Genomic DNA, 63,921 nt, shown 5'->3' with positions numbered 1-63,921 from the left:
AGGGGTTGATTCCCAGTGGGTCAGAATGGAGGAGAGTTTGTGCAGGGGGTCGGGACTGAAAGCAATAGCAACAGCGCCGCTCCAGATAGCTCCGGGGAAATACTCAGGGAGTCCAATAATAATAGCTTTATTGAAAATCTGGAGGCAGTTTCGCCAACTTCGGGTTGGGGGCAGGGTCAAGGGAAATGCCGATTCGGGGGAACCACAGATTTGAGCCAGGGAGGTGGGATGGAAATTTCCAGAAGTAAGAGAAGGGGATTAAGCTCCTAAAGATTTGTTTCTTAGGGGTCGGTTTGCAGGATTGAAGGAGCTAGAAGCGAAGTATGGGCTGGAGCAGGGAGAAATGTTTAGATACATGCAGGTTCGGGATTTTGGCAGAAAAGAGATAGTTTCCCCGGAGGAACCGGCCTCCACATTGCTGGAGGAGGTGCTGACGACAAGAGGACTGGAGAAGGGGGTAGTACGCGGCTATTTTGGAAGAGGATAAGGCACCACTGGAAGGGATCAAAGCAAAGTGGAAGAGTTGGGAGAGGTTATAGAAGAGGGGGTCTGGTGTGAGGTGCTCCGGAGAGTAAATGCCACCATCTCATGTGCGAGGTTGGGGCTGATACAGCTGAAGATGGTATACAGAGCACACCTCACGAGGATGAGCCGATTCTTTGAAGGAGTAGATGTGTGCGTGTTGTTGGGGGGGTGGCGCTAATCACCTTTATATGTTTTGGTCCTGTCCAAAGCTAGAGGATTACTGGACGGAGATTTTTAAGGTAATCTCCAAGGTGGTGCATGTGAAACTGGACCCGGGTCCCCGGGAGGCCATATTCGGGATGTCGGATCAGCCAGGGTTGGAAACCGGTGCGGAGGCAGATATCGTAGCCCTCGCTTCGGTGATCACCCAAAGGCGGATCCTGTTGGGATGGAGAGCAGCCTCTCCACCGTGTGCCCTGGCGTGGTGGGGGGACCTGTTGGAATTCTTGACTCTTGAGAAGGTTGAACGGAGGGGTTCTACAAGTCGTGGGTATTATTTATTATGCACTTTCAAGAACTGGATAACATTGAACATTAGTTGGGGTGGGGATGGGTGGGAGTGTTGTGGGGAGGGGGGCTGTGTATATTAAGGATGACTATGGTTAATTCCTGATCCCTTTTTGTCAGTTGTTTATGTAAACATGCAGGCATATGTTGGGGGGTTGGTGGGAGGATGGGATCGTTGTTATTGTTATGGGTATGACATATTTGTTGCTGATTATGGTTTATTGGTGGGTGTAAATTGGGGGAAAATGTGAAAAAGGAGAATAAAAATATATTTTTAAAAAACATCGAACATTAGTTGGAGGGGGTGGGTGGGAGGGTTGTGGGAGGGGGGGGGGGGCATTGGTGTTAATGGTGGCTATGGGTGATTCCAGATTCCTTTTTGGCATTTGTTTATGTGAACATGTGGGCAAATGTTTTGGGTTTGGTGGGAGGATGGGATTGTTGTTATTGACATTGGGTTTGACATATTTGTTACTGATTATTTATTGTTGGGTGTAAATTTAGGAGAAAATGTGAAAAAGGAGAATAAAGAAATATTTTTTAAAAAATTATTAGTTGGATTTATCAATACGATTAAGGTTTATGAAAGTATGGTAAAATTAACGGAAGTGAGGTTAAGACATGGATGGGCAGCTCAGTCGTGTCGAAACTGACCTGAAGTATGTGGAGTCATGACAAGGGGTTGGTTTGCTCAGTTTGTGGATTCATGATGGGGAGAGACGCCAACAATGCAGATTCAATTCCTGTACTAGCTGCTGTTATTCATGAAGGCTTTGCCTTCTCAACCTTGCCCGAGGTGTGGCAACTCAGGTTAAATCACCACCAGTCAGCTCTCAAAGGGAAGAGCAGCTTATGGTCCTCTGGGAAGGACCATCTGGCATCGGCCCAGGCACCAAGTTGTGTCTCCACATTGAAGATACCCTCAGTGTTGTGTGGCATTACCACGCTGCTAAATGAGAGTTTGAACAGATCTAGCAACTCAAGACTGGGCATCCACGAGACTCTGTAGGCCATCAGCAGCAACAGAATTGCACTCAACCATAATTTGTAACCTCATGGCCTGGTATATCCCCCACTCTACCATTAGTACTAAGCCAGGGGATCTCCTGGTTCAATGAACAGCGTAGGAGGGCATTCCAGGAGCAACACCTGGTACTCCTAAAAATGAGGTGTTAACCAGGTGAAGCTACAACTCAGGGCCGCTAAGCTATTCCACAAACAATTGATCAGATCTAAACTCCGCAGTTATGCCATCCAGTCCTAAATGATGGACAGTTAAAGAAACTTGGAGAAGGCTCCATAAATAATCCCCATTCTTGATGATCTCAGCACATCAGTGCAAAAGACAAGAGTGAAGCATTCACAACAATCTTCAGCCAGAAATGCCAGTCCCCAGCATCACAGATGTCAGTCTTCAGCCAATTAGATTCACCCAATGTGATATCAAGAAACCACTGAAAGCACTGGAAGCAATGGGCCCTGACAATATTCTGGCAATAACACTTTAGACTTGTGCTCTCGAACTTACCATGCACCTCTAATCAAACTGTTCTGAACATAGCTACAAAACCGGCACCCACCGGATATGTAAAATATTGTTCATCTGGACTTGAAACGTTAACTCACTTCTCTCTCCACAAATGTTACGACTGTCCAGCATTTTGTTTTTGTTGGGAGCTTATTTACTGGGTTACATACAGTAGGTGCTTGAACATACAAGATTCTCATTTGGAAGTTATCAACTGAGCCAATCACGAGGACAGGTTTTGCAATGTACATGATATTAGCAGGCTCATTGACTTACACTGTCTTAGGACAATCTAAATGGTCAGGTGTGAAAATTCAGCAGCATGCATAAATATTTGCATGGCTATCTGCTGGTTACAAAAAACTTATTGGAAAGTTCTGAGGTTTTGTTCATTATTTACAATTATATATTTTTTTTAAATCACCCAGCTTCCATTTAAATTCAGTTTCCACCTAATGGAATGTTGAAGATATAATATATATATTAAATAAACCCATCTGATAGACTAAGACTATTATCTGTCTGATCACTGGAACTAACTTGTGAGCATTTCTGCCCTATTAATACCCAACTCATTTCTGTGAACATAAACAAGTTCTCATTTCATACAACATATCTGAATACAATAAAATTACAACTTTATTGCACAATGTCAATGTTTACTTTACAAGTTGAGGTAGTATAATACAAAAATCTGTTTTAGAAAAATTTATCTAACTTTCCAAGAATTGTAGTACTGTAAAGCAATAGTGGTTCAAAAGAATTAGCACATGCCCACATGACAACACCAAAAAATGGTATCTTAGTAAATATTTACCACACAATATGGACATAATTTTACATACATTTCAATTTTAAATTTATGATTTGAATTCAGACTGACACAGTCTAGTTATTCTCCAATGGAGAACTTGCAATTAATTTACATGTTGTACAAAATAGTTCATTTTGTAAGCCATGGTCTCGCCTCAATGTGAAAAAAATGGATGTTGTAATGCTTGATCTAGCCGTATTCTTTTTGAAGGTTCATATGTCATCATTTTTTCAATTAGGTCAAAGAGTTCCCGATGTTCAGAGATCTGAGAAGTCATATAATCCTGAAAATATACATAAATTACAGAAATGTAAAATTTCAATATACACTTTACCACCCCAGTTTCCTCTCCAAGTGATGGAAGATTCATTAAGTTCTATGATGACGGACTTATTTCAGCAATAATGTGCTTGCTCTTCTCAGTTTGTCTCTTCTCAGTTTGTTTCTTCCAGGGCACTTCGCTGCAGACCTCATTAGTCTTGGTCCCAATATGGACAAAAGAGTGAATTCCAGTCTGGCACCAATGGACTCGCAATGACCATTGCCAACAAGAGAAAACGTAATCTTTATCACAGCCTCATACTTACCCCATAATATTCAACAGCATTACTGAGATGAAATCACATCCTGTGAGCTTACCGTTGACTAGACATTTAACTGGTCTAGCCATATTAATACTGTGGCTGCAAAACCAAGTTCAAAGCTGGGAATTCTGCAAGTCTGACTCCCCTAAGTCAGGAGTGTGTTGGAATACACTCCACTTGTCTAGACGAATGCAACTCCAACAACAATCTAGAAGCTCAACATCATCCAGGTCAAAGCAGCCCATTTGATTGGTGCCTCCAACACTACCTTAAATACTCATTACTTTCGCCATCAATGCATAGTAGCAACAGTGTACATATACAAGATAACTTGTTTCCTTGACAAAACCTTCAAAATCCATGACATTTACCACCAGGAAGTCATATGTGAACACCATACTCATCACTGACCCACCATCCTGCCATGGAACTATATCACTCTTCTTCCACAGCCACTGGGTCAAAATCATGGAATTTCCTTTCTAACAGCACTGTCGATGTACCTACACCACGCTGATTGCAGCAGTTCAAGGCATCTCACCACTACTATTTCAAGTGCAATTAGGAATGGATAATACATGTTGGCCTCGTCCATGAATTAATTTAAAAACAGGAAATGTAATTAAAATTCCCACCTTCAAAGGTTTGCAGCGTTTCCTGACGTATCTACCTGCAGAGCTGTTTTCATCCCAATCTAATCGCTCATGGCGAAAATATTTGCATTTTCTGAAAACAAGGTATCAGTATGTCACTCATAATTTAGCAGAGATGTTTTACGACTTCAACAACACATCTAAATTCAGCACCAAAATGTAATTATGCACATTAAAAAAAAAATTCAGAGTACCCAATTAGTTTTTTCCTATTAAGGGACAATTTAGCGTGGTCAATCCACGTACCTTGCACATACACAGAAACAGATACAGAGAAAATAGAAGCAGGAGGAGGCCTTTTGGCTCTTCGAGCCTGCCCAGCCATTCATCACGATCATGGCTGATCATCCATCTTGGGGTTGTGGGGGCAAAACCCACACAACACGCGGAGAATGTGCAAACTCCACATGGACAGTGACCCAGAACCGGGATCGAACCTGGGACCTTGGTGCCGTGAGGCAGCAGTGCTAACCACTGCGCCACAATGTTGCACCCCCTGCACATTTAGTTAACAGTAATGATGCACAGCGAGATCTTGATTGTTGGAAAACTGACACACACAGATATTATGTTTAAATTGCTAGTAAATTGCTTTGCACAATGAAGCAAAGCCAAAAACTTTAATCAGGAAACAAAAACAAAAGTCAGATTTAGTACAAGTGGGGCAGCACAGTGGCGCAGTGGTTAGCAGTGCTGCCTCACTGCACCGAGGTCCCGGCTCTGGGCCATTATCCGTGTGAGTTTGCACATTCGCCCCGCGTCTGCATGGGTTTCACCCCCACAATCCAAAGATGTGCAGGTTAGGTGGATTGGCCATGTTAAATTGCCCCTTAATTGGAAAAAATTAATTGGGCACTCTAAATTTATAAAGAAAAAAAAAGATTTAGTACAAGTGACTAGAAGAGACAACAAATGACCAAGTAGATAAACATATACATACCGCGTTCTATTAATCATACTGGTTGGAATGGGTCCAAGTACTCTTTCCATCATAGCAAGATGTTCCCGGCTATCATGTGTCTAAACAAAAAATACGAAAAGTAAGATAGTATCCCACTGCCAATTATTAAAATGTTTGAAGTTGTACTTCTTTACACCATTGAGGAACAATGGAATAAATGTGAAGTACTCTTAATCAAGGATAATATACACAAAGTATAATAGAAGCTCTAGATGTAATTTGGAGACCAACATACTTAAAACAAATACCCAGGATAGTTTCACTACTGGGCCAGTGATATTCCATCACAATTAGATTGGAAATGGGCCAGATAAATTTGGAGTCTAAATTTAAATGTGCTTCAGATACTGTCCATTAAAACTTATTTTGCCAAATATAGCTCAGATTAAATATGGCTATTCATTCTTGCAGAGACAATGAAATGATTTTAAATTTCAGAACAGTGATCACAAGGCAAAACTTTACCTACACAGCAAACCCATTTTAAACACAGATCAAAACACCAGATAGCCAAACAACTTATGCTCAACAACCTGAGAAAGACATGTAGAAAAATGTTAGTTCTTACCTGAAAAAGTGTCAAACCAAGGTAATATTCAATTAGTATACATCCTATACTCCATACGTCACATGGATGTGACCATCCCAACTCTGAAAAATTTGAGAGCAATATTACACGGTGGTCATAACATTTAGCAAAAAAAACTCCCAAATTCCTCTGTACTAACCTAATATGACTTCAGGAGCCCTGTAATGTCTTGTAGATACTACAGTACTGTGGTGCTCTTCATCAAATGTTGCACTGCCAAGATCCACAACTTTGATGTCTGCATTTAGCACAGTTCTATCATCATGTTTCTAGGAAATAGAAATTAATTTGTAGAATTACAACAGCTTATTCAGTTGTGAACAGATTTTAAAAAAATAAGTTTGACTAGAGAGGAGCCACCTTACCGTTTTACTGTTATAAACTATGCTGAAGTCAGAATTAACAAACAGAATGTTTTCAGGTTTGAGGTCTGTGTGAGTAAGCTTGTTCTGATGCAAAACTAATGAGGAAGAAAATTACAAAATTATTTGAATGTTTATGAATTAAAAGTGGAAAGCTGTAATTTGCACAAAGCAACAGCCTTAAAAGAATGGACTCCAAATGAAACTATAAAACTATAGAGCTATTGAAACATCATCTTCAATTACACAAAAATCAGGTCAATAATAATAATAATCTTTATTAGTGTCACCTGTAGGCTTACATTAACACTGCAATTAAGTTACTGTGAATATTCCCCAGTCGCCATACCACAGCAGACATTTTCAAAGTCAGGGTTGCGACCTGCGGGTGCGTGTCGGGAGGGTTACGGAACCGTCCATCAAGGTGTTCCCAAACGCGGGAATTCACGCTCAACAGCTGGCTTTTAACAATGCCAGCTGCAAGCAACTTTGAAAATGACAGCCACAACCAGCTAAAATATGCAGGTGCACTGCACATGCGTGCCCGCTCATCAGTGCGCATGTGGCACGGGAGTGTTGGGATCTGAACCCGGGGTCAAAATGCAATAGTGGCATGGCGGTGGCTGACTGCGTGGTGATCACCGATGATGAACAAGGCTATGACCTCGATCTGCTTTGCATCCCTAAACATATTCAAATGATCTGGAGAGTATATATTCCTCATGGTTTAATCATGAACAGAACTGATTGTTTGGCAAGGGATATAATGAAAGCCATGGGAAATTATCACATCCTGCTCTTTGTGTACTAAAGGGCGCTACTGTAGAAGTTTTTTGCTGACCTTTTAGACACATTAAAGCAATGAATCGAAACAGTGACCAGTCAATACCAATGACTGGTGGACTTCATCCGCTTGAAAAGTTACTGTAATGGTCAGTCAAAGGAGAGCTACTTAGAATTTACAAACTGAGGTTCGGAATCCATGCTTTCCCCCTCGAGAAATTGTCCTCTGGATAATTCGTTTGCTGATGAAATTTGGATGCTATGTCTTCCCTCTTCTCCCATGAACCTGATTGGAGTGGTAACGTGAGGACCAAGCAGGCTCACCTCTCACATTAAAGGTAAGAGAAAATGGTGGGTCACGAAGGTTAGCCGGCGTGGGTCCCGAAGGTTGGTAAAAATGGATCCCCAGGAAAAAGGTTTGAAAAACACACTACACAACGGCACCTGTTCGGGGGCATGGAGGAAGAATTCAGAATGTCCAAATCACCAAACAAGCACATCTTTCAGGACATATTGGAGGAAACCCACGCAGTCATGGGGAAAACGTGCAGGCTCCACACAGACAGCAACCCAAGCCGGAAATCGAACCTGGGGTCCACTCTGAAGTTACTTATTGGGTGATATACCAAGTGAGAAATAGGCTGCATATAATGAGTTCAGAGGTAAAATGAAACGGGATTATGGAGGCAAAGAGAATACAAGATGCAACTAGCAGCCAACATAAAAGGGAATCCACAAGTATTCTATAAGCATATAGGGCAGCATGGTTGCACAGTGGTTAGCACTGCTGCCTCAGTGCCATTTCCAGCCTTGGGTAACTGCCTGTGTGGAGTTTGCGCTCTCTTTCAGTGTCTGCGTGGGTTTCCTCAGGGTGCTGCAGTTTCCACCCATAGTTCAAAAATGTGCAGGTTAGATCTATTGATAAAATTTCACTTAAGTGTACAGGGATGTAGAGGTTAGGTTGGGTTACAGGGATAAGATGGGAGAGTGGGCCTAGGTGTAGGGTAGTCTTTCAGGGTGCCAGTGCAGATTCGATGGGCCGACAAGGTTCTATGAGGTGTGGGTGGGGCCAATTTGAGACCTGTGGAGATATACAGCATGACCAAGGTTTTAAATCAATACTTTCCACCTGTCATTACTATGATGCTGCCATTCACAACAAAAGAGGTAGTGAGACACTGATGAATGAAAATTTGCTAAGAGCACAAATTAGGCTGCCTGTACTTAAAGATGTTAAATCACAAGGGCTGGATGGGACACATTGAGGATGCAGAGGAAAGTTGAGCAAAACTGCAGAGGCACCAGTTCACCGGCAATGTCTTGGTGTTGAGGAGCATTCTTTTCCTGTGAATGGCTGGGGTTTAAATTAAATATAAGCGCTGGGCTGAGGAGCCATAAAACGCCCACAAACCCAACTTTATGACTTCACAGGTTCTTCCCTCAATTAGAATATTGGTTGTTGGCTGGAATTAGATGGTGGCAATTTGTTGGCTTGAGCAATTGCCCTCTCTTTCACCTTTGACTTTAGAGCTTGTCATTGATTGAAAGGTTGAGACACCATTTTTGATGATGGACTGCCACTTTGGTAGCGACTGGCATGTGCTTCCCCAACATTGATATTAATAGAGTGAACATTCATGGAGGCTGAGATTGTTCTGGAAATGTTTATTTTGACACCCATGTGAGCAGCTCCTGGACATAGAAAAAAGGATTGGCGGGATTGCTTTTGCAGAGAGCGGAAAGAGACCCTGAATGTATATTTGTGATCTAGCTATTTTTAAATGTGTTCATTAAATTACACCAGGTTAGCACTCCACAATTTTTACCACAAAAGAAAAATTAAGTGATGCTCAATTGTGTTGCTGAATAGGTTTTAGTCCTGAATTTCCAAAGGGCAATTGGAGTTGGATTACCAATCTGTCCTACTCTCTTACCCAAATTCTTTTTTGATTCTATCTTGCCTGACCTTGTCGATTCTGGCTAGGCGAGACTGGTGCAGTGGCCTTCAGTCAAGCCTGCAGAGTCAGATGTAAGGAGACCATGCCTCATTTTTGCAGCACTAGGTGCTGCAAACCAACTAAATTAAAGGTCTAGCTAAGTTTAACGTGTTTAACAGACCAGAGAGGCAGTTAAATGTCAACAGAGAGAGAGTACAGTTTGGGGAGGGTGGGGGGAGGGGTCTCTGCAATAGTTATCCAGAAGCTAGAACTGGTTTTAATAACTATTGATTTAACAGTCAGAACCCATTTCAGAATGGAATTTAAATTGTGTTTGTGGATGTTTCCCAGTACATGGCAATTTCCCACCGGAAGTCTGCAGTTCCCAGGTAATTGCCATGCAATCTTTACCTGGGAACTTCTACGAGCGTTGGGTTCTCCAGTGCATCACTGAGGTAGCCCCTGGTTACAGTCTCCTGGAGCTTGGAAGTTTCAGCCCCATAGGTTTGTGAGTATGCAAATAAGGGAAACTTGAACCAATACTTCACTTCACAAATCTGAGTCACAGAATTGTTAAAGTGCAGAAGGAGGCCATACGGTCCACCCCTGCATTGGCTATCTAAATGAACAATTTCCTTAGGCACCACATTAATTCTGAGCATAAATTGTCCACTCGTTTCAACTGATCTGATTAAATAAGCAATACAATACCATGCTCCATTTTAATTACTAATCGTGAGTTCAAAACTTTCCTTGCCGATTTGAGAATTTGGCCTTCCTAATTATACTTGGTACCTACATACATCAATTAGGTGTTCATATTTGGCAAAAAAATTAGCATACTGTTCAAAACATTCTTAATTGCATCACAAAAATTGACATGTGCACACCATTATTCAGTGAAAAGTTGATATACGCATCTTCAAACCAAATATTTCACATGAAGGGAAACACAAATTATGTATCTTAAAATTAATTATTTTGAAAATTTTGTATATATTTTACTCACAGTGCAGGGCATGACAAATCTGATATGCCATGTGTCTGATATGGTGCATTGGAAATGGCATGAAATTATTTTCCTTTAAGAAATCGTAGGTACTGAGCCCAAGGAGTTCAAACCCAATACAAATATGTCCATGATGATCGAACCAATCCAGTATTTGTACACATCCACTGCAAATTAGAATAATTCAAATTACTGGAAATTTAATAAATCAATCATTATTATGCAATAGCATTTTGGGATAGGATTCACAAAATAATGCTCTAACAAAAAGTAGAACAACGTTACTTCAATTTCAAGTGGCACTCTCTAGAGTTACCATCCTACAAACTGGATTTGGCATGAATTACTGACTCAGGTGCACTTCAGAGAAGATTAAAAACACAATGACCAGGCACCAATAGAGCAGTACAAGAAAATAAAATTACATTTTTACAAGTAAAATGCATGGAAATCATGCCATGACAAAATATCCTTCTTTCCCTCAAAATGCTGAACAGCAAACAAAATAGAGAAAATAGCAGGGACATCTAAATCTTTATACAATATTTAGGTGTGTTGCTTAACCATGAAGACGAGGAAGATTGGATGCTACATTCTGATCTATAGAGAAAGTTAATCTTAGCGAGAGGAATGCAGGTATATCACAACTTGGTTTGATGAATATGTTCACTGTTGCTCCCAATCACTTTCCAATGTGCAAATGACCATAGGCAGAATCGGGTTTGCATTCTGTTTAGCACAGGGCTAAATCGCTGGCTTTGAAAGCAGACCAAGGCAGGCCAGCAGCACGGTTCAATTCCCGTCCCAGTCTCCATGAACAGGCGCTGGAATGTGGCGACTGGGGGCTTTTCACAGTAACTTCATTGAAGCCTACTTGTGACAATAGGCGATTTTATTTCATTTCATTTCCAGCATATCTGCATAATTTCACACCACTCGTTTTTTGTAGTTCATATGAAAAATGAACACATAAACAAGGTTAAAAGTCTATTGATTGCACTCATGGAATGGAATCCTTTTTTGAATCACTAATTAAATTAAAGGAGGGAGAAAACTGGAAACACTAAAGGCTGCCTCAAAACACGATAGCCAAATCCAAACCATTTTATACTCACTAATGGTGGACAGTTCCACAGAATTTCTAACTTAATTCACCAATTTATTAGGACAGCTGAATGCTAGCAAGTTATCAAGTACAACAGAAAAATAACTAGGACAGCTGAATGCTAGCACTAAGTTATCAGGTACAATAGAAAAATAACTATTTGATAAACATGTTTAAACCTGTAAGCATCAACCAAAACTTCAGGACACAGCTCAACCAGAAAAAATGTTACACTCAAGTTGCAACACTGCAGAGACATGCAGTTATGGACGCTTAACTTTCCTGCCACTGGTTAACTTTTCAAGAAATGTCAGAAGAGTCAGGTTATTATAAGGCAGTCTACAAGAACAAACTGGCCACTCCATCCGCTACACCACAATAGTGACTTGCACTCGCCACAGCTCCTTTGACAGCACATTTCAAACCTGCAACCTCTACCACCGAGTAGGGCAAAGGCAGCAGATGCGTGGGAACACCCACGCCTCCAGGTGCTTCTCCAAAGCCACACTCTATCCTGACTTGGAATGCTTATCAACATTCTTCCATGGTGATTGGATCAGAACCCGGAGATTCCCTACCCAGCAGCAACGTGAGCATGTCGACACCTGATGGACTGCAGTGGTTCAAGAACATGGTTCACCAACATCGACTTGTGGACAATTAGGGTGTACAAATGCTAGCCTTGGCAGCAACTCATATCCCATGAAAGAACAAAAAGTAGAGAATTTACATGCAGATACTCAGAGAACAATATTAACCTTAATTTTTTTTTTAAACTTACAATTTATTAGCACCCCTGTTGGTCAGTTCTTCAAGTACACGTACTTCTGAGCGAGCTGCTTCCCGGTACCTAGCAATGTTCTTTATGATCTTCATTGCAATATATTCACTCCTGAAAAAAATGTCACGTATCTTAAATGTTAACACGTTCCGAAATATCGCTGTTCAGTTAACAATTCTATTTGACATGTTAAAGCTCAGTCTGCCCCCATACATGTCATCAATCAACACCATCACTTGTGTGACCCATGGGATACATATGGTCCCAAAAAAACATCAAATTTTAGGTATAGATTGCTTTCATACATTTTCTGGAATCATATTGCCAACAAATTAGACTGTGAACATATCTTTCAATTCTTTTTCAATGAACAGATCCCATTTCTCAATCTTTTGAAGCTACATTTTTGAAAACAGCTTGCCAACAATCCCCCTGCTTTTAGAGGCCCTTTCCATGATAACAGTACTGCACACGATATGCTGGACACAATATTAAATTGGCGGGGTGGTATGGGGGGGCAGAGCAGGAGAGAAATTGTTTGTTGCTGTGATCATTTGAAATAACCGTATAGTGATATAAAGTTTAAAACTAAATGTCAATCTTTAGAAGACAGAGGGAGAAGATGAGAATTAGATCAAGAAAAAAAAATACTTGCAGCACCTCTTCATGACCCCATTATCATCCCATGGCCCTCACACCAAATAAAATTTTAATGGCAGTGTGTTATAATATAGGCAAAATGGTTGCCAATTTGCACACAGCAATGCCTCAATGATCAAAATTTTTTTTAAAATGTAAATTTAGAGTATCCAGTTCTTTTCCTCCCAATTAATAGGCAATTTAACATGGCTAATCAACCTACCCTGCACATCTTTTTGAGTATGTGGGTGAGACCTACGCAGACACGGGGAGAACATGCAAACTCCACAAAGACAGTGACCCAGGGCCAGGATCGAACCCAGGCCCTCATCGCTGTAATGCAGCACTGTGTCACCCTCAAAATCCTTTTTAAACTGCCATGAGTGAAGGTATTTAACATGTTAGCCAAAACATAATGGCAAACCCAACTGCTTTTTTAATATTGCCATGGGATTTTATGTCAATCGAAACACTGGACGGAGCCTCAATTTAACTTCTCACAAACTGGTCACACCCCCATACTGAATTAACCACCATGGTGAGTTTGCATTTAAGGCACCTGACTGCAGGTCTTTGAGGGAGGCTTAAAAAAATTGCTGAAGGCGGCTTCCGGTTGCGGTGATGCGGAGCTAAGCCGCACGTTCGGCAGCTCCCGCTATTAAAGGACCTTCGGGCCTATTTTAGGGCCCCAAACGGCGCTGTTTCGGCAATTCCCGGTGGGGGAAGGTGTCTGGAATAGCATTCCCTGAAATTTATGGTGCTTACCCGGAGTGGGGCAAAGGAAAAGGCGGCAGCAGCTCCCCAGGAAAAGCGGGGGAAGGAGGACAAAATGGCGGCCGGCGGAGCACCCGAGGACTGGTGGAAGTGGGCGCAGGAGCAGCAAGCTGCTCTTCTGTGCTGTTTTGCGGAGCTGAAGGCTGAGTTGCTGGACTCCCTGAATGCGACTACCAACAAGCTGCTTGAGAACCCAGCCCAGGGGGTGGCCGTTCAGGAGTTGCAGCGGCAGGCCGCTGAGCGGGAGGAGGAGGCCGAGGTCCTCGTGGGGAAGGTGGAGTTGAACGAGGCACTTCACAAAAAGTGGGAAGACCGCTTGGAGGAGCTGGACTTTCGCACGAGGCGAAAGAATTTGACGATCCTGGGCTGGCGGAAGGGCTGGATCTTCCGTCTTATGTGACCACGATGCTGAGCTCGTTGATGGGAGCGGGGTCCTTCCACTTGCCCCTGGAGCTTGAGGGAGCCCACAGAGTGCTGGCCAGGAGGCCCAAGACGAATGAACCCCGGCGGGCGGTGCTGGTGCGGTTCCATCGATTCAGTGACCGGGAGTGTGTGCTGCGCTGGGCCAAGAAAGAGAGGAGCAGCAAGTGGGAGAATTCGGTAGTGCGAATCTACCAGGACTGGAGTGCGGAGGTGGCTAAGCGGCGGGCCAGGTTTAACCGGACGAAGGCGGTGCTGCATGCCAAGCAGGTCAAATGTGGAATGCTGCAGCCTGCACGTCTGTGGGTGACATACAAGGACCGGCACCACCACTTTGAGTCCCCGTAGGAGGCGTGGGCCTCTGTACAGGCGGAGATGCTGGACTCGAACTAGGGTCTGCGGGGTCCGGTGCACTACAGTTGTTGCTGTTTTTGCTGTTGCTGTTTTTGTAATTTTGACATGTGTTTTCTATGCTGGTTTTTGCTCTGTTTTCGGGTGGGCCTGTTGGGTATGGTCTTGGGTTATGTGGGGAATGTTGGGGGTTTGGTTTTTATTTTCTCTTCTGTACGGGGCTGGGGGATGGGATGGAGCTGGAATTTAGGGAGCTGCGTCAGAAGGGTGGGGTGGGGCAGTGCGAAAGCGCAGGCTTTCCTCTGGTTTCCCGCGCTGCGGGGCAAGGGGGGATGGAGCTGGTGGTGGGGGCGTGGCCTCTACTGCTCTTTTCCCCGCACTGAAGCGGTGCCGAGGTGTGGCAGGAGGGGGGGATGACCCCATGTCTGATTTTGGCGTGAGTTGCCGGGCTCAGCAGAAGTCAACTGACTCACAGAAGTACCATGGAGGGTGCGTCGCAGCTAGGAGGGGTCCTAGCCTGGGGGGGGGGGAATACCGGGTTGCTGCTGGAAGGGCTGGGAGAGAGCTGGTGTGGGCCGGGGAGGGGGGGGGGGGGGGGTAGAGGGGAGGCGGTTTCGTCATTGGGGACGGGTCGGGCAGGGTGTGCTGGCCTGGGGCGAGCAGTCGATGAGCTATGGCTAGTCGGACGGGGAGGGTGGGGCGGGTGCCCTCTGATCCGGCTGATCACCTGGACCGTGAGGGGGCTGAATGGGCCGTTTAAGAGGGCTAGGGTATTCTCTCATTTGAAGGGGCTGAAGGCTATGCTCCAGGAGACCCATTTGAAGGCGGCGGACCAGGTTCGTCTGAGGAAGGGGTGGGTGGGGCAGGTTTTCCACTCAGGATTAGACGCAAAGAACCGGGGGGTGGCGATTCTGGTGGGGAAGAGGGTGGCGTTCGAGGCGTCCGAGGTGCTGGCGGACAAGGAGGGCCAATATATTATGGTGAAGGATAAGCTGCAGGGAGAGAAGGTGGTGCTGGTTAATGTGTATGCCCCGAATTGGGATTATGCTGCCTTTATGAGGCGCATGTTGGGCCGCATTCCGGACCTGGAAGCAGGGGACTTTGACACAGTGCTAGATCCCCCACTGGACCGATCCAGTTCAAGGACGGGTAGGAGGCCGGCGGCGGCCAAGGTGCTGAGGGGGTTTATGGACCAGATGGGAGGGGTGGATCCCTGGAGGTTTGCGAGGCCGAGGGCGCGGGAGTATTCCTTTTTCTCCCATGTACATAGGGTTTACTCCCGAATAGATTTTTCCGTCCTGAGCAGGGGATTGATCCCGAAGGTGCAGGATGCCGAGTACTCGGCCACAGCAATTTCAGACCATGCTCCGCACTGGATCGATCTGGAGATGGGAGAGGCGTGGGACCAGCGCCCGCTGTGGCGCCTGGATGTGGGGATGCTGGCTGATGAGGTGGTGTGTAAGAGGGTCCGGGGAAGTATTGAGGGGTATCATGAGACCAACGACACGGGGGAGGTCCGGGTGGGGATGGTCTGGGAGGCTCTGAAAGCAGTGATTCGGGGGGAGCTGATTTCCATCCGGGCCCATAGGGAAAGGAGGGAGAGACTGGTGGGGGAGCTCCTGGACGTGGATAGGAGGTACGCGGAGGCCCCGGAGGAGGGGCTGCTGGGGGAACGGCGTAGATTGCAGGCCAAGTTCGACTTGTTGACCACCAGAAAGGCGGAGACACAGTGGAGGAGGAGGGCGCAAGGCGCGGTATATGAGTATGGGGAGAAGGCGAGATGCGGCTAGGGAAATTGGTGGAGTGACGGATAAGGGTGGGAATGTGGTGCAGAAGAGGGCAGAGGTGACTGGGGTCTTTAGGGACTTTTACGCGAGGAACTGTACCGATCGGAGCCACCGGTGGGTTTGGGGAGGGGGGGGGGGGGGGGGAAAGAGTGATGGAGAGCTTCATGAACAGGCTACGTTTCCCAAAGGTGCAAGAGGAGCTGGTGGAGGGGCTGGGGGCGCCGATAGAGTTGGAGGAGCTAGTCAGGGGGATCGGTCAAATGCAGTCAGGTAAGGCGCCGGGGCCGGATGGGTTCCCGGTGGAATTCTATAAAAAGTATGCGGATCTGGTGGGCCCCCTGTTGGTGCGAGCCTTCAATGAGGCATGGGAGGGGGGGGGCTTTGCCCCCGACGATGTCAAGGGCGCTGATCTCTCTGATCCTGAAGCGGGATAAGGACCCCTTGCAGTGTGGATCATACAGGCCAATCTCGCTCCTCAATGTTGACGCTAAGTTGCTGGCGAAGATCCTGGCCACCAGGATAGAGGACTGTGTGCCAGGGGTGATACACGAAGATCAGACAGGATTTGTCAAGGGAAGACAGCTTAGCACGAATGTGCGGAGATTGTTAAATGTTATTATGATGCCGGCGGTGGAGGGGGAGACGGAGATAGTGGTGGCGCTGGATGCAGAGAAGGCGTTTGATAGAGTTGAGTGGGGGTACCTGTGGGAGGTGCTGGAGCAGTTTGGATTTGGGGTGGAGTTCATCAAATGGGTGAGGTTGCTCTGCGAGGCCCCGATGGCGAGTGTAGTTACCAATGGAAGGAGATCAGAGTACTTCAGGCTCTACCCTGGGACCAGGCAGGGGTGCCCCCTGTCCCCATTGCTTTTTGCACTGGCGATAGAACCTTTGGCTTTGGCGCTGAGGGAGTCGGGGAGGTGGAGGGGCCTGGTGCGGGGTGGGGAAGAACATAGGGTATCGCTGTATGCGGACGACCTGCTGTTGTTATGTGGCGGACCCAGAGGGGGGAATGCGGGGGGTGATGGAGCTGTTGGCTGAGTTTGGGAGCTTCTCGGGCTATAAGTTAAATCTGGGCAAGAGTGAGGTATTTGTAGTACACCCGGGTGATCAGGAGGAGGGAATTGGGAGGCTCCCATTTAAGAGGGCAGTGACGAGTTTCAGATACCTGGGGGTGCAGGTGGCCAGGAGTTGGGGGGCTCTTCATAAGCTTAACTTCACCAGACTAGTGGAACAGATGGAGGAGGAATTTAAAAGGTGGGACATGGTGCCGCTATCGCTGGCGGGCAGAGTGCAATCCGTCAAAATGACGGTTCTCCCAGTGGCGTGCAGAGGGGGGGGCCGACGGTGCATTGGCCCCGGGCATCCATTGGATGGGGGCATCCAATCAGAGAAGGGAAAAAAAAAAAAAAATTTTTTTTTTTATAAATTTTTTTTTTAAATTTAGATTACCCAATTATTTTTTTCAATTAAGGGGCAATCCACCTACTCTACATAAGCTTAATTTTACCAGGCTTGTGGAGCAGATGGAGGAGGAATTTAAAAGGTGGGACATGGTGCCACTATCGCTGGCGGGTAGAGTGCAGTCGTCAAAATGACGGTTCTCCTGAGGTTCTTGTTCCTCTTTCAGTGTTTGCCCATCTTTATCCCTAGGGCCTTTTTTAGGAGGGTGACTAGCAGTATCATGAGCTTTGTTTGGGCGCATGGGACCCTGAGGGTGAAGAGGGTCTTCTTGGAGCGGGGTAGAGATGGTGGAGGGCTGGCGTTACCCAATCTCTCAGGGTATTATTGGGCGGCCAATGTGTCGATGGTGCGTAAGTGGGTGATGGAGGGGGAGGGGGCAGCATGGAAACGGTTGGAGATGGAGTCTTGTAGTGACACAAGCCTGGGGGCCCTGGTAACGGCGCCGTGGCCGCTCCCTCCAACGAGGTATACCACGAGTCCGGTGGCGGCGGCTACCCTCAAGATTTGGGGGCAGTGGAGGCGACATGGGGGGAAGTGGGGGGCTCGATGGAGGCTCCGCTATGGGGGAACCATTGGTTCGTCCCGGGGAACATTGATGGGGGATTTCAGGGTTGTCACAGAGCGGGCATCAGACAGCTGAGGGACCTGTTCATTGATGGGAGGTTTGCGAGCCTGGGGGAGTTGGAGGAGAAATTTGAGCTCCCCTCGGGGAACATGTTCAGGTATCTACAGGTAAAGGTGTTTGCTAGGCGGCAGGTGGAGGGATTCCCTTTGCTTCCCGCGAGGGGGGTGAGTGACAGGGTGTTTTTGGGGGTTTGGGTCGGGGATGGGAAGATATCTGATATCTACAAGGTAATGCAGGAGGTGAAGGAGGCGTCAGTAGAGGAGCTAAAGGCTAAGTGGGAGGGGAAACAGATCGAAGATGGGACATGGGCTGATGCCCTGGAGAGGGTTAACTCTTCCTCCTCATGTGCGCGGCTTAGCCTCATCCAATTCAAGGTGCTGCACCGGGCCCACATGTCCGGGTCTAGGATGAGTAGGTTCTTTGGAGGCGAAGACAGGTGTGTCAGGTGTTCGGGGAGTCCAGCGAACCATGCCCATATGTTCTGGGCATGCCCGGCACTGGAGGAGTTCTGGAAGGGGGTGGCGAGGATGGTGTCGAGGGTAGTAGGATCCAGGGTCAAGCCAGGCTGGGGACTCGCGATTTTTGGGGTTGGGGTGGAGCCGGGAGTGCTGGAGGTGAAAGAGGCCGGTGTGCTGGCCTTTGCGTCCCTAGTAGCCCGGCGGAGGATCTTGCTACAGTGGAAGGATGCGAGACCCCCAAGCGTGGAGACCTGGATCAATGACATGGCGGGATTTATCAAACCGAAGAAGGTCAAATGTGCCCCGAGCGGATCGGTACAAGGGTTCTTTAGGCGGTGGCAACCTTTCCTCGACTTTCTGGCTCAGCGATAGGGTACTGGGTCAGCAGCAGCAGCAACCTGGAGGGGGGGGGGACGGACGTTGACTATGTTTGCTTATTTAATTTTAATTTAATTTATTTTTGAGTTCTTTGGTTGTTTACTGGGTTTGGGGGGGGGGGGGGGTTAGTGATACAGGTGTTGATACGGTCTATGGGCAGTTACAGTTATTACGGTGTTTTATTGTTGCTTTTCATTGTTTGTTGTTATATTTTCTGTAAAAAATTTCAATAAAAATTATTTTAAATTTTTTTTTAAAAATTGCCGAAGAAGCTTACTGTGCACCAATGAAACTAGTAAATAGCTCTGCATAGCTTTTTAAAGTAATTTTCAGTTAATTAAAACCTGGTTACTCAATTGGTGGACTAGACATTTACTCAAGAAAATATACCCATGTTTTGCTGTACACCATTTTACCACTCCTAAATATATCAAGGAATACCTGTTTAATATTAGAGCTTTAAAATTCTGCCTAATTCTCAGTTTATTAAGTAGGTCATAGTACAGGTGGTACATGTGTTTGGTTTCTTATTGTATGTGGTCAAAAAAAAGGCTCCTTTTGTTTGACTATAAATTCTCCAGCTTATGTTGATACTCTTCATGTTTTATTTCAATGGTGGCTTCTATTGTCCACTGCTAAAGCAATGTAGAATCTTAACTTCCCATGTAGGTGATCAACCTGTATTTAATAAACAGCAACAAGCCAAAGCATTGGTAAAAGTACTTACTTTTTTAGATCAAAGCACTCTACAACCTTTCCAAAAGCTCCTTCTCCTAGGCTACAAACTATTTCATCTGAATGGAAAGAAAAGCTTTTTAAGAATTTGCACACAAGCACTTATTTCCTTAAAAATATACAAGTCTCAGCAAAAGATTAGAACGTCCTAAATGATTAACACTTTAAAATTAAGCAGTTTTATACTAAAATGTAGTCTCAATTTAAATATTTTACTTTGATAAAGGGCATTCCTAATACTAAGATCCTACACAATAAGCTTTCAAAATAAGTAACCCATGATTCAATTAAGTGGAAAATATCACCACCCCACCATTCTCCAAAAGCTAGAGGAACCTTATTTTGAAAGTTTCCTGAACTATTCATTTTCTGCATAAGATTAATAAGCTAACTTCAGAGTATTGCAAAGAATGTCATACTTTCTAAAATTACACATTTGGCTTCAAATATGAAAAACAAGTTTTAGAATATTCAGGAGATACCCCTCTCTTCCCTCCCCCCTCCACATTAAGTCCTCCTCCCTCCCCTACATTCCCAAACTATGCCTTTAAAGTGTTCTGTAATAAGTTGTTACAAAAATATTCTATACATCTTGCTTTCAGTTTGTCTCCAGTGTGATATACCAGGTGACCCTCCTCATCATCCTCAACATTCTTGGTTCTCCTCTGGCGGTGACTCTTCTGTATACGATAAGCAGTCAGCAACATCATCCAGCCATTGAAAAAGGATAGTATTTCGGAACAGAACACACCATTCCCCAGCAGAGGATTCAGGTATTCATATATACGCCAATCCACGAAATGCCACGGTAGGTTGACGGGTGCAAATTCAAATTCAATCCCCAGAAATTCACATGGCACACAGTGTATGTTACAGAAGAAAAACATGGCAAGGAACAGATTTTAAGATAAGATGCTTCTTTAAAATTTCAAAGCAACAAATGCATCAATACAAAATTCACCAAATCAAATTTAATAAAAGACATCAAGATTCAAAGCATGTTAGGAATTACAAATAAAATATGGGGAAAAGCGCATTCTGAGGGGCCAAAGGAAATGCATATCTTAGATTGCAATATATGGTTCAAACTAGGGCATTTATGATGGGAATAGGAAATGAAAAAAAAACTTAGAATTGCAGGGCAAATTATGTCCTCTCTAAAATGGTCTAAAAAGCTAGGAAATTAATATATGGTTAAGATGAATAATTAGATCTTCAAAAATAAGGAGTCAAAGGCCGCTAAGTTTCAACAGTCTGGAAGGGCTGGCAAGAGGAACTGTAACTAAATTAAGTGGAAATAACATTGTTTTAGTAGCACATTGGCAGAATAGGTTTGATTCTTAATCATGAATGATTGCATTCAACACCAGACTGCCAGATCATATCAACACAGCAGTTATGATGCATGGATCATCAACAATGGTTGAACTGCCAGTGATTAGACAAGCCCTTCTCAGAATGATTGGCACAACATGTAAACTTTTAAGATAAAATTTGCTATTTTAACTGTCCAAGCACACTTTGTAATTTTATTCCAAGGGACTCCTATTAGTAAAACTATTGACAATTCATCACATAACTGGCAAGTCTTCAAAACTGCATTTTTCTAACATTTAACAGTCCTATTAAGGCACGGCCACTGATAATAATGCACAAATCTATACATTAAAACTGACACTGCTTCTAAAATTTAATTTAAAAATTATTCCTCGATTATGTTTCTAAAGTTTGACTATCCAGATTAACGCGTTTGAGATGCCTGCCCTACCCCCAAAATGATGCCTAACTTTAAAAAACATAAGTATTAAATACCCCAAATCTGTCAATTACAAATAAATTTGTTCTTACCGAGTGCGAATGATTACTTGAACCAGTGTGATGTTTTTTAGGCCTATGCCTTTCCCGGCTACTTTTTTGACTCCTTCCACTATCAGGATTGCCTGACTTGCTGTAATTTTGATGACTATAGTAGTAGCGCTGGTGTCGACATTCTCTGTTATGACAGCCATTCCTATATTCCATTTTGTACCCATCTCTGTATTCATGCTTTCCATCATGGCAATCCATGTGCTCATTAACAGATTTTGTTTCCAAGTAATGGCTATAAAAAAAACTTACTAAATTACCAATCTTAACTATCGCTGTATAGGCTTCACAGGTTATAAGTTTGCATTACTCACCTATCTGAATGCTTCGAGTGATGGTGGCGCCTACGCCGTTTGTTTTCTCTTTCACTGCTATGGGATCGTTTTTTGCGTTTGTGACTGCTGTAGTAGTCGCGGTGGTCCCAACTGTCTCCACTGTTCCAATCACAGCTTTGCGTACACTTCAAATGAGGCATCTATCAAATATATACTGCTAGCGTCAATGCCTCTTCAATCTTGACAAATAGTTTTAAATGTAGCATTTAAGCTTTACAGTAGTTATAAACAAATGATGTGAAAATAATTACATCAATAATCTAATAGCAGAGTCACATTTTAGAATTTAAGGCTATTAAAAATTAAGGCTGTAAAATTATAGTTATTGTGGTCAGTTTATGCTGGCCATTTGCACTTTCCATTGATGTCCTTTTGACATCTACTCTTCAGGAAGCAAAGTACTGTACACACCCCTATTAGCATCAACTGGGCCAAGGTGGAGATGGTTAGCAGTTTCAAATTCCTAGGGGTGCACATCTCCAAAAATCTGTCCTGGTCCACCCATGTCGACGTTACCACCAAGAAAGCACAATAGCGCCTATACTTCCTCAGGGAACCAAGGAAATTCAGCATGTCCACATTAACCCTGACCAACTTTTACGGATGCATCATAGAAAGCATCCTATCTGGCTGCATCACAGCCTGGTACGGCAACTGCTCGGCCCAAGACCACAAGAAACTTCAAAGTCGTGAACACTGCCCAGTCCATCACACAAACCTGCCTCCCATCCATTGACGCCAACCACACCTCCCGCTGCCAGGGGAAAGTGGGCAGCATAATCAAAGACCCCACCCGCCCGGCTTACTCGCTCTTCTAACTTCTTCCATCGGGCAGGAGGTACAGAAGTCTGAGAACACGCACGAACAGGCTCAAAAATAGCTTCTTCCCCGCTGTTACCAGACTCCTAAATGACCCTCTTAAGGACTGACCTCATTAACGCTCCACCCTGTATGCTTCATCCAATGCCGGTGCTTATGTAGTTACATTGTATTCCTTGTGTTGCCCTATTACGTATTTTCTTTTATTCCCTTTTCTTCCCATGTACTTGATCTGTTGAGCTGCTCGCAGAAAAATACTTTTCACTGTACGTCGGTACACATGACAATAAACAAATCCAAAATGAGCCACATCTTCCTCCATTTAAAAACCCCACTGAAGCTCCTCCCTCACATCTCAAGTTGAAACAAGACCATTCATATCCCTGCTGAGTTTCTGACCACGCCATCCCTACTTCCATACCTATTCATCCTCAGTCCAGCCGAAAACCTTATCCAGGCATCGTCACCTTCAGGTAAGACTATTGAAATGTTCTATTGGTTAGACTCCCATCCTCTATGAACATCAGCTCACCTAAAACTCTATTGCAAATATACTATTGCATATAATCCATCACACCTAAGATATACTCAGGTTCCTACTCCCCAACACTTCCAATTTAAAATTATCAATTTATCAAATCCCTACAACCACACCTCATATTTCTCCAGTCCTATGCTCTGAAGTGCCGTCTTCTTTTCTGTCAACGCCCTTCATTAAACCGTTGATGTTTTTGATTACTGCTGACAATTGGCAAGGGACCATCATCCCTTAAGGATGGCATCATCCTTAAACGGTTTCCCTCCTCTCATCTTGGTCATCATCCCTTTTTCTTGGTTTTCCTCACAGCTTGCTTTTAAATTTATTTTTAGAAAGATTTGCATTTACAAAGTGACTTTAATGACCTCATTACTATAGTCAATGAAGTACTTTCTGAAGTGCAGCCGCCAATTTGTGCACAGCAAATTCCCATGAACAGAAATGCAATAATAAAAAAAGATAATCCGTTTTAGTGAAGGTAACGGGGAATACATTTTGGTCAGTACAGTAGGGATAACTGCCATGGGATCCTTTACAGACATGAGGTAGCAGGCAGGTTGTGGCTGAGCTTCAGTTTAAAGTCCCATCTAAAAGATGAAATAGCCAACATTGAGTACCCCCTCAGTAATACACTGCCATCTTTGAAGTTGGTCTTGAACCCACAACCATCCGACTCAGGAATGCTGCAGGTATAGTATCTGAAAACGGGCAGCCTTGGGACAGAGGCCGTGCCAGATTTCGAGTTGGCTGATTCAAGCCATGGGTGATTCAAGTGATATGAATCACATACGAGCCAAGGGTCATTTAGAGCAAGGGAACACTTTTGCAGCCCAGTCTCCATTCGTTAGTGGCCAAATTTGTACATGGCTTATAACATGAGAGCATTAATAAAATTATAAAACTAAAAACCGTTCCAATTAGCAGCTGAGAGAATGCAAAGCAGAATTAGTATTTTCAGATTTTTGAAATTTGTCCACATGGGGAGAGGGTGGTGTAGTGGTATTGCCACTGAGCTAGTGATCCAAAGACACAGGATAATGCTCTGGGATTGAATCCCACAACAGCAATGATGATATCTGATTTCAATGAAAATCTGGAATTAAAGTCTAATGATGATCATCGCACCATTGTAGATTGTCGTAAAAACAAAAACACACCTGGTTCACTAATGTCCTTTGGGTAAGGACAACAACCATTCTTACCTGGTCTGGCCTATGTGACTCCAGACACACAGCAATATGGTTGAAATGTCCCAGCAAGCCACTCAGTCTAAGAGCAATTAGGGATGTGGAATAAATGTGCACCCACCATGAACGAATAATAAAATTTCAAAGCATATCAAGCATTTCAATGGGAAGTGAATTTTTAATTTTTTTTTATTAAAGATTGCCAGAGACAACAAGTTAAATATCAACACTATTGCATCAGCTTACTTGATGTTAGTAGGAGAACATAGAAAAATCTGGAAGCAGTACTGGAGATGCAATGTCTGCATTTAAATTAGAAGAAATTAAAGATAAGTCTGTGAACTGAGTGCACACAGTCCGGGAGCATTTATAACACTTAGCAATTAACACCAAAGAAAATCAGAGTGTTGTTCCCACTGTTCTGGCATTTCACATTTATCCCACAACTCAACAAAAATATTATGGCTGTTTGTAGGATATTGATTTATGGAAGTGGTTGTAGGGCATGCATATATAAAATACTTCACTGGCTAAGATGCACTTTAGGAGGATATGTGAAGCATGAAATAGAAGTAACTATTTCCAATTTAAAAAAATTGCTAAATGTTTGAAATTATCTGAATGAAGTGTTTGAAGCTGTATTTGTCAGTACAGTTGACTGAAAGGTACTAATCCTTCCTAAAAAAATCAGATGTACAAATTCAAATTGCATAATCCAAATTCAACTCAAAACATCAGTCCTGTGCAAAGATTCATGCCTGTACCCAGATTTTTGGCAGAGGTTGAAGCTTCAAGTAAAATTTAAATTATATTTGAAGATACAAATTCAGGTCAATGGATAAATCTAATCATGTTATTGCGAAAGATGCTATTGTTTTGTTCCAACCCTTTCAGAAAACACATTGAGCAACATATGTTTGCAATCAGTTGTCAGCCGTGGCTTACTGGCCCTTCGTTCATAAGATTGTGAGTTCAATTTCAGAGGCCATAATCTTGATTAGCACATTAGTGCAGTACTGAGGGAGTGCTGAAGTATCACTGTTGTCTTACACATGGGACCCTTGCCCTCTCAGGTGAACATGACAAAGTACCATGATCTCTTAAGAAATGTAGAGCTCTCCCAGGCTCCTGGCCAACATTTATCTCTCAACTGGCATCAATGCAATACATAATCTGGTCACATATCTCACTGCGATGCACAAATTAATTTCCCCTCCCACAGGAGTGATTAGATTTAAAATATTGAATTGGCTGTGAAGCACTTTAGAATGCCCTGCTGTCAGTAAACGGCATAAATATATATATTTTTTAATTAACCTGGTTCCATCCCGCTGTTGTGTTAGTAATGATACTACAAAAATGCAGCTATTGCGCATTACACAAGCTGTGAGAGTAAGTGTGAGACAGTTAACAATGGGGGTGGAAACACCATCTACAGGTAAAAACATTTCCCCCACATACAGAGTTGAATATCTAAGAGTTTTGCAACGTATGTGATGGATCTATTCAGAGACCATCATTTTGCAACACAGGGTCAAGCTGCATAATTCTAACAGGAACTCGAGTTTCACAAACTCTGGATTAATTAACGCAGCATTAATTAACACCCAGATGGAAAATTCAATTATGCTGGATTTCCGTGGACAAAACCATAACGAATAGAAAAAATAAAGAACACAACATGACTTCTGTACCGGTATGCAGATGGTGTTCTCAGCAAAATAGTGACGACACCTATCAGAATATATTTTTTAGAAATAGTGCAAATAACCAAGGCCAGCCAAGCAGGCAGTTCGACAACCTGAAAGGGCTCAAAATCAAAACCATTTTATTGTTTTTAAAATAAATTTAGAGTACCCAATTCATTTTTTCCAATTAAGGGGCAATTTAGCATGGCCAATCCATCTACCCTGGACATCTTTGGGTTGTGGGGGCGAAACCCACGCAAACACGGAGAATGTGCAAACTCCACACCGAGTGACCCACAGCCATATTTTATTGTTCTTGATATTACTGTAGTTCGGACCCTCCCTTAATCTCCACGCAAAATTGTACCCATTCCCGGTCCTCACCTCCCAATAATTGTTGCCCTGTCCAGTAGGATATTCAGTTTAATTTGGCGTTCAGTCCCTCTGGTAGCCTCGGCGGTGAAGCCACTCAATAAATAATATTTTTTTGAAAAAGACTGGCCCAAATCAAGATCGAAATGGACTTTTTACGAGCGTGGATCAAACGTTCGAGGGAAATGGACATTTTCAAACATAATGTTATCCGGGTAGATTAATCAAAGAAAACCAACCCACTGAGGTGGAAAATACGTTCTGGCTCGATCCCTGACAGGACGAGCACCGGTCGCCATTTTGTTGAAGGGTTTTGTCCGAACAAAAAGACGTCTGACGGGTTATTTGTTTTTCAGCAGTAAAGCGGAATTGGTGGTTAGTCAAGGGGAGATAGATACTGACATCCACATCCCTCTTGATACCGAACCTTCGCCGCGATGCCAACAGCCCGCCGGGCTGTTCAGAAATGGCATCGAATGAACGCTGCGAAGGAAAGGCAGCCACCCCCTCATCTTCTTTAAAAATGTCTCCGTACTTTACATACAACGCATTCCGCCAAAATTGGAAGACACCGGCTCCCTGCACCTTCAAAGCCACTTGTCGTACCCCAAACAAAGCTGTTTCCGGCCTTCTTACCTCAACGCGGCTTCAAATCGCAGAAAGACACAAAATGAAAACTGCTCTCCGCACAAAATGGCGGACAAGACTTCCACAACAATGAGCGCTGACGTCAGCCTTGGCGCATTTCCGGTCACGGGGTGTGGTGGGAGGGGAGGGGGCGGGGCTCAGGTCCGAGCTGTTCAGTTGACAGAGGCAGAGCAACAACGTAACAACAGCTCTCTGCTCTGAACAACCCTGCCACCCCCACCTCACCACTACTATCTGGTCTTTTCTTAAATTACGACAAGTTTGTTTGGTCTCCATTCCGAGTGAACGAAAAGTTCCCGATTTCAAGCCCTGATCTTGCCTTTTACCAGTTTGAAACTGTGATCCTGACGTCCTGTTCTTACTGTTACCAAGAAGTAATATTCTAGGAATTTATGAGCCATACCACTTGCCATCATATATCCATAAGGGGCAGCACGGGGGGTGCAGCGGTTAGCACTGCTGCTTCACGGTACTAAGGTCCCAGCTTCAATCCCGCCTCTGGATCACTGTCCGTGTGAAGTTTGCACATTCTCCCCATGTTTGCTTGGGTTTCGCCCCCACAACCCAAAGATGTGCAGGGTAGGTGGATTGGCCACGCTAAATTGCCCCTTAATTGGATAAAATGAATTGGGTACTCTAAATTTTTTTTTAAATATTGATAAGGCATCCCCTCTCTAAGCCCTCCTATCCTCCCTTAATCTCTTCCTCCATGTAAACCAACCCATGTGCACTTTGTGCCTCCCCTTGACAATGCCCTCTCCAGCTGGTTGCACCAATCATGTCAATCACAAATAAGGCTTTCTACGCCCGTGAATTGCTTTCCCTATTCCCCTCCCAACTCTACTACCTTCTATGGCCTCCAGTGGGAAATAATCTCTCCTATTGACTTACAACTGCACTTACAAATTCCCAACTAATTTTTATTACTGTTTCTGTAGCTACCCGTTTTCTCAACTACATCCTCACCTAAGATGTTGAAACTCAAGCCTGTATTAACAACAACAGCTTATATTTATATAGCATCTTTGATGTAATAAAACATCCCAAGACTCTTCACAGAACATTTTCTAACAAATTTTGACACCGATGTATATAAGGAAATAGTAAGGTGGATGACATAAAGTTTAACCCAAGATGTAGGCTTTAAGGAACAAATTGAAGGAGGACAGCAATGTAGAGAGGTGGAGAGGTTTATGGAGGGAATTTCAGAATGTATAGATAGTCCAGACAATTTAATTCACTGCCATCAATATTGGAACAATTAAAATTCGGAATGCTCATAATTTAATGAAGCCCAGATATTTCAGAGGATTGTGGGGCTGAGGGAGGATACAGAGAAAGGGAAGGTTGAGGTCATGGAAGAATTTAAAAACCAGGATGAGAATTTTAAAATTGAGATATGGAGCACAAAGCTGATGGGTGGAAGTAATAATAATATAATAATAGCTTATTGTCACAAGTAGGCTTCAATGAAGTTATTGTGAAAAGCCCTGAGTCACCACATTCCAGCACCTGTTCAGGGAGGCCAGTACAGGAATTGAACCCACGCTGCTGGCATTGTTTTGCATGGCAAGTCAGCTGTTTAGCCCACTGTGCTAAACCAGCACAGTTAGGACATAAGCAACACTGTTTAACCATTATCCTCTTTCACTTCTGGAAAGTAAAAACAATGCATTCATTATTTCTGCAACTAACTGTTAAAACTCTGGGATGCAAGTTGTCATGTCCACAGGATTTTGTCGCATTGCAATCCCATTCTCATTGCCTGCACTGATATAGTCTCTCAAGTTCCACCTTTTCTGACATCAAATTGATCACAGTCGATGTAATGGCTTGCTTTAGCTTCCAAAACCTTTGAATGCGTAATCAAAATTATGGTGTGATGCTCTTCACGTTTTGTGGCGTTTGTTTTCTCCAATGGGACCACTGAGCTCCTTAAAAAGTCACCTGGCCATTCTTCCTCAGTGTACATTTATATACTCATGTTCATCTTGTTGCTTTTTCCTCCAAATTCTTTTGCCATTTTTGCAGGGATCCTATTATGTGCTTCTGCAATTAGTGAAGGTAGTGAGATTTGCAGGCAACCAAGTGGCTAGCAGGAGATCTACAGATACTAATGGATAGAACAAATTAAGTATGAAAGCCCATGGAATAAAATTAAAGTAAAAAAGACAGTAGGTATGAAAAATGAAAGAAATGATGGCGTAAAGCAGAGGTCAAGAAAATGGTCAACAGCTGGAAGAGATATCACAATTTTAAAAAAACCATTTTTATTCTCCTTTTTCACATTTTTTCCCAAATTTACACTCAACAGTAAACAATAATCAGTAACGAATGTCAATGTCAATATCAAACCTCCCACAAACCCCCAAACATTAGCCCGCATGTTAACATAAACAAACAACAAAAAGGAATCATGAATCACCCACAGTCACCATTAACTCATGCAGTCCCTCTCCCCCCAACTCTCCCAACCCCCACCGCCTAATTCTCAAAAGTGCATAATGAATAACGCCCATGAATTGCAGAACCCCTCTATCCTTCCCCTTCAAAATTTTCCCCTCAAAAAGTTCAAATTTGACCTTCTCAAGACTCAAAAATTCCAGCAGGTCCCCCCGCCACGCCAGGGCACAGGGTAGAGAGGTTGATCTCATCCCAAAAGGATCCACCTTTGGGTGATCAACAAGGTGAAGGCTACTACATCTGCCTCCACACCCATTTCCAACCCCAGCTGGTCCGACACCTCGAATATGGCCTCCCGAGGACTCGGGTCCAGTTTCATGTGCACCACTTTAGAGATTACCCTAAAAACCTCCTTCCAATAATCCTCCAGTTTTGAACCGGCTCATCCTCGCGAGGCGTGCTCTATATACCACCTTCAGCTGTATGAGCCCCAACCTCGTGCACGACTTGGAGGCATTCATCCTCCAGAGCACCTCACATCAGAATCCCTCCTCCATACCTTCTCCCCACTCTTCCTCCCACTTTGCCTTGATCCTTTCCAGCGATGCCGTCTCCTTTTCCAAAATAGCCCTGTAAAACCGCCGATATTACCAGTCCCCCTGTCGTCAGCACCTCCTCCAGCAATGTGGAAGCCGGCTCTACCGGGAAGCTCTGTATCTCCTTTCTGGCAAAGTCTCGAACCTGCATGTATCTAAATATTTACCCCTGTTCCAGGCCATACTTCGCTCCCAGTTCCTTCAACCCTGTAAACCGACTGCCAAGAAACAAATCTTTTAGTGTCCTAATTCCATTCTCCTCCCATCTCTGAAAATTTCCATCCCATTTCCCTGGCTCAAATCTATGGTTCCGCCGAATTGGCATTTCCCTTGACCCTGCCCCCAACCCGAAGTGTCGGCGAAACGCCTCCAAATTCTCAATGAAGTTATTACTACCATACTCCTTGAGTATTTTCCCGGGGCCGTCGGGAGCGACGCTGTTGTTAGCGCCTTCAATCCCGACCCCCTACACAAACTCTCCTCCATTTTGACACACTGGGGGTCAACCCCTCTGACTCAGCTCCGTACCTTCTCTACATTCGCCACCCAATAATAATACACCAGATTCGGAAGACCCAAACCTCCTGCCTGCCTTCCCCTCTGTAGCAGCACCTTACTAATTCTGGTCACCGTCCCTCCCCATATGAATGAGGTAATCATCCCTTCAATCTCTGTAAAAAATGCCTTAAGCAGGAAAATCGACAGGCATTGGAAAATAATTTGATTTCGTTTGATTTGATTTATTATTGTCACATGTATTAGTATACAGTGAAAAGTATTGTTTCTTGCATGCTGTACCATCAATGCATACCGTACATAAGGAAGGAAGGAGAGACTGCAGAATATAATGTTACAGTTACAGCAAGAGAAAAGATCAACTTAATATCAGGTAGGTCCATCCAAAAGTCTGATGTCAGTAGGGAAGAAGCTGTTCTTGAGTCGGTTGGTACGTGACTTCAAACTTTAAAACATAGAACATAGAACATTACAGCGCAGTACGGGCCCTTCGGCCGTCGATGTTGCGCCGACCCGTGAAACCATCTGAAGCCTATCTGACCTACACTATTCCATTTTCATCCATATGTCTATCCAGTGACCACTTAAATGCCCTTAAATTTGGCGAGTCTACTACTGTTGCAGGCAGGGCGTTCCACACCCCTACTACTCTCTGAGTAAAGAAACTGCCTCTGACATCTGTCCTATATCTACCACCCCTCAATTTAAAGCTATGTCCCCTCGTGTTGGTCATCACCATCCGAGGAAAAAGACTCTCACTGTCCACCCTATCTAACCCTCTGACTATCTTATATGTCTCTATTAAGTCACCTCTCAGCCTTCTCCTCTCTAACGAAAACAACCTCAAGTCCCTGAGCCTTTCCTCGTAAGACCTTCCCTCCATAGAACATAGAACATAGAACGATACAGTGCAGTACAGGCCCTTCGGCCCACGATGTTGCACCGACATGGGAAGTCAAAAACTAAAGGCCATCTAACCTACACTATGCCATTATCATCCATATGCTTATCCAATAAACTTTTAAATGCCCTCAATGTTGGCGAGTTCACTACTGTTGCAGGTAGGGCATTCCACGGCCTCACCACTCTTTGCGTAAAAAAACTACCTCTGACCTCTGTCCTATATCTATTACCCCTCAATTTAAGGCTATGTCCCCTCGTGCTAGCCACCTCCATCCGCGGGAGAAGGCTCTCACTGTCCACCCTATCTAACCCTCTGATCATTTGGTATGCCTCTATTAAGTCACCTCTTAACCTTCTTCTCTCTAACGAAAACAACCTCAAGTCCATCAGCCTTTCCTCATAAGATTTTCCCTCCATACCAGGCAACATCCTGGTAAATCTCCTCTGCACCAGTTCCAAAGCTTCCACGTCCTTCCTATAATGAGGCGACCAGAACTGTACGCAATACTCCAAATGCGGCCGTACCAGAGTTTTGTACAGCTGCAACATGACCTCATGGCTCCGGAACTCAATCCCTCTACCAATAAAGGCCAACACACCATAGGCCTTCTTCACAACCCTATCAACCTGGGTGGCAACTTTCAGGGATCTATGTACATTGGCACCGAGATCCCTCTGCTCATCCACACTGCTAAGAATTTTACCATTAGCCAAATATTCCGCATTCCTGTTATTCTTTCCAAAGTGAATCACCTCACACTTCTCTACATTAAACTCCATTTGCCACCTCTCAGCCCAGCTCTGCAGCTTATCTATGTCCCTCTGTAACCTGCAACATCCTTCCACACTGTCTACAACTCCACCGACTTTAGTGTCGTCTGCAAATTTACTCACCTAACCTTCTGTGCCCTCCTCTAGGTCATTTATAAAAATGACAAACAGCCACATGCCCCAGAACAGATCCTTGTGGTACGCCACTCGTAACTGAACTCCATTCTGAACATTTGCCATCAACCATCACCCTCTGTCTTCTTTCAACTAGCCAATTTCTGATCCACATCTCTAAATCACCCTCAATCCCCAGCCTCCGTATTTTCTGCAATAGCCGACCGTGGGGAACCTTATCAAACGCTTTACTGAAATACATATACACCACATCAACTGCTCTACCCTCATCTACCTGTTCAGTCACCTTCTCAAAGAACTCGATAAGGTTTGTGAGGCATGACCTACCCTTCACAAAACCATGCTGACTATCCCTAATCATATTATTCTTATCTAGATGATTATAAATCGTATCTCTTATAATCCTCTCCAAGACGTTACCCACCACAGACGTGAGGCTCACCGGCCTATAGTTACCGGGGTTATCTCTACTCCCCTTCTTGAACAAAGGGACCACATTTGCTATCCTCCAGTCTTCTGGCACTATTCCTGTAGCCAATGATGACATAAAAATCAAAGCCAAAGGCTCAGCAATCTCTTCCCTGGCTTCCCAGAGAATCCTAAGATAAATCCCATCAGGCCCCGGGGACTTATCTATTTTCACCTTGTCCAGAATTGCCAACACTTCTTCCCCACGCATCTCAATGCCATCTATTCTAATAGCCTGGGTCTCAGCATTCTCCTCCACAACATTATCTTTTTCCTGAGTGAATACTGACGAAAAGTATTCATTTAGTATCTCGCTTATCTCCTCAGCCTCCACACACAACTTCCCACCACTGTCCTTGACTGGCCCTACTCTTACCCTAGTCATTCTTTTATTCCTGACATACCTATAGAAAGCTTTTGGGTTTTCCTTGATCCTACCTGCCAAAGACTTCTCATGTCCCCTCCTTGCTCGTCTTAGCTCTCTCTTTAGATCCTTCCTCGCTTCCTTGTAACTATCAAGAGCCCCAACTGAAACTTCACGCCTCATCTTCACATAGGCCTCCTTCTTCCTCTTAACAAGAGATTCCACTTCTTTGGTAAACCACGGTTGCCTCGCTCGACCCCTTGCTCCCTGCCTGACTGGTACGTACTTATCAAGAACACGCAATAGCTGTTCCTTGAACAAGCTCCACATATCCAGTGTGCCCAATCCTTGCAGCCTACTTCTCCAACCTACACATCCTAAGTCATGTCTAATGGCATCATAATTGCCCTTCCCCCAGCTATAACTCTTGCCCTGCGGGGTATACTTATCCCTTTCCATCACTAATGTAAAGGTCACCAAATTGTGGTCACTGTTTCCAAAGTGCTCACCTACCTCCAGATCTAACACCTGGCCTGGTTCATTACCCAAAACCAAATCCAATGTGGCCTTGCCTCTTGTTGGCCTGTCAACATATTGTGTCAGGAAACCCTCCTGCACACATTGTACAAAGAACGACCCATCTAATGTACTCGAACTATATCTTTTCCAGTCAATATTTGGAAAGTTAAAGTCTCCCATAACAACTACCCTGTTACTTTCGCTCTTTTCCAGAATCATCTTCGCCATCCTTTCCTCTACATCCCTAGAACTATTAGGTGGCCTATAGAAAACTCCCAACAGGGTGACCTCTCCTTTCCTGTTTCTAACCTCAGCCCATACTACCTCGGAAGAAGAGTCCCCATCTAGCATCCTTTCCGCCACCGTAATACTGTCCTTGACTAGCAGCGCCACACCTCCCCTTCTTTTGCCCCCTTCTCTGAGCTTACTAAAACACCTAAACCCCGGAACCTGCAACAACCATTCCTGTCCCTGCTCTATCCATGTCTCTGAAATGGCCACAACATCGAAGTCCCAGGTACCAACCCATGCTGCCAGCTCCCCTACCTTATTTCGTATACTCCTGGCATTGAAGTAGACACACTTCAAACCACCTACCTGAACACTGGCACCCTCCTGCGAAGTCAAATCAGTGCTCCTGACCTCTATACTCTCAATCTCCCGTACCCCTAAACTACAATCCAGGTTCCCATGCCCCTGCTGAATTAGTTTAAACCCCCCCAAAGAGCACAAATAAATCTCCCCCCCAGGATATTGGTGCCTCTCAGATTCAGATGTAGACCATCCTGTCTATAGAGGTCCCACCTTCCCCAGAAAGAGCCCCAGTTATCCAGAAATCTGAATCCCTCCCGCCTGCACCATCCCTGTAGCCACGTGTTTAATTGCTCTCTCTCCCTATTCCTCATCTCACTATCACGTGGCACGGGCAACAACCCAGAGATAACAACTCTGTTTGTTCACGCTCTGAGCTTCTATCCTAGCTCCCTAAAGGCCTGCCTGACATCCTTGTCCCCTTTCCTACCTATGTCGTTAGTGCCAATGTGGACTACAACTTGGGGCTGCTCCCCCTCCCCCTTAAGGACCCGGAAAACAGGATCCAAGACATCACGTACCCTTGCACCTGGGAGGCAACATACCAAACGTGAGTCTCTCTCGCTCCCACAAAATCTCCTATCTGTGCCCCTGACTATTGAGTCCCCAATTACTAATGTTCTACTCCTTTCCCCCCTTCCCTTCTGAGCAACAGGGACAGACTCTGTGCCAGAGGCCCGTACCCCATGGCTTACCCCTGGTAAGTCGCCCCCCCCACAAGTATCCAAAACGGTATACTTGTTACTCAGGGGAACGACCGCAGGGGGTCCCTGCACTGACTGCTTCTTCCCAGTCCCTTTTACAGTTACCCATCTATCTCCAGTCTTTGGTGTAACTACTGCCCTGAAGCTCCTATCTATGACCCCCTCTGCCTCCCGAATGATCCGAAGTTCATCCAGCTCAAGCTCCAGGTCCCTAACACGGTTTTTGAGGAGCTGGAGTTGGGTGCACTTCCCACAGATGAAATCAGCAGGGACACTGACGGTGTCCCTCACCTCAAACATTCTGTAGGAGGAGCATTGTACTGCCTTCCCTGACATCACCTCTAGATTTAAAAAAAACAAGAAAAAGAAAAATAAAGGAAGAGTTTACCTGATATTCCCTCAAACCCTGCTCCCACAGTTGACAACAGCCCCTCCACAAACCACCTTCAAATTAGGCTGACCGCACTGCACGTATGCAAATTTCCCCAGAACAGCTGATCAGTAGCTCTGCTCTGCTGCCCTCTGCTGGATGCTTGCCTTCACTCAAACTCCTTGGGTCTCCTTCTCAGGTACACCTTCAAATTAGGCTGACCGCACTGCACGTATGCAAATTTCCCCAGAACAGCTGATCAGTAGCTCTGCTCTGCTGCCCTCTGCTGGATGCTTGCCTTCACTCAAACTCCTTGGGTCTCCTTCGCAGGTACACCTTCAAATTAGGCTGACCGCACTGCACGTATGCAAATTTCCCCAGAACAGCTGATCAGGAGCTCTGCTCTGCTGCCCTCTGTTCTGTTGCCATACCAGGCAACATCCTAGTAAATCTCCTCTAGAACATAGAACATAGAACATAGAACTGTACAGTACAGAATAGAACAGTACAGCACAGAACAGGCCCTTCGGCCCTCGATGTTGTGCCGAGCAATGATCACCCTACTCAAACCCACGTATCCACCCAATACCCGTAACCCAACAACCCCCCCAACCTTAACCTTACTTTTTAGGACACTGCGGGAAATTTACCATGGCCAATCCGCCTAACCCGCACATCTTTGGACTGTGGGAGGAAACCGGAGCACCTGGAGGAAACCCACGCACACACCGGGAGGACGTGCAGACTCCGCACAGACAGTGACCCAGCCGGGAACCGAACCTGGGACCCTGGAGCTGTGAAGCATTTATGCTAACCACCATGCTACCGTGCTGCCCTAACTCTGAACGCTGCTCTGAACCCTTTCCAAAGCTTCCACATCCTTCCTATAATGTGGTGACCAGAACTGCACGCAGTACTCCAGGTGTGGCCACACCAGAGTTTTGTACAGCTGCAGCATGACCTTGTGGCTCCGAAACACAATCCCCCTACTGATAAAGGCTAGCACACCATATGCCTTCTTAACAGCCCTATTAACCTGGGTGGCAACTTTCAGGGATTTATGTACCTGGATGCCGAGATCTCTCTGTTCATCTACACTACCAAGAATCTTGCCATTAGCCCAGTACTCTGCATTCCTGTTACTCCTTCCAAAGTGAACCACCTCACACTTTTCCGCATTGAACTTCATCTGCCACCTCTCAGCCCAGCTCTGCAGCTTATCTATATCCCTCTGTAACCTATAACATCCTTCAGCACTATCCACAACTCCACCGACCTTTGTGTCATCTGCAAATTTACTAACCCATCTTTCTACACCCTCTTCCAGGTCATTTATAAAAATGACAAACAGCAGTGGCCCAAAAACAGATCCTTGCGGTACACCACTGGTAACTGAACTCCAGGATGAACATTTGCCATCAACCACCACCCTCTGTCTTCTTTCAGCTAGCCAATTACTGATCCAAACCGCTAAATCACCTTCACTCCCATACTTCCGTATTTTCTGCAATAGCCTACCGTGGGGAACCTTATCAAACGCCTCACTGAAATCCATATACACCACATCAACCGCTTTACCCTCATCCACCTGTTTGGTCACCTTCTCAAAAAAGTCAATAAGGTTTGTGAGTCATGACCTACCCTTCACAAAACCGTGTTGAGTATCGCTAATCAACTTGTTCTTTTCAAGATGATTATAAATCCTATCTCTTATAACCTTTTCCAACATTTTACCCACAACCAAAGTAAGGCTCACAGGTCTATAATTACCAGGGTTGTCTCTACTCCCCTTCTTGAACAAGGGGACAACATTTGCTATCCTCCAGTCTTCCGGCACTATTCCTGTCGACAAAGACGACATAAAGATCAAGGACAAAGGCTCTGCAATCTCCTCCCTGGCTTCCCAGAGAATCCTAGGATAAATCCCATCTGGCCCAGGGGACTTATCTATTTTTACACTTTCCAAAATTGCTAACACCTCCTCCTTGTGAACCTCAATCCCATCTAGCCTGGTCGACTGTACCTGAATATTCTCCTCAACCACATTGTCTTTCTCCAGTGTAAACACTGACGAAAAATATCCATTTAACGCTTCCCCTATCTCCTCTGATTCCACGCACAACTTTCCACTACTATCCTTGATTGGCCCTAATCTTACTCTAGTCATTCTTTTGTTCCTGATATACCTATAGAAAGTGTTAAGGTTTTCCTTGATCCTATCCGTCAACGATTTTTCGTGTCCTCTCCTCGCTCTTCTTAACTCTCCCTTTAGGTCCTTCCTGGCTAACTTGTAACTCTCAAGTGCCCTAACTGAGCCTTCATGTCTCATCCTAACATAAGCCTTCTTCTTCCTCTTGACAAGTACTTCAACTTCCTTAGTAAACCACGGTTCCCTTGCTCGACAACTTCCTCCCTGCCTGACAGGTACATACTTATCAAGGACACGCAGTAGCTGTTCCTTGAAAAAGCTCCACATTTTGATTGTATCCATCCCCTGCAGTTTCCTTCCCCATCCTATACATCCTAAATCTTGCCGAATAGCATCATAATTGCCTTTCCCCCAGCTATAATTCTTGCCTTGCGGTATATACCTATCCCTGCCCATCGCTAAAGTAAACATAACCGAATTGTGATCACTATCACCAAAGTGCTCACCTACATCTAAATCTAACACCTGGCCGGGTTCATTACCCAGTACCAAATCCAATGTGGCATCGCCCCTTGTTGGCCTGTCTACATACTGTGTCAGAAAACCCTCCTGCACACACTGCACAAAAACTGACCCATCTATAGTACTCGAACTATAGTATTTCCAGTCAATATTTGGAAAGTTAAAGTCCCCCATAACAACTACCCTGTTACTCTCGCTCCTGTCGAGAATCATCTTTGCTATCCTTTCCTCTACATCTCTGGAACTATTCGGAGGTCTATAGACAACTCCCGACAGGGTGACCTCTCCTCTCCTGTTCCTAACCTCGGCCCATACTACCTCAGTAGACGAGTCCTCAAACATCCTTTCTGCCGCTGTAATACTTTCCTTGATTAACAATGCCATACCCCCCCCCCCCCCCCCTCTTTTACCATCTCTGTTCTTACAGAAACATCTAAATCCTGGAACCTGCAACAACCATTCCTGCACTACCCATGTCTCCGAAATCGCCACAACATCGAGATCCCAGGTACCAACCCATGCTGCAAGCTCACCCACCTTATTCCGGATGCTCCTGGCGTTGAAGTAGACACACTTCAAACCAGCATCTTGCTTGCCGGTGCCCTCTTTTGAACTTTTAACCCTATCCCTGACCTCACTACTCTCAACATCCTGTACACTGGGACTACAATTTAGGTTCTCATCCCCCTGCTGAATTAGTCTAAACCCCCCCGAAGAGCACTAGCAAATCTCCCCCCCAGGATATTGGTACCCCTCTGGTTCAGGTGAAGACCATCCTGTTTGTAAAGGTCCCACCTACCCCAGAATGAGCCCCAATTATCCAGGAAACCAAAACCCTCCCTCCTGCACCATCCCTGTAGCCACGTGTTCAACTCCTCTCTCTCCTTATTTCTCACTTCGCTAGCACATGGCACGGGTAACAACCCAGAGATAACAACTCTGTTTGTTCTAGCTCTCAGCTTCCACCCTAGCTCCCTGAATTTCTGTCTCAAATCCCCATCTCTCTTCCTACCTATGTCGTTGGTACCTATGTGGACCATGACTTAGGGCTGCTCCCCCTCCCCATTAAGGATCCCAAAAACACGATCAGAGACATCACGAACCCTGGCACCTGGGAGGCAACACACCAACCGTGAGTCTCTTTCGTTCCTAACGGGAGAAGGTGGAAGAGAGTATGTCTGGTGGGTGGGGTCCTTAATTATGCTGGCTGCCTTTCTGAGGCAGCGGGAACTATACATAGAGTCAATGGATGGGAGGCTGGTTTGCGTGATGGATTATGATACATTCTCTACCTTTTGTAGTTTCCTGTAGTCTTGGGTAGAGCAGGCTCCATACCAAGCTGTGATACAACCAGAAAGAATGCTTTCTATGGTGCATCTGTAGAAGTTGGTGAGGGTCGTAGCTGACATGCCAAATTTCCTCAGTCTTCTAAGAAAGTAGAGTCGTTGGTGGGCTTTCTTAACTATAGTGTCGGCATGGGGGGACCAAGACAGACTGTTGGTGATCTGTACACCTAAAAGCTTGAAGCTCTCGACCCTTTCTACTTCATTCCCATTGATGTAGACGGGGCATGTTCTCCACTATGCTTCATGAAGTCGATGATAATCTCCTCATTCTTATCTCTTTTAAGCAACAGGGAAATTGATGCCTGCTCCAAAGTTTGTGGCATCACCCGCTTACCTATTGCCTCCTCAAACATCCCCACCGTCAGCGGTACTAGCTTATCTTTGAGTTTTTTATAATATTCCACCGGAAACCCATCCTGCCCTGCCACCTTCCCCGACTGCATCCTCCCAATCGCATCTTTTATCTCCGGCTCCACTATCGCTCCTTCGAATGTAGCCCTGTCCCCCTCCCGTAACCTCGGGTACTCCAGCCCGTCTAGAAATTCCTGCATTTCCCGGCCTCCCCCAGGTGGCTCTGACCTGTACAATCTCTCATAGAATTCCTTAAAGACCTTTTTAATCTGATCTGGAGCTACCACCAACTTCCCTGCCTTGTTCCGCAAGTGGACAATTTTCCCTCCTGAGCTGACCCGCCTTCTTTCCATGCTCATAAACTGCACCCCTTGCTGGCCTCAATTGGCGACTTACCATCCTGGTAGATAGTCGATCAAAGCTTGCCTGAGGTTTATTCCTCTTTTCCAACTTTGCTGGGCCCCCATCTTTTGCATACCTCCTATCTACCTCCAGCATCTCATCTATTACCCTCTGACGCTCCAATCTCTCCTCTTTGTCTAGTCTAGCCTTGAACGCGATCACCTCACCACCACCTTTAAAGCCTCCCACGACAACTGCCTTCAGCACCTCACCCGTGCAGTTGAAACCTACATATTACTCGATTACTTTTTCAATTTTGTCACAGAACCCTTGGTCCCCCAACAGTCCCACGTCTAACTTCCACCCTGCTCTCTGGACCACCCCCTTCTCGTACCATATCCACCCAATGCGGAGCATGATCTGATATTGCAATTGCTGAGTACCCCGACCCTTTAACCTCCAGCCAGCAGCGCCTTCCCCACCATGAAAATGTCGATCCGCGAGTACGCCTTCTGGACCGCTGTAAAAATGAGTACTCCTGCTCCCTTGGGTGCAGAAACCTCCAAGGGTCCATCCCTCCCATTTCCACCATTAGCCCAGCCAACGCATTCCCCCCCCCCCCCCCCCCCCCCCACTCACCCACCCCACAGGACCAGCGAATGCGGCTGTGACCTGTCCAACCTTGGCTCATGCACCAAGTTCCCTTCCCCCCTTCACTATCAGTTTGTGTGTCCAAGTCGAGGATGGCCCCACACACCTTCTTCGCGAATCCCACATCGTGCCAATTGGGACCATGTACACTTACCAGCACCACTAGCCTCCCCTCCAGTGCCCCTGTCACAATCAATCCCTACACCCCTGATCCACAAGCACCTTCTCCATCTGGAACCGTACCCTTTTGCTGACCATTACCGCTACCCCTCGAGCCCTTCTGTCAAATCCAGTGAAACACCTGACAGTCTCACTTGATCCTTCACCCTCAAGTGAGTCTCCTGCAGCATTGCTACATCGGCCTTCAAACCTTTAAGATGCGCAAGCACCCTTGACCTCTTCACTGGGCCTCCCAACCGCCTCACGTTCCACGTGACTATCCTAACTGGGGGTCTCTCACCCCCCCCTTCTTATCCACCATCATCATACCACCGGGCCCTGCCCCATGAGCCTTACCCGTCCCTATCCATTATTAACATTAAACCCCCTTCCCCCTCCCAGAATCCCCCCTGCATTTCCCCTCGAAAAAATAGAGATATCACAATTTCTGTGCCTGGGAAGCATGTTGTCAGATGATGGTTATTGCCATAAAGAAATCCAAGCTAGAATAGCAATTGTAAAGAATTAATGCATAAAGAATTGCTCAGTTTTGGAATAAATAGAGATCTTAAGAAAATCATTATAATGACTGTGATTTTGAGTGTCTTGGTGCATAGGCAGAAACATCGACCTTAAAGAAAAGTTGACATCAAAAGACTGGAGAGGTGCGAAATGTGGTTCTGGAGAAGGATGGAGTGGGTCAGCTGGAGAACAAAGATATTTTCAGCCTTGTGGATCAGGACAGATTGTAATTGAATATCATCAAGAAAAGACAACAAGACTGGATTGACTAAAAGCAAATTACTGCGGATGCTGGAATCTGAAACCAAAGAGAAAATGCTGGAAAATCTCAGCAGGTCTGGCAGCATCTGTAAGGAGAGAAAAGAGCTAACATTTCAAGCCCAGATGACCCATTGTCAAAGCTAAAAGACAGAGAAAGTGGAAAATATTTATACTGTGGGGTGAGAGAATGAAAGACGAGTCATAGCCACAGAATCCAAGGGAACAGGGGGCTAATAGCTACAGAAACCAAGGGAAAGAGTGCTAATGGCAGTCCCCAGAGAGAACAAAAGGTAGATGTGGGGGGAGGGAAAGGGGGAAGCAAAGGGGAGAAAAGTTAAGGAACGGGGGATAAGATGGAGACGGGGGGGGGGGGGGGGGGTTAAATATATATAAAGAAAGACAAGAAAGACAGAAATGGTAAAAAAGTATTAAAATGAAATGGGATGAAAAGAAATGGGCCGAGGTGGGGTAGAGCTAATCATCTGAAGTTGTTGAATTCGATGTTGAGACTGGAAGGCAGTAGCGTGCCGAACGGAAGATGAAATGCTGTTTCTCCAGTTTGCGTTGAGCATCACTGGAACATTGCAGCAGGCCAAGAACAGACATGTGGGCATGGGAGCAGGGTCTTGTGTTGAAATGGCAAGCAACGGGAGGGTCAGGGTCCTGAATGCGCACAGACCAAAGATGCTCAGCAAAGCGATCACCCAGTCTGCGTTTGGTCTCTCCGATATAGAGGAGACCACATTGGGAGCAGAGAATGCAAGAGACCAAATTGGAAGAGATGCAAGTGAAATACTGCTTAACCTGGAATGAGTGTTTTGGGCCTGGAATGTTAAGCATGGAAGAGGTAAAGGGGCAGGTGTTACGCCTTCTGCGATTGCATGGGAAAGGGCCATGGGTGATGGGAGAGGTGCTGGGTATGGTGGAGGAGTGGACTAGATTATCTCGGAGGGAACGCTCTCTGCGGAATGCTGACCGAGTGAAGGGAAGATGTGTTTGGTGGTGGCATCACGCTGGAGTTGGCAAAAATGGGGGAGGATTATGCTTTGCATACAGAGGCTGGTGTGGTGAAATATGAGAGCAAGGGGGACTCTATCCTTGTTCTGGGAGGGAGGGGAAGGGGCGAGGGTAGTGGCGCGAGAGATGGACCGCACACCCTTTGCTTCCCCCTCCCCCAACATCTACATCAGCAACTGTAGGTGGGAAATCACGGTGACGAAGAAGGAACACATTTTCGAAGCCCCATTTTGGAAGGTGGCATCGTCGGAACGAATGCGACAGAGGCGAAGGAGCTGAGAAAATGGGATGGAGTCCTTACAGGGTGTAGGGTGCGAAGAGCTGTAGTCAAAATAGCTGTGGGAGTCAGTGGGCTTGCAGTGGATATTAGTAGATAGTCTATTGCTGGAAATGGAGAGAGAAAGGTCAAGGAAGGGAAATGTCTGAGATTGGATTGGTCATATTCTAAGGTATGAGAACTTGTTGAAGGAGGTGATTGAAGAAAGATTCAAACAAAATAATATTTTGTTTGAAACAGCCAGGTGATTTTTGTTTGAGGGTACTTTCTGAGATTTTCTCAAGGTCTACTTTTTGATTTCCAGGGGCTCATTAACTCCATTATTAGGTGATGCAGTCACATAGTAAAATTACCTTTTGTATTTGTGTTGAATTTTTTTCAGGGTTTCCTTCATAAGGTAAAATAAATACTAAATAGAAAGACTCCATAGTATACAACACCTGATCCAATCTCAAGCCAGGGATCAATCAGATCAAACTGCTGTGCTAAGCATGTGACAATATTATAGAGTCATGTCCCAATGCTTATCTTGAATTACCCTTGAGAAGCTGGTGGCGAGCCAACTTTTTCATATCATTGAGTGGCTTGCTAGGTCATTTCAAGGAGAATTTAAGAGTCAAACACTGGGTGGAACTTTCTGACTCTTCCCGCCAGTGGGATCTTGATGTCAACCCCCCCCCCCCTCCCCCCACCACCCCACAGTGGGTTCCCTGACGGCGGGACAGGGGAATCACGCAAAACGCCGTGGACATCGGGGGGACTGCAATATCCTGCTGGGTGGTGAGCTGCTTCTGCTGCCAGAAAACATGCCGCTGGGGGGGGGGGGGGGGGGGGGTGGGGGGGGGGGGGGGTGGGGGGGTGGGTGGGGGGGGGGGGGGTGGGTGTGGGGGGGGGTGTGTGGGGGGTGTGTGGGGGGGAGGGGGGTGTGGGGGGGGGAGGGGGGTGGGGGGGGGGTGTGGTGGGGGGGGTGGGGGGGTGGGTGGGGGTGGGGGGGGGGTTGGGGGGGGTTGGGGGTGGGGATTGGGGGGGGTGGGGGTTGGGGGGGGTGGGGGTTGGGGGGGTTGGGGGGGGTGGGGGGGGTGGGGGGGTTGGGGGGTGGGGGGGGGTGGGGGGTGGGGGGGGTGGGGGGGGTGGGGAGGGGGTGGGGGGGGTGGGGGGGTGGGGTGGGTGGATGGGTGGGTGGGGGGGAATCCCACCTGATGACTTATCAGACCAGGTGAGGATAATTTCATTCCTTGAAGGACATTGGATCAAATGTTCTTTTTTCTTTACAACAGTCCAGTTTATTTAATTATCTGAGTTCCCTTGTGGGAAAGGGATGTCTGTTGATCTTAATTCTGGCCATTGGATTACTGGTTGAGTAAAGTGATCACTCTGCAACTCTCCCCATCAGCACTAAACTAGTGTCAAACATAAAAGTATATTGACTTCACCACTCCAAGGCATGTGTCCTGATATCCATTTATTTCAATGCCTTTATTGCAACAGGACCCAGAAGCCATTTGTTCTTCAGTAATCCCCCAAACATAGGCTGCGTTCCCTAGAGTCAGCATGAGGCAGTTCTGACACCAGTTACAGAGCACAGTACGGCTCGAAGTTGAGCTGACCCTTGAGCACAATGTGGCAAGGCATTTTGCAGGCGGAGTCTTGCTTCCATTCACTTTGGACGCAAAGTGAACCATATACAGTGAGAAATGATAACAACACTTGTAAATGCAAATAGATCATTAACAGCAACATAACGAAGGCCAGTAATAAATTTTGAGGCAAAAATACTTCAAAAATATAACAGAGGTATAAGTAAAGGACTGTGATGTGGGTACTTTACTCATACATGCTCTAAGTCTTCATGGTTCTCCTCCTTCCCATCTGCAGCTCGGGCTTGTAGCGGCTGCCAGTACCGTAATATTGCCATGTGTACCAGGAACTGGGCCTCGTGCCCCAGGAACTGGGCCTCATGCCCCAGGAACTGGACCTCGTGTACCAGGAACTAGGCCTCGTGTACCAGGAACTGGGCCTTGTGTACCAGGAACTGGATGTCGTGCGCCAGGAACTGGGCCTCCTGCCCCAGGAATGGGGCCTCGTGCCCCAGGAACGGGGCCTCGTGTATCAGGAACAGGGCCTCATGTACCAGGAACTGGACCTCGTGCGCCAGGAACTGGACCTCGTGCCCCAGGAACTGGGCCTCGTGCCCCAGGAACTGGACCTCGTGCCCCAGGAACTGGACCTCGTGCGCCAGGAACTGGACCTCGTGTACCAGGAACTGGACCTCGTGCGCCTGGAACTGGACCTCGTGCCCCAGGAACTGGGCCTCGTGTACCAGGAACTGGGCCTCATGTACCAGGAACTGGGCCTCATGTACCAAGAACTGGACCTCGTGCCCCAGGAACTGGGCCTCGTGTACCAGGAACGGGGCCTCATGTACCAGGAACTGGACCTCGTGCCCCAGTAACTGGGCCTCATGTACCAGGAACTGGACCTCGTGTACCAGGAACTGGACCTCGTGCGCCTGGAACTGGACCTCGTGCCCCAGGAACTGGGCCTCGTGTACCAGGAACTGGGCCTCATGTACCAGGAACTGGGCCTCATGTACCAAGAACTGGACCTCGTGCCCCAGGAACTGGGCCTCGTGTACCAGGAACGGGGCCTCATGTACCAGGAACTGGACCTCGTGCCCCAGTAACTGGGCCTCATGTACCAGGAACTGGACCTCGTGCGCCAGGAACTGGACCTCGTGCGCCTGGAACTGGACCTCATGCGCCTGGAACTGGACCTCATGCCCCAGGAACTGGGCCTCGTGCCCCAGGAACGGGGCCTTGTGTACCAGGAACGGGGCCTCGTGAAAATGAGCAGAGGCTCTGCCTTTCACCTCCAGCCCCATTAATTTCTCCACTATTATCTCTTTACTTTCATGATTTCTTTCAATTCCTTGGGCTGAATTCTCCGCTCCCCGATGGCGAAATCCCGTTCGGCGACGGGGCGGAGAATCCGTTTTGGCGCCGAAATTGGGAGCGGAGCCGGTTTTTCCATTCTCCGCCCACTGAAAATCGGTGTGTTCGAGGAGTACCCTGCGCCGAGTATCCACCGCCCTAGGCCATTGCCTGTGGCCCGCCCTGCGATGCTTCGTTGCCGACCGGCCGAATTCCCGATGCCGTGATTTACGTGTGCTGACTCCATCCGGGATCCTCGCATGGTGGCTGCGGACACAGTCCAGGGCCGCCATAGTCGGGGGGAGGGTCGATTTGCGGGCAGGGAGGGCTTCATTCGGGGCTGGGAACAATGTGGGCGGGCAGTCCAGAGCACGTGAGCGGCCGATGCGGGGCACTATTGATGCGACCACCAATTCACACGAGACGATTAGTAGAAGTGAACAGTGGTTTTAATAAGCTAGATCTGTGCCTGCCTGCGACTGCTCTGTACTGAGAGCCGCCTACAGGCTGCAGATCTATATACCACCCCCCAGGGGGCGGAGCCACAGGCAGAGCCCACAAGGGCATCAACATAATACAACACAATACAGTGGTGAATTGTAGTAGCAATACGTTCACCACAACTCCTTTGGCGGTCCAGGTCCGCGGGCTGACCCATGGAGCCATGGAGCACGTGCGGCCACTGCAGGCTGCCGCTGTGTGTATGCGCGGCTTCTGAACCGGAAGTGCTGGGGGCCGTATTGGCAGCTACAGCTGCGAGCTCTATGCCGGCTCCCTGCTAGCCCCAGCGGGGAATCGGTGGCCTTTTGACGCCAGTTTTCCTGGCGTAAAAGACCACTGTTTTCATGACGGCGTCAGCACTTAGTCTCAAAATCGGAGAATCCAGCCCCTTATTCTTATTAGAACCTTGTTGCCCCTTCAATTCCAGAATGCGGCACACATTCTCATTTTAATATTTAAAACCTGCTACTTGCGAGCAAATTGGTCGTCCAGCCCCACTCCCCTGCATCCTGTTAAAATCAGACATGGATGGGTTTGAGGCGGTTTCAGATTTATTTGCATTTTAACCTCTGAAATGACGCCAACCCACCTGTTTTTGGGAAGTTACAATTAAGCTCATTGTAACAATGTAAACTCAACTTCATCAGTTGGGCAAACGCCACCTAGTGGAGACATTATGCAGTGTCAGCCAAACAGAAAACCTCTGTGTTCATTGGCTTCTTTTAATAAAGTAAGAAGTCTTACAACACCAGGTTAAAGTCCAACATGTTTGTTTCAAATACTAGCTTTGGGAGCACTGCTCCTTCTTAATTCACCTGAGGAAGGAGCAGTGCTCCGAAAGCTAGTATTTGAAACAAACATGTTGGACTTTAACCTGGTGTTGTAAGACTTCTTACTGTGCTCACCCCAGTCCAACGCCGGCATCTCCACAACCTGTTTTAATAAAAACATTGATCAGGTTCAATCAGAAAACTTTACATGCATGCTCTTTGCTAATTATACATCTAGATATTTGAATTTCCAAATCATTCATTTCTGAGTAATTTCCCAACATTCTTCTTCTGAAGATCGGGCATGGAAAAAATTGTGAATATTCGAAATGTGACTTTGGGAAAGAATCAAATAGTTAAAACATTGTGGGCTGATCAAATGACTACGCTACCATTCAGCTCTGGTCTCCACAAACAGGGACCAGATGGAACAGCACTCATGGGGGGTCTCCCAGAGAATCGGAGGCACCCAGGTGCATGCCCTATGGGCAGGGAGGTACCCTGGCCCTGCTGGTGCCACCCAGGAACCCTGGCACTGCCAGCCGCACACCCTGGCAGTGCCACCTGGGTCCAAGCCTGGCACTGTAAAGATGCCCAGGTGGCCCTGTCAGTAGGCAGGGGCACTGCAAGGCTACCAGATGACACTGCTAAAGTGTCCAGCTGGCATTTTATGAGTGGCGGCAATCGTGACACGGCTTTCTGATCGGGCGAGCGAGCGAAGCTCCTCAATGCAGAGAACGGGGCTATGTGCAGCTTCAGCTGGGTGTTCCCGCTGAGCACCCCACCCCTGTCTAACGTGAGTGCCGTTTGATAGCGCTGTGTTTCTCAGCACTGTGAGTGCCGTTTGATAGCGCTGTGTTTCTCAGCACTGTGAGTGCCGTTTGATAGCGCTGTGTTTCTCAGCACTGTGAGTGCCGTTTGATAGCGCTGTGTTTCTCAGCGCTGTGAGTGCCGTTTGATAGCGCTGTGTTTCTCAGCACTGTGAGTGCCGTTTGATAGCGCTGTGTTTCTCAGCACTGTGAGTGCCGTTTGATAGCGCTGTGTTTCTCAGCGCTGTGAGTGCCGTTTGATAGCGCTGTGTTTCTCAGCACTGTGAGTGCCGTTTGATAGCGCTGTGTTTCTCAGCACTGTGAGTGCCGTTTGATAGCGCTGTGTTTCTCAGCGCTGTGAGTGCCGTTTGATAGCGCTGTGTTTCTCAGCACTGTGAGTGCCGTTTGATAGCGCTGTGTTTCTCAGCACTGTGAGTGCCGTTTGATAGCGCTGTGTTTCTCAGCGCTGTGAGTGCCGTTTGATAGCGCTGTGTTTCTCAGCACTGTGAGTGCCGTTTGATAGCGCTGTGTTTCTCAGCACTGTGAGTGCCGTTTGATAGCGCTGTGTTTCTCAGCGCTGTGAGTGCCGTTTGATAGCGCTGTGTTTCTCAGCACTGTGAGTGCCGTTTGATAGCGCTGTGTTTCTCAGCACTGTGAGTGCCGTTTGATAGCGCTGTGTTTCTCAGCACTGTGAGTGCCGTTTGATAGCGCTGTGTTTCTCAGCGCTGTGAGTGCCGTTTGATAGCGCTGTGTTTCTCAGCACTGTGAGTGCCGTTTGATAGCGCTGTGTTTCTCAGCACTGTGAGTGCCGTTTGATAGCGCTGTGTTTCTCAGCACTGTGAGTGCCGGGAAACACACAACTAAATGTACTCGGGACTTTCTTCCCATTTAGTTAAATCGTACCCTGAGAAACATCGTATTATTGAACACATTGGAGTTCTTCCTAAAGCCACGGCAGGTTTTTTTTTCTGTCAGAATAACTTTTGTTGTCAAAGAGATGCACAATCATTCTTTAGTCCATTGCTAAGTCCTCCTCAACAGCGGACAGTTTCTGCCTCTCTGCAGAACGCCAATTTCTCTACTTCATTCGTGTGTTCGACACAACTGGTAGCTCAATCATTCTTCGGTGTCCAGAGAATTCCCAATAATGGCTCTGGTGAATTATACCTTTGCTCTGATTTCTGCTTCAACGCACCGTGGTGACTCTTGCAGATGATACAAGGATGTCCGACATAAACATCTCCCATTTCCAGTGATGAATTGGTGCCCAGGACCTTCATAATTTCTTTCTGGTGGGATGGTAACACATGGATGTCATCTGGGCCTCCATCTCCAACCCATTGTTTGTTGGCATTGTGAGCACCCTTCTGCATGAGATGGGTTCAGTTTCATTGCACCATCACATACTTCTTCAGGCTTTGTTAGGATCAAGATGTTTTTTATTAATAAAGAGTAACTTGGTACAGGAGGTTTTGCAGCACTAGTCCTTACATGCTTACTACATGGCTGCTGATGTATTCTGCCCAAGAGAGGACACCCTCTAGGGTGATCACTCACTCTTGGTTCCCATTGGTCTCTCAAGTCAGGTGACCCTCTATTACATTGCTTTGTAAAATCCTTCACTTCTTGAAATGCAAGCATGCCTACCTTAAGAGAACGTTGAAAGGACAGTCCCCCCCCCCCCCCCTCCCCAATTTATTCATAGAATGTGGGTGGTACTGATAAGGCCTTCATTATTGCCATTGAGCAATTGGTGGTGAGCCATGTGTTGTAGGTACTCTCAAAGTGCTTTTAGGTAGGGAATTTCAGCATTTTGACCCAGAGATGATGAAAGAACAGTGATATAATTACAAATAAAGACGATGTGTGGTTTGGAGGGGAACCTGCAGGTGGTGGTGTTCCCATGTCCTTGCTGCACTTGCCCCTCTATATGGTAGCAGTTGTGAGTGTGGGAGGTGCTGTTGAAAAAGCCTTGGCAATTTGCTGCACTGCATTTTGTAGATAGTGCACACTGCTTCCACTCTGTGTGAATGGTAGAGGGAGTGAATGTTTAAGGTGGTGGTCAGGTGCTTCCTTCTGTGTGGTGTAGAGCTTCTTGAGTATTGTTGGAACTGCACTCACCCACGCAAGTAGAGAATATTCCATCACACTTCTGACTTGTGTTTTGGATACAGACTTTATGGAGTTAGGAGCTGAGTTATTTGCTGAAGATTGTCCAACCTCTGACCTGGTCGTGTAGCCACCGTATTTATAGCCTGTCTACTTAAGTTTCTAGTCAACGTTGACCCCAACTGGATGTTGATGGTGGGTGATTTGGCAATGTAATGTAATTCAATGTTACGAGGTGGTCATTAATGGGCGACAAGGTAGCACAGTGGTTAGCACTGTTGCTTCACAGCACTAGGGACCCGGGTTCGATTCCTGGCTTTGGATAGTGCGGAGTCTCCACGTTCACTCAGTGTCTACGTGGATATCTTTCGGGTGCTCCGGTTTCTTTCCACAAAACCCGAAAGACGTGCTTGTTTGGTGAATTGGACACTGAATTCTCCCTCAGTGTACCCGAACAGGCGATGGAGTGTGGCGACTAGGAGATTTTCAGTTACTTAATTGCAGAGTTAATGTAAACCCACTTGCGACATTAATAAAGATTAGCATCGACTCTCTCTTGTTGGATGACGTTACGATCCAGTTGGGACTGTTAGCATTTAAAGAGAAATCTGAACTCCTTGCTTTAACCAACAATACAATGCCGTACAATTTCACATTTTTAAGCAAACACACCAACTTTATTGTATCTAAAAGACTTAAACCAAACAAGTACCATTAACTTAACAATATGGCCTATTACAGCACATGTTAATCACCCAGGTTTACTTCTTATTTACCCCAAGAATTCTCTTGTATGAAACCTCAATCTTAGTTATTTACTTCATTTGCAACCACCCATAGATATGCCTAAAATAGGTGGGATAGTAAGTTGCAATGAGGAAATTAGAAATTTACAATGGAGATAGATAGGTCAGGTGAGTGGGCAAAAATTTGGCAGATGGAGTTTAACGAGGATAAGTGTGAAGTTATCCATTTTGGTCAAAAAAATGGAAGGCTAAATGGAGAGGCACTTCAGAGAGCTTTGGTGCAGAGGGATCTGTGTGTCCTCGTGCATGAATTTCAAAACCAGTATGCAGGTCAGCAGGGAAAAAGGAAGGCAAATGGAATTTGGGCTTTTACAGCTAAAGGGATAGAGTATAAAAATAGTGAAGTGTTGCTGCAACTGTGTCAGGGATTAATGAGACTGCACCTGGAATACTGTGCATAGTTTTGGTCCCCTTATTTGAGGAGCAATGTAATTCCATTAGAAGCAGTTCCGAGGAGATTCACTAGATTGATTCCAGAGATGGGTTTTAACTTATGAAGAGAGATTGAGAAGTTCAGGCCTATACTCTTGAGTTTAGAAGAATGAGAGGAGATCGAATTGAGATATATAAGATGATAAAAGGTATTGACAAAGTAGACATAGAGCGGATGTTTCCTCTTGTGGGGCAGTCTAGAATGAGGTCATAGTTTTAGAATAAGGGACAGCAAATTTAAACGAGACGAGGAGAAATTACTTCTCTTGAAGGGTCGTAAATCTTTAGGTTTCCGTAGAGTGCGGTGAATGCCGGAACTTTTAAATTTGAGATGGTGGGTTGAAGGGTTATGGATAACAGGGCAGGAAAGTGGAGTTGAGGCCGAGAGATCAGCCATGATCGGATCAAATGGCAGAGAAGGCTCGAGTGTTTAAATTGCCTATTCCTGCTCCTAGTTCTTATGATTTTATGTCACAGTCCTCAGCAAAATTCTTCTCAGCTCTAACTGATCCCAGAAGTAACACATTCATTCACAATCGCTTGACCAAGGATATCTCAGTCCCTTGTACTGGTTACTTTTCCAATACTTTCAAGCGAATCTACTGGCTGCTTTCTTTGCCACAAGGCTCTGTGGGTTACTATAAATTCTTCCATTTATTTTAAACTAGGCAATCTTCGAACATCTGTTCCCTCACACAATTCAATTGTAGAATAAGCCTCACCCACACTCCACATGGTGAATGATAGCTGTTTTACTCTGCTTAAAGTGTGGGTCTATCTAACTTGTCATTTACTTTGACTATCTTTTCTCAGTGAATTGCACACACCAGTCCCAAGCTGCAACACCTACTCGGATGGCTGTGTGTCCCTTTATTTTCCATTTCCTTTTATATACCCTCAACGAGTTTCAGTCTGCCCAGAAGTTTTTGTTTGCAAACCTTTGGTTCAGTTTTTGTTTCCTTTCTTCAGTTGGTCCATGCATTAAGTTTCTCCATCTACTCTTTTGTAGCTCTATCTCTCCCATTTAGACCTGTTAAGTGCATTAACCCCACGCTGGTTTAAATTGTATTTAACCCATTTTCAACAGTTCCCATTTGAATTCTTAAAACTACAAGTTATATTCTAAAACTAAAAGGCATATTCTAAAATACCATGAACTAGATATTCACAACCATGGTTATTAACTGGCATTTCTATGACAGAAATATCACTTGCCATTGATCAGTCCAAGCTTGAATGTTGTTGGGGTGCTGCATCCTGTGGGCATAGACTGCTTTGGTCATAGATGTGAGAGAGTCATGTGAAAAGCTTCAGATAATCAAGTATACAGTATTTCTTTCTAACTGATAGAATCCAGGGGGTACTACTTGAACATGTATGCCAAGCATGGCACATTTGCCTCTGTGATTTGATGATAATAATTGTTGTTGAAGTCAGACCACCTATCTTGGCTGCCCTTGTCAAAACATTGAACCTCTTTTATTGCAATGGTATTCTGGGGGTCAAGTAATGTTCCAGATTCTTTCTGGGTTATCCCAGCAACACATTTTGCAGTCTCTTTTCTCCACAGCCGCATCTTGGGTGGGATCCTCTCAGCCCGGGGCCGGGTCGGAGAATCGCTGCGACCGGTGCTAATCGCGCCACGCCGCCCCGGCGCAATTCTCCGCAGAGTGGAGAATCGGAGCTGGCTGGGGGCCACTCTATGGGGCCCCCCGGTGATTCCCGGCCAGGGATGGGCTGAGCGGCCGTATCAAAAAGCCTGAGTCCCACCGGCACTGTTCTAGCCTGGCCTTACCCGGCGGGACCTCGGCCTGGAACGGTCCACTGGCGGTCTGTGGGGAAGGGAGGGGTATGACCCCGGGGGGGCCTCTGCTGTGGCCTGGCCCGCGATCAGGGCCTACCTATTGGCAGGCCGGCCTCTCAGGCTGGTGGAGGAGGGAGCCACTGCGCATGCGTGCGTTGGCACCGGTGCCACTGCGCATGCGCGGACACCACGGTGCCCAGTTGACGCCGAGATCGGCAGCTGGAGCGGCGTGGATTGCTCCAGTGCCAAGCCAGATCCCTGTAGGGGCCAGAATTGCTGATCCTGAGGCTATGTTGACACCGTTGGGAAACGCGACTGCGTTTACGACGGCATCAACACACAGCCTCAGGATCAGAGAATCCTTCCCCCATACTCAAAAGGCACTCCATCTGATTATCTGTAAAAATTAGTGACTCCTTCTCTTCTTGCTGTCATTTGCAGTTCAGGAATGAGGATACTCACCTGTAGGTGCATTCTTGGGAGAGACTCGAACTAGGGGACAGATATCATTTGAAAATAAGTAGTCTCCGCTTTAAGACATGGATGTGGAGGATTTCTTCCTCTCTGAGGATAATTAGTCTGCGGAATTCTCCTCCTTGGACAGCAGCGGGGCAGGATCATTGAATATATTCAAGGCGGAGTTAGATAATTTTTAATAGACAAAGGAATCCTGTGTAATAGGGGCAGACAGGAAAGTAGGGTTGAGGTCACAACCAGAACCGGCCATGATCTTATCGAATGGCTTGAGAGGAGGCTCAAAGGGCTGAATGACCCATTCACAAGTCATGTGTTCCCATGTTCTTTAAATTACTTCACGCCATTTTCCTTTATCCCCATAGAGTCCTATTTTCAGGATCCCATTGGACACTTCTGCCATATTATTGGCAGGGCTCCCAAACACCTTCTGCCAGCATTGTTCAAATGATCTGATACCAGAACTTTTAACAAGATGATCTTCATTTTCACCAGGTGTGCTGAAGAATTTCCCCCTCCCTCCCTCCCTCCCTCCCCTCCCACCCTTTCGGAGAGCAGGTCGCTGAACTCGAAATTTCAGGGCCAAGGTTGCTGCTGCTCACTTACACAGCTAGATATTTTCAGAAATGTTTCTGCACTTCAGTTGTTCTCCATTCATGATAACCACCTGAGCATAATCTTCCCAAACTGATTTAGTGATATTTTGGAAACCGGAATGAAATAAAAAATGGAGAGGATGCATTTCAGTATTTGTATCCTGATTATAACTGCTTGCTTCGTTTATTAGAAGTTTAAAACATTCACAACTATGGGTACAAAAATTAGAAAATCGACAACCATTCAGCCAAACTGTTAGAACACAGTATAAATTACACGTAATACATAAATTCTATACACAGATAAATTAGCCAGAATATCAACATTTCCATTAATAATCTCATACAGCAGTATAACAAAGAAATCAATTTTCAAATACCACAGCTGCAATTTCATCTTTTTAACCAAATAAAACATACAGATACAAAACTGTAGAAGGAATCATGCTATTTTGACTCTTTATAGGATGAATTTGACAATAAAACAGATATTCAAGTGAGAAATGTCAGATTGGCAAGTATGTACCAGCACAACGGAGAACTATACACATTTTAAGCCTCATGACACTGGTGAAGCAGTGCGTCCAATTACAGCCAGCAATTTTGCCAAATTCACCACCACCTGGGGGACAGATCGATATCAGCTGTGTACTTATGAGTGGTTTGTGGTTAACCCCATCTGATTATGAAAGTAATTGACATACAATTTACAAAAAACTTGTATGTAAAACAAAGTGCTTGCAGCAAATGGATGCAGGGCACAGATGATCAACATGATATTATATATATATATATATATATATATATGGCATCAGTCATATAGTACTAGTTTGTCAAATATGTGACACCATTTACAATATGCGCTACAAAAATATCTTCCACTTTAATAACAAATAAATGCCATTATATATGTATGTCACTACCATGTGTTTTCAATGGCTTTAGTTTCCAGAATTTTTATTAACTGTGGAATCATACACAATATGTTCTAGATTAAATTTTGCCTTGATATTCATTACCACCATGTCTGCAGAGATAACAGTCAACAATATGAATAGTTTTCTTTTATTATAAATAAAGTAGTATGTGAAAATTACATTTACGTCACAAAATTAGCACATTGTGGGCGATGGTATGTTTCTGCCAGATTTAAATCCGATGTAGTATAATAAACGTTTATGGAGATTTAACATTACATCTGTAACATTTGTTCACAAATAGTGTAACTGTTAAGAAAAGGTTATGGAAATTTATCAGGTTTAAACAGGTTGTCTTAATCTGTGATTTAATGTGAACAGAGCATACTGACAAATGGCATTTTATAACTCCAAATCTTTCCCATATCTCAAATGGCCCATAGGGAAGTCAGATTTATATTTATATTTACATTATGTATTTCTGTATTGTTTAAATAATGTTAGTGATGAATTGTATCATCTAATCTTGCTAAGCAAGCAAGTTAAAAATGTCACAATAATTCATGTCTCTTGAATGAGACATTTTAAATGCATGCATATGATCAGATCAGGTACCCATTTAGTAAATTATTACAAAACAAAACGTGTGCTCGACAGAATTTCCAAGTAATGTCCACAACTGAATGTCAGTCTAGTAGAATCTCCCGGCTGTGGAAGTTTTGTTTTCCAGTTGAGATACCTTGCACAGTAAATCTTTTGCTTCTCGAGTTCAGTCCACATGTTCAAACCTATTTCAGGTAGAATTCAAAACATGAGCAATCCAGTGCCCAGAATATTAAAAAAAAAATGATGTATTCACTGTCACATCTATTCAAAGTTTGAGAGAAAAGTGACTTGCATGTCCTGAAGTCTTACTTGTCTAAATCCGTCACATATTTCAGTTTTCTGTAGGTTTGTATTATCCAGTTTTCCATTAATAGGATCTGTATAATTTAAATACTGCTTGTTATAGAGACAGGTTGGAGTGGGGACTGTTCTTTTCTCCCTGTTATCTGTATAATTCTGACTGGTGAATCCTGCTCACCAATGTTCACAAGAAAAGCTAGATCACTGCTGGTTTCTGAAGTCAGTAGTGCAAGTTGTGATCTCTATAGATTTGTATTTTACGGCTTCCATACACTCATGTCTTTCCTAAGAGCGTTGATCTGAAACAAGATACAGAAAATTAAAAATAAGGGATATCAGATTCATGAAAGTACTTTGCATCCTTTAAATTATCTAAAGCATTAAAATCATGTTGGATTTTCCCACCAGCCCGTCATGTTTATTTCGGCGGCAGAGGCGGCCCGCCAGTGGAACCTACCGATCCTGCCATTGTCAATGGGATTTCCTGAATATTTGAATGTACTCATAAAAACCTTTATCTAAGCTTAACAGATAAATCCACTAACCCAGGTGATGGGAAATCTAGAGATTTAGTAGGGTTGCATTTAGTACTATGAAATATTAAACAGCTCCCAAATTATCAAAGTTCACCCCTACTGAATACTTTAAAGTAATTATGTTCTTCTAGGATTTATTCTAGGATTCTCTGGGAAGCTAGGGAGGAGATTGCTGAGCCTTTGGCTTTGATCTTTATGTCGCCATTGTCTACAGGAATAGTGCCAGAAGACTGGAGGATAGCAAATGTTGTCCCCTTGTTCAAGAAGGGGAGTAGAGACAACACCGGTAACTATAGACCAGTGAGCCTTACTTCAGTTGTGGGCAAAGTCCTGGAAAGGTTTATAAGGGATAGGATTTTGTCATGTGAGAGTACCTTTAAGAAATGGATGTTTAAGCAATGTACCTTTAAGAAATGGAGCAGCTCATAGTACTGAAGTGATGTCAGAGGGTGGGGATGGCTGAGTTGAGCTCACTTCTGCTTTTTGGGAGTTTTAGTTTCAGTTTTGAGAAAAAGAGCTTGGGTGTGTCTGTGTTTGCAGTGAGCTGGATCTGCGGTGATCTCTGCCAGGAAAGACTATCTCTGAATTATTTGGGTGATTTAAACTCATAATAGTAATGTCTTTAACCTGATGTGTTTCTGTTAAGTCTTTTGGAGGTTTGAAGGAACATTTTGAGGGATTATTTAGTGTTGTATTATTTTCGGGGTTATCTTTGAAGTAAGGGGTGGTAAGTGATCCAATGTTTATTTAAAAAGGTTAAGTTGAATTCATGGAATAAACATTGTTTTGTGTTTAAAAACCCACGTGTCCATAATTGTAATACCACACCTGGAGACCAAGCCGTGTGCTTCAAAAGCAACAATACATTAAAGGGAGAGGTTGGTTGAACTCCATGATACATTTCGGGGTTCTGAAACTGCCGCTCCCATAACAATTCATAATCATCTAGAAAGGAATAATTTGATTAGGGATAACCAACACGGTTTTGTGAAGGGTAGGTCGTGCTTCACAAACCTTACTGAGTTCTTTGAGAAGGTGACCAAACAGGTGGACGAGGGTAAAGCAGTTGATGTGGTGTAGATGGATTTCAGTAAAGCGTTTGATAAGGTTCCCCATGGTAGGTTATTGCAGAAAATACGGAGGCATGGGATTCAGTGTTATTTAGCAGTTTGGATCAGAAATTGGCTCGCTGTAAGAAGAGAGGGTGGTGATTGATGGGAAATGTCCAGCCTGGAGTTCAGTTACTAGTGATGTACCACAAGGATCTGTTTTGGAGCCACTGCTGTTTGTCACTTTTATAAATGACCTAGAGGAGGGCGTAGAAGGATGGGTGAGTAAATTTGCAGATGACACTAAAGTCAGTGGAGTTGTGGACAGTGCGGAAGGATGTTGCAGGTTACAGACGGACAGAGATAAGCTGCAAAGCTGGGCTGAGAGGTGGCAAATGGAGTTTAATGCAGAAAAGTGTGAGGTGATTCATTTTGGAAGGAGTAACAGGAAGACAGAGTACTGGGCTAATGGTAAGATTCTTGGTAGTGTGGATGAGCAGAGAGATCTCAGGTGTCCATGCACATAGATCCCTGAAAGTTGCCACCCAGGTTGATAGGGTTGTTAAGAAGGCGTACGGTGTGTTAGCTTTTATTGGCCTTTTTCCTCGAATGGTGATGGCTAGCACGAAGGGGGCATAGCTTTAAATTGAGGGGAGATAGATATAGGACAGATGTCAGAGGTAGGATCTTTACTCAGAGAGTAGGAAGGGCGTGGAATACCCTGCCTGCAACAGTAGTGGACTCATCAACATTAAGGGCATTTAAATGGTCATTGGATAGACATATGGATGATAAGGGAATAATGTACATAGAACAGTACAGCACAGAACAGGCCCTTCGGCCCTCGATGTTGTGCCGAGCAATGATCACCCTACTCAAACCCACGTATCCACCCTATACCCGTAACCCAACAACACCCCCTTTAACCTTACTTATTAGGACACTACGGGCAAGTTAGCATGGCCAATCCACCTAACCCGCACATCTTTGGACTGTGGGAGGAAACCGGAGCACCCGGAGGAAACCCACGCACACACGGGGAGGACGTGCAGACTCCGCACAGACAGTGACCCAGCCGGGAACCGAACCTGGGACCCTGGAGCTGTGAAGCATTTATGCTAACCACCATGCTACCGTGCTGCCCAATGTAGATGGACTTTAGAGTGGGTTCACAGGTCGGCACAACATCGAGGGCCGAAGGGCCTGTACTGCGCTGTAATGTTCTATGTTCTATGTTCCTCACGTAACGCATTGCATTTCAGACCAATTCATTGTATGTGAAACACTTTGCAATGTTTCTGATATATCTGATAACTTGCAATATACATGAAAAAATCTTTTGCCTGCTATTGAAATTGTCATGACATCTATAATAAATGCATAATATTCAAAGAAATGTTTGAAATATAAAAAAAAAAGTTTGAGGAAGAGTCTCATACGGACTCGAAACATTTAACTGTTTCTCTTGCCACTGATGCTGCTAAACCAGCTGAGCTTTTCCAGCATTTATGGTTTAATTAAAAAAAAACAGATTTAGAGTTTACCTTAAAGTTTTCCATCTGTCTTTTTCAAGCTGGTTTTCTGGACTTTCACTTTCGTATGATGCCAAATACAAACCTTTGAGTAGGAAATGGATACAATTTCTGTTAATATATTGGATCAAAGCTGCCGATCAGCTTTATTTGCTATTCCTTTCAAATGTAACATCTAACTTGTAGTGAGAGAACAATGAACGGTTGGCACAGTGGCACAGAGGTTAGCACTGCTGTCTCACAGAGCCAGGGACCCGGGTTCAATCCCGGCCTTGGGTGACTGTTTATGTGGAGTTTGCACGTTTTCCTAGTGTCTGCATGGATTTCCGCCTGGAGCTCCCATTCCTCCCACAGTCTAAAGTTGTGTAAGGTTAGGTAGGATTACGGGGATAGAGTGAGGGGGGGGGGGGGGAATGGGAATAGAGTGGGAGTGGGAATAGAGTAGGCGGGGATGGGAATAGAGCGGGGGTGGGAATGGGAATAGAGTGGGAGGAGAATGGGAACAGAGTGGAGGGAGAATGGGAATAGAGTGGGGCGAATGGGAATAGAGTGGGGAATGGGAATGTCCTAGGGATTGGTTTAGCACAGTGGGCCTCCCCGAATAGGCGCCGGAATGTGGCGACTCGGGGCTTTTCACAGTAACTTCATTGAAGCCGACTTGTGACAATAAGCAATTATTATTATGCAAAATGAGCTCAGGGTCACAGCATATCATTTGGTACCAACTAAATTTCACTTCACAGCAAGTAGCAAGTTTAAGAGATGGATTTTCTATTTAGGAGTCAAGTGGTGGCAGGATGTGATATCTGGTCATCCTCTGGCTCTCCCCCACCCCCAACCAATTATTTTGTATAGGTGTCATTACGGATGCAAACTTCTAGTAGGATTCCCAGTGACAAGATGCAGCCTACTGTTGCAAGGCTTTAAACTCCTTTTTGTAGTGCAGCAGGGCCAGGGCGGGATTTTCCAGCCATTCCTACCAGAAGGATCTGAACATGTCTCACTACTGTCCTTTCCCTACTACATCCATCACCATCCTGCTCAACCTGCTCAATTGTGGGTGTGTTAGCAGAGAAAAATTCAGGTATAAAAATCTTCGACCCTCTGCATGGGGGTGCTGTACTACTATTTTGTCAACTTACTTTAAATAATGTAGCATAAAATATGACTTTATGAATAATTTAAAAATCAAAAGCTTACCATCCTCAGAGAAGACAGGGGCTGTGTGAAGATAATTAATGATATTTTGATCATCTTCAAAAGGACACGACACTTGTTTCCACATCATAAATTCTCCTACTTGTTTTGCCAATTCTAGAAATTTCTATAGAGATAGAAAAAAACAGGTTATTCTTCATGGCAAGATGTAAAATCTGGTTTAAAATTTTAATAATTTGAAGTAACGGTATTAGATTAAAATATGTTTCTGTCTGGTGATCTGAAATTGGTTGTATTTACATATATAAAGTACAACAAAAATGTTATTTCTGTTGAATTTAGAGAGCAGAGCTTCGGGGCCGTGATTCTCCGAGCCTCCACGCCGCAATCGTGCTCGGCGTGGAGGCGGAGAATTACTGCCAATCGCCGGCGAGCAGTCAACACGGCGCTGGTTGGGGGCCATTGAAAGAGGCCCCCGCGGCGATTCTCCGCCGACAACTAGCCGAGTTCCTGCTGGCGTGGTTCACTCATGGTTCCACACGGCGGGAGCTCGGAGTAGCAGCTGTGGACCCTGCTTGTGGGGGGAGGGATCCGTTACCGGAGGGGGGGGGGGGGGGGGGGGGGCATCTCCAGGACGGCCAGGCTCGCGATCGGGGGGCACCGATTGGCGGGTGCGCATGATCTGGGGGGGGGGGGGGGGGCCTATATTGTCGGGGCCGGCCAGCGGTGTGTGGGTCCGCGTGGACCTGTGGCCGGACGTGCAAGGACTACTCCGGGGCCCTGCAAGCCCTCTGCAAAACAGAGAATCACTCTGGACTTTCTTGGAGAAAGTCCAGAGTGATTCGTGCCCGTTTTCCCGCAGGCGTGGGTACATAGCCCCATTATCAGAGAATTCCGCCCAAGACTTCTTGAATATTTTGCTGCGGAATCATGAAATCTACAAAACTAGACCGTTGAGGTCAAGGTGTTTAATTGTACAACTTATTTTCTCTCAGATTTCCTTGGCCAAGCACAAACTGGGGATAAGACCATTGGTAGATGACTTGTCACACGCACGCTTTTGCCAATGTTGCTCTGAACAGATGGCTATACGTGCATGAGAGGAGCTTGCGTTGGCTCGCTTTCTATTTTCCATAATTTCTGGATCTCCTAAACAATAGTCAGTAGACTCCCGCAGGAAGGGTATTCGCCCTGCTGTTCTGTGGTGCCAAACATTGGCACACCAACACAATGCAGGAACAGGCTGGGAACACTAGGAGCAGAAAACCAGAGGGATGGAGGGATGTAAAATGTAATGCTTTAGTTTTTCTGTCTAAACAACAAGATGTGGAGATGCCGGCGTTGGACTGGGGTGAGCACAGTAAGAAGTCTTACAACACCAGGTTAAAGTCCAACAGGTTTGTTTCAAACACGAGCTTTCGTGCTCCAAGGAGCCGTGCTCCGAAAGCTCGTGTTTGAAACAAACCTGTTGGACTTTAACCTGGTGTTGTAAGACTTCTTACTGTAAACAACAAGAGGAGGAGGTGGCTTGAACTGCTCGAGGGCACTTACTTCATGTATTTAAAGTATTTAAAATAAACTGGGCTTAGGGTGGTGGGCTTTTTTCCTTCATACTTTCATGGTTTGTTCCATCAATGTCCTGCTTATTGTTGAGCGTCTCTATAAATACCTGCACAGCACCACTCAATAGGTGACTGATTGAAGTGAATTCCTGCTTCTCCTAAACCTGCTTTGTTTTAAGGACGGTCGAGTGCTTTTTTGGAAAATATTTTTACCATAATATTTAGCAATTTATATTCAAAACATGCATTAACACAGAACAATTAACCCCCTCCCCAACCTTCCCCTGCAACAGTATAACTTAGTTACTAAGTCCTCCCCCGCCCCGCCAACAGCTATCAGTGACCAGCTCTTTAAAAGTACAATATAAAAGGTTGCCATCTACAGCAAAACCCTTCCACTGACCCTCTCACAGCAAACCTAACCCTTGTGATGCAAAGACACCATCAATTGACCCAGCCGTGCCAAGGTGCTTGGTGGTATAGTCGACCCCTACCCCAAGAGGATCCAACCTCCTTGCCACCAGTGAGGCAAAGGCCAGGATGTCTGCCGCGCCCACATCCGGAGCTCCAGCACAACTGAAACCCCAAATATCGCCTCTAATGGGCAAGGTACCAACCCAATGTTCAGGATTGCCGACATTTTCAAAAAAAAGGACCTCCAGAAGCCCACCAGCTTTGAGCATGACCAGAAAATGTGCACATGGTGAGCTGGGCCCCCCCCCAAACACATCAATCATCAACCCCTTCAAAAAAACAACTCATTCGAGCCTTCATGATGTGCGCCTGGAACACCACTTCTAACTGGATGAGACTCAGCCTCACACAGGATGAGGTGAAGTTCACCCTCCTCAGTACCTCACTCCAAACCTCCTCCTTCAAGATCGGCCCCAACGGGCAGCACTGTGGCGCAGTGGTTAGCACTGCTGCCTCACAGTGCCATGGTCCCAGGTTCGACCCCTGCCCTGGGTCACTGTCCGTGTGGAGTGTGGTGAATGTGTAACCACTATAAATTCACACTGTACATTACTGTGTCCCTGTGGGCCGTTGCGCAGCTCTGCCCACAGGGGCAGATGAGGAGCATGTACAGGGCTCTGCCCTTGGCTCCGCCCCCAGCAGGAAGTATAAGTGCTGCGGTCCTGCGAGTCCGCCCTCAGTTCAGTATAGTCGCAGGCAGGCTCAGTTGTAAGCCGATTAAAGCCACAGTTACTTCAACTCGTGTCTCTGAATGAATTGATGCTCGCGTCATGGAGTTTACACATTTGCCCCGTGTTTGCGTGGGTTTCGTCCCCACAACAAAGATTTTTATAAATGTTTTTTTATTGGGTTTTTGAAGGTATAATTACCGTTAAGTACACAGGATAAGAAACATATATACACACACACACACACACAGAAGAGAAGGGCACACCCAAACATTCCAAAGAGAAGAAAATAGTACATAGTAAAAAAAAAAAAAATGAAATAGGATAACTGGTAAGGTATTGTGCACCAGCTCGACAGCAGCAGCTCTGTACACCTGGCAAAATTATTTACAATACGTAAGTAGGCGACTGTTTGCGGGGGGGGGGATTGGGGAGGCAAATACAAATTTGGGTGCCGGGGAGATAATTAGTGTGCGATAATTGGCTGTGTTTCGTGTTGTTGTCGCCTGCTTCTCTCGGACGGAACTCACTGCCGTCTCACGCTCGCCTCCGCTTCTGCTGCTCCTCCCATCCTCTGTCTTTATTTTCCTCGTTCCCCGCTCCTGGAGAGGTCATGCTCATTTTGGTATCCCGTGCCTTCCTTCCGGCTCCCATTTCCCTGCCCCCCCCACCTTGCTGGTTCTCCTCTCTCGTATCCCCCCCTCCACGGTTCGCCTTTCTTTCCTCAGGTTT

At 45.5% G+C, this 63,921-nt stretch overlaps 2 protein-coding genes across 9 annotated transcripts in view; both read right to left on the bottom strand.

Annotated features, from left to right (window-relative positions):
• Positions 1-3,175: 3,175 nt before the first annotated feature.
• On the bottom strand, positions 3,176-27,328 carry clk4a (CDC-like kinase 4a). Of its 3 annotated transcripts, XM_038795751.1 has the most exons (13): positions 27,208-27,328; positions 21,947-22,107; positions 21,615-21,867; positions 20,356-20,446; positions 19,759-19,825; positions 12,139-12,249; positions 10,253-10,419; positions 6,527-6,621; positions 6,301-6,430; positions 6,141-6,223; positions 5,552-5,631; positions 4,594-4,684; positions 3,176-3,657 (listed from the first exon to the last, which is right to left on the bottom strand). In XM_038795751.1, the coding sequence occupies exons 2-13, from the start codon at positions 22,105-22,107 to the stop codon at positions 3,529-3,531; spliced, it is 1,458 nt and encodes a 485-aa protein (XP_038651679.1). In that variant the 5' UTR covers positions 27,208-27,328; the 3' UTR covers positions 3,176-3,528. The 3 variants fall into 3 exon arrangements, with proteins under 3 accessions (XP_038651679.1, XP_038651680.1, XP_038651681.1); XM_038795752.1 differs by lacking the exons at positions 20,356-20,446; positions 21,615-21,867; positions 27,208-27,328; XM_038795753.1 differs by lacking the exons at positions 20,356-20,446; positions 21,947-22,107; positions 27,208-27,328 and having other exon boundaries at positions 21,615-21,825.
• Positions 27,329-54,538: 27,210 nt separating this feature from the next.
• The window catches only part of LOC119965254 (ras-GEF domain-containing family member 1C-like), a 250,134-nt gene continuing 240,751 nt past the window's right edge, over positions 54,539-63,921 (bottom strand). For all 6 annotated transcript variants that reach the window (XM_038795746.1, XM_038795748.1, XM_038795749.1 and 3 more), the window contains 3 exons: positions 60,528-60,651; positions 59,340-59,412; positions 54,539-56,509 (listed from right to left, as the gene is read on the bottom strand). In XM_038795746.1, coding sequence (XP_038651674.1) covers positions 56,485-56,509; positions 59,340-59,412; positions 60,528-60,651 — 222 coding nt within the window. In that variant the 3' untranslated portion in view covers positions 54,539-56,484. The remainder of the gene's footprint in view (positions 56,510-59,339; positions 59,413-60,527; positions 60,652-63,921) is intronic.

Source organism: Scyliorhinus canicula, chromosome 4, assembly GCF_902713615.1.
Source record: "Scyliorhinus canicula chromosome 4, sScyCan1.1, whole genome shotgun sequence".
Lineage (NCBI taxonomy): Eukaryota > Metazoa > Chordata > Chondrichthyes > Carcharhiniformes > Scyliorhinidae > Scyliorhinus > Scyliorhinus canicula.
The sequence above is the reverse complement of the archived record's forward strand: the minus strand, read 5'-3'. Positions and strand labels throughout refer to the sequence as shown.

Bases quoted from the DNA above. Each gene is read 5' to 3' on its own strand.
- clk4a (XM_038795751.1), bottom strand. From the start codon at position 22,107: ATGCCTCATTTGAAGTGTACGCAAAGCTGTGATTGGAACAGTGGAGAC. The intron at 20,447-21,614 runs GTAAGAACAAAT...TATCGTATACAG, and splicing joins CAAGTAATCATTCGCACTCG to AAGAGTCACCGCCAGAGGAG. The intron at 5,632-6,140 runs GTAAGAACTAAC...TTTTTTGTTTAG, and splicing joins TTGGTTTGACACTTTTTCAG to ACACATGATAGCCGGGAACA.